This window comes from Rhipicephalus sanguineus, chromosome 5, assembly GCF_013339695.2.
Source record: "Rhipicephalus sanguineus isolate Rsan-2018 chromosome 5, BIME_Rsan_1.4, whole genome shotgun sequence".
NCBI lineage: Eukaryota > Metazoa > Arthropoda > Arachnida > Ixodida > Ixodidae > Rhipicephalus > Rhipicephalus sanguineus.
Window position 1 is genome coordinate 95,466,760 of NC_051180.1, and position 72,089 is coordinate 95,538,848.

At 44.6% G+C, this 72,089-nt stretch overlaps 3 protein-coding genes across 8 annotated transcripts in view; 2 read left to right on the forward strand and 1 right to left on the reverse strand.

The window, feature by feature from the left end:
• The first annotated feature begins 9,434 nt into the window (after positions 1-9,434).
• On the forward strand, positions 9,435-43,988 carry LOC119394856 (myosin-9). The gene is made up of 11 exons (XM_037662158.2): positions 9,435-9,446; positions 12,030-12,071; positions 14,612-14,747; positions 16,791-16,885; positions 23,495-23,639; positions 25,852-26,057; positions 27,113-27,352; positions 31,124-31,216; positions 40,173-40,297; positions 41,205-41,307; positions 43,374-43,988. The coding sequence occupies exons 1-11, from the start codon at positions 9,435-9,437 to the stop codon at positions 43,464-43,466; spliced, it is 1,290 nt and encodes a 429-aa protein (XP_037518086.1). The 3' UTR covers positions 43,467-43,988.
• A 5,042-nt stretch (positions 43,989-49,030) lies between these two features.
• LOC119394013 (ribosomal RNA processing protein 1 homolog B) lies at positions 49,031-64,945 on the reverse strand. Its single transcript, XM_037661220.2, has 10 exons — positions 64,696-64,945; positions 64,506-64,585; positions 64,274-64,417; positions 61,793-61,987; positions 59,843-59,907; positions 58,108-58,342; positions 57,832-57,929; positions 55,857-57,387; positions 51,807-51,900; positions 49,031-49,334 (listed from the first exon to the last, which is right to left on the reverse strand). Exons 1-10 carry the CDS (start codon positions 64,817-64,819, stop codon positions 49,117-49,119), a joined length of 2,784 nt encoding a protein of 927 aa, XP_037517148.1. The 5' UTR covers positions 64,820-64,945; the 3' UTR covers positions 49,031-49,116.
• Positions 64,946-66,836: 1,891 nt separating this feature from the next.
• Positions 66,837-72,089, forward strand: part of LOC119394014 (uncharacterized) — a 56,635-nt gene continuing 51,382 nt past the window's right edge. For all 6 annotated transcript variants that reach the window (XM_049415585.1, XM_049415586.1, XM_049415583.1 and 3 more), the window contains exons 1-2: positions 66,837-67,101; positions 67,344-67,383. In XM_049415585.1, coding sequence (XP_049271542.1) covers positions 66,871-67,101; positions 67,344-67,383 — 271 coding nt within the window. In that variant the 5' untranslated portion in view covers positions 66,837-66,870. The remainder of the gene's footprint in view (positions 67,102-67,343; positions 67,384-72,089) is intronic.

Sequence of the window (72,089 nt, forward strand, 5' to 3'; positions counted from 1 at the left end):
GATTTGGTTAATGGTCTAAAGGGGTACTCATACAGTAATTTTCAGTTGTCGTTTTCTTTCTGCCAAATGAAAAGCCAAGCCCTCAAGAGCCTAGAAGCCCATCCTAAAGAAATAATTATAGTATGTTTTTAAAAGCTAGTTTTGGTTCCTACTGTACCCGTGCGTCAAAACACTGTGTGAGCTTCTCCTCATGCTCTAGCACAAGATATCATGATATTTGCATGACCACTTCACCTCATGTGCTAGCACAAGATATCGTGATATTTTCATAACCGTTTCACACTGTGGCTTCGTTGGTGGGGCACGAGTGACAATTTCGGGTGTTTTCAGTGACACACAAGTGGCCATTTCGGAAATTTTGGTACCCGACATCAATCACAACTAGCCAGACTGCTGCGTGTAGTCACCAAAATTAGTACTGTAGCCTGACGCCAAGCTAATGTCGATGCACCATGGGAAACTTGGAAGAATACCTGAAATTGACTGTTTATCCAGTATCTTCTGAGGGAATATACGATGCTTTCATCATTTTTCCATATTTTTGTTCAATATCTCCCCTTTAAGCCCCAAACTTAATATTGCTGAAGTTTTGCGGAGGAAAGTGGCATTTTGCCAGTGGTTTAGTATAATGCCATGTCTGTGGGCATTATACTAAATGCGAAAGAGGCAGTGGCCTAGCTTAATAATGCAACATGTATTACACATTGAAGTCTTTACACAAGAAGATCAATCATAAATAATAATATCTGGGGTCAGGCCCGTAGCCAGGAAATTTTTTCGAGGGAGGCCCACTTGCTGAAAGCCTTGACTATTTGAGAAAAACGGCTACTTTCATGATTTATTTGTAATAAAACACTATGTGTCATCAAAATTTCGGGAGGGGCCGCATGGCCTACCGCATGAGTTGAAGCAGACGAAATCGAAGATGGCGCCATAAGCAGCGCCTGCCACCAGGCGCCTTTTTGGATGCGTGAGAAAAAAAAAGCAAAAAATTACTCTCTGACTCAACCGAAGGGTGCCTCAAGTGCGTAAAATACAATTTCAAGTTATACATGTTTGTTTTTAAGCAAAATGAGTCTACCTGCGTGGATTTCTTGTCATACCAGTAGATTGAACCACATCGCCGTTGGGTGACGCTAGCGGTCATTCTTTCACGATTTTCAACATCAAATTAAAAATATAATTCCTCTTTTATGGCGCAAAAGCATCCTCGTGGCTGCCGATGCGACGAACGATATTCTCATTTTCACCACAATCAGAAAATTTTTTCGAGCGGTAGACAGTCCCTTTAAGAATGAAAAAAAAAGGCGTGCCTGCTGGGGCAGTTCTGTGGTGAACGTGTACCATTGTTATGAACGAGAATGCAGAACTTGTGTCTCGTCTGTGGTGGGTACATTTCATTAAGGGTTAAAATGCAAAAGCCATGTGCTCAGATTCAACCTTGATAAAGACCAGCAGATAATGAAGCCAAAGAAGGTATAGGGGGTGTTAACTGTACTGCTTTAAGTGCGTTGTGGTAATCGCAATATAGTAGATGCGAAGAAAGTAAAGTGGACAAAAGGCAACTTGCCGCTGGCAAGGACCGAACCTGTAGCCTTCGTGTAATGCGCCCCGATGCTCTACCAATGTAGAGAGACGTTAAAAAACACCAGGGGGTCCGAATTAATCTGGACTCCCACCATTTGGGTGTGCCACATAATAATATTGTGGTTTGGACTGCATCAAACTGCAACATTTAGTTTAATTTTCATAAATTTTAGGTGGGAATATGCCCTGCATTATGCCAGCCTGCTTTGCTATTTTTGCAACATCTGTCTGCCAGTCTACAAGCAATGAGGCATCCACTCGTGCATGAAGTTTTGCTACATCATTAAGTGACAGTTGACCACCTAATTCTTTGTCTCAGCTTTTCAAGTACAATGATATAGCCTTCACCATTTCAGGAGTGTCATAAGCTGGAGCGCCACCATACATTTACCAGTTTGCCACAGACATTCTTGAAACAAGGACCCTTCAAATTGCAGATCAAATTGCTGTTTATGATTTAACCTGTTTTTTTTATAGGTGCTGCCATTTTTTTTGTTTTGATGCTTTAGGTGGGATCTACGGTAACATGTAGAGCAAAATTTGTATTTATGTTGATACAGAAGTGACGTGCGCTCTCATTTTGGTGAAAACTGCGTGTGGACATTCCAAATTTATGATACATTTGCCATGAAAATTTCAGAATGCTCGTCATAGCGGTACAGTCATGCTCAGTGCAGGAAAATGAAGGACGATAGATGGGCTAGCTAGTTGATATGTGATGAACTCAATGTAGCTCTTAAAGCAATGCTTAACAAAAATACGGTAAAAAATGACAAAATACCACTTGAAAGGCGCTAGTGTTCAGATAAACAGTTTATTTCACATATTTTAAACAGTTGGGTGTAGTTTTGGTGGATTAACAGTGCGTGACAGCTGCACGTCAGAGTGAGAGGGGCACATCGACGGCTGTGAGATTAAATGCCTCCCTGGCGAATGCAGGGTGCCTGTTTTCCTGTTCTGCTACCTCCCTTTTTCAGCCTCTCATCTGCATCGCACTAAACGGCTTTCACAAAGGCACTGAGGTGTGCCACACCCGTTCGGGCCTTTACCCCAACCAAGAGCATTGTTCGCTGTCGGTGCCGATCATACGGGCTCTAGGAACCATAGTGAAAGCAGAGCCAGTTGAGAGATGCAGGCAATGGCTGGCAAAGTTGGCACTCCCATTGCCAGGGGCGTTAAGCATCACCTCCTCTAGTTCACAGCATGGCCGCTGCACGGAGCAGTTTGTGAAAAACTCATTCAATTCATTCTTTTCCATTAGTTTCTGCCTGAAATGAAGGTTGTGGCTACAGAATGCGGCACCCAATCTTTCAGTATGGCTGAGAATCTAGGGGGCAAAAATTTTGTTCAGTGTTTCTTTCAGCAACATAAAACCGTGCATACTGGGCCCTACATGGTGTCTGGTTCATTAGTTCTATTCAAGTTTGGTGCTATAATGGTGCCGTCAGCTATATCATTTGTGTAGTTAGTTCCGTGTGTACACCTGCAACACTGATGAATTTTTCAATGATTGTTACTAATGTATGTGTTTAAAACTTTACAGGAATCATGGGTGATGGCCCTGAGGAACAAGTTCCAACAACACAAGAAAAAAGCTACAAAACTGTTCGGAGGAAATGCTAATTCGAAAGAAACGCTGTCTGCCAAAGCAAATGCAGGCACCATCTGAAGAAGTGGCAAACAACAAATTGTGCCGTCTTTTTGTGAGTTGCTTTGAAAAATATTTCTTACATCTTCTGATGGTATCTTGGTGTAGCAGCTGCAGTACCACTGGTGCTGCGCTATTATTTAGTGCTGTGTGGCAGCAGATTTCTTAAATAACTAAAGTGACAAATGCAGGAAAAATAAATTAGTTACATTGTGCAATAAAAGCTCGTCAATTTGGATATCATCAGACCGAAAAAAAATGACCGAATTAACAGAGTGCCATGTTATTGAAAGTATCAAGAAAACAATAAACAAATGCCTGTTACGTTAATACACTTTCATTTTCTGATAAATAAGTACATCCTGTATTTCTTTGTGTAAGAGCAGTGTAAAAGCCGCATTAGTCATCCTGTGACTGCATTCACATTGTGACCATGGCACAAGACTCCAGTGTTTAATTAGCCTGAAGTGTGCTCTACACCCCTCCCTTATAACGTACCGCCGCCACCACCAACACCACCACATATGTGACGGTACTTTTTTCTCTGATAAAATGTTTGGCAACTGATTGTTTGTTCATCGCGACATAGCAATCAAGTTTTATGCCAGCATGAGGACTGCGGCTGAAAGCTCTTGGCATTCAACGGCTTCTGCGTTGTTTGAGTTTTGTGGCTTTGCGCGCGCAATAAAGTCCAAAGCTGCTGAGTGCCGAATTTGCATGCGGAGAATACACTAAAGAATGTTACGTATCATATTCGCAGTGTCACATCGTTGCGTGCAATGTTGTGAATATCACACGTAGCATACGTAAGGGTATTGCTCCGGGGTCGAGCAATGCGAAATGTGAGTCGCACCGTGGTGTGCGCTTCGTTTCAATAAAACCGAGGTCCTTGCTCTAACATGAGTGCTGACTTTACCTCAGGCCCATTAAACATCAATGTAGTCAGCCTGCCCAGTAAGAGCACGATTTGCACACAACTACTTCATTTACGAAAACGTGGCAGTCCACCTCGTAATGCTTCACACAAAGCCAAAATAAATGCAGCATAGACAGCTGCTTGCTGTCTGCTTTGCATGAAACAGATTCCCGTGATGCAGGGGACCTGCTGAATTTTTGGATGAGTGATTGTCTGCATTCTTGTAGTTGCACTGCACCATTTCATTTTATTTTTCTTGCATTTCAGGACTGCAGCCATCTTACTACATATGGAGAAACCGTTGAGTCCTTGCAAATTCATAACGAAAGGCTCCAGAATAATGCAGCCTGCCACGATGAAGCTACAGGAAGGCCAAGGTTGTGGGCAACAGCACTGGACAGGCATAGGAGCTTCGCAGCCTCACCCTGTTGGATGCTCTTTTACTGTTTCCATTTCTTGGAACTGAGGCATTGGTAAGTTCGAGCAAGACCCTTTGCTTTCTTTTTTGTTTGTCTGTTTTAGTGGCTCCTGTGTATCTCAGGCAGTAATTGCAGTGTCATTTTTATCACAGGATAACATGAGTTTATGCTGCAGTGATGAAATCTGATATGAAAACTGAATGGTACTTCGGGATGAGTACTGTGTCAAACCTTCTCAACAGTGATAAAGGATGTAGACCAGAGCACAACAATCGACTGATACTGCAATGCATTAGTAAAAAACAGATCATGGTTTAGGAAATAGAGTACCTAGCGTTCATCCAATCACCAAGACATGTGCTTCAGTCAGTGCAGCAATGTGGATAAGTCCAAATATTCATACAACTTCATTTGCCTTGTAAATGTGGGATATCGTCAACTCCTTGAAATACTGGCTGATATATTTAGTGGCTGTTCATGCAAGGCGAAAACAATGATGCCAAATTATCAGGTCCTGGCGCTCTTTGGCCATCAATGGCCCTTGCGCCATAAAACACCATATATCATCATCATCAATGATGCCAAAGAAGGGATTAGGAAACTGTCATTTGAAATAAGCTAAAGTGCAGTCAAACTGGATGAAAAGGCAGCTTTCTGCAAGTAGCAGCCAAATGCACATTGTTCAAATTCGTGTTGTGCTTTACTGAAATATCCCACCGTGTTCAGGTTCTCCAGCTTACTTTATTGCTATCCTCCTGTCAATAATACCAACGTGAATCCTCATTGGCATTAATACTGCCAACTTTGAGGAGTGAATATATAATAAGCCAGGAGGAGACCAGGAGCTTGAACGTTTATTTGCAACTGTAAAAATGCAGTCAGTGAATCCAAGCGAAGCATGGTTACACGATTATGTATGATTGTAGTTAAATACAATAATTAATAGTGAAATGAAAGTATATAAAAAATGCTGATGCATGCGCGACCTGAGCCCAGTTCCTATTATTCACCTGCTTGGCGTGTACTACAATGTTTGTGTGGTGGATGCAGCTTCCCACTTGCAGCATGTTTTCTTTCTGTGCGCTATTTTAAATGCAACGCATTTCTTCGCGAACCTCAGGCACTTTGACTGTTTCATCTGCCCTACCTATCTACCTACCCCCCTATGTTGTGGTACTCTTGTGATCATGTCTCCTTGGTAGACACTAAAATTGGCATTGGAAGACATGACTGTATGAAAGTACGATTCATCGGTAATGACAAGAATAATGTGAGCTCATGGTTCTATGTAACATTGTCACTCATGTTACAACGAAGATGTCACTTTCATTGCAATGAAGTCCACACTGCGTTGTGATGACTGGCATATTTGAGCAATGCTTGACCGTGCCTTGCCGAGTCGCAGGAGTACATATGTAATGGTTACGACGCTGTTATAAAAGTGGATCGCAGGCACTGCAACCATAATTAGCATTGCCCTGACATGATGCTTCTGCAGCGTCTTTTTCCAAAAGAGCTTGGAGCACTGGTGTCTCTGGTAGAATACTTAAGTGCTGTGCAGAATGCCTGGGTTTGACTCTGGCTCAAGCCTTGAATGCCGGCACATGGTTTTCTCTTTAGCACTATCATGTTAACATTTCCAAAGTCTATTCTCACTGTCGCTAGTAAAGACAGTGTATCACCTGTGATACCACAGGCTGTGGTATGCAGGCATGTGCCACATGTTGCTGGTGGGAAGAGTTTAATGAGGTACAGTAAAAGCTCGTTAATTCAAACTTGGTTAATTCGAACTTACTGCTAATTTGAACTGACGCCCTGGTCCCGGCACAGCCCTATGTATTTCTATAGGGAAAACTCCCGATAATTCGAACGCGTTGGTATCTACAACGGTGAATTCAAACTGGGAGCCCTCTGGCTTTCGTTCCTCCTCACAGAAATCGGCCCAGAATGATCACCCAAATTACTCATTACTTTCATCTGTAAAACAAGTGTAGTGATTGATTTCCATGTATGATTTTATGGTTGCAAATGTCGTCTGTCTGCTGCTACTGCTGTATGGGTGGCATGGCCCAGTCAGGCAGTGTTTGCCTTTAGCCGTGTCCCCTTGGACAATTTCAATATTTTTCTATAAGTAAACTAAGAAAGAAAGACCTTAAATTTTGATTGTGTTAACTGTGCCATGTAAATGAACGTGTTTTGGAGCACAAATAGCTTCGTATATTTTGGCATTAAGGCTGACTGCTCACGTGAATGCAAGTCCCTGCTTGTTTCTGGCATATCACTGACTGATCAATAATTCTGTTGGTTGTTTGAGCATGAACTTAACTTACGAAATTACCTGCCACAAATGTGTAATATCGCCTAATTTGCAGGAACGAGTCCAGAGGTGGCTTCTCTGGGTTCTCTCCACACGGTGTGGCACGATATCTGTTCAATCTAGTGCCCGCACGCTAATTCGAACTCCGCTTAGTTAGAACAGTTTTATACTCCCCTTTGAGTTTGAATTAACGTGCTTTTACTGTAGTTGACCAGTCATCACATTATTCAGGACATCAGCTGTGACATCAGAACATTTAACTGGCCAAGTTAGTGCACTTCCATCTTGAACGAATAAACAGTGCGAAAGAACAAGGACGAATGAAACAAACGACAGACAACGGTGCTAACTCACAACTAAAAGCGTTATTCTGAAATGAACAGAATAAATTAGCAACTGGAGAAGGATTATAAACAATCATCAGTGCATGCACAAGGTAACAAAAGTAACAAAAAGATATCCAAGTGGCTGATTATGCATGAACATGAGGCAAACTATTCCTGAGATATGATACATCTGCCTGTGATAAGGCTACCGAAGGTTGGCTGATGCACTTGTGACCTTCCAGTGACATGTAAAAGGCTTCCATGATTTCTCGCATGTGCTGATCCCTGTGCCGATGCAAAATTTCTGTCCTATCTAAACATGGATTACAAGCACTTTGTGCACAATGAAGAGCCAAATGAGAACCTGTGCCATTTTTAGCTTCTTTTGTTTGTCCTTGTTCTTTGGTGCTGTTCATTCGTTCAAGACATCAGCTGTGAATCGTGTCTGTCATATACTCACGGTTTCATATGCTAATTTCGGTATGTGCCACGGTAAGGAGATGACCACGAGAGCGCCCTGGCATACGCGGCTTAATAGATAGATAACAGAAAGAAGCAGTTAAAGTGCATTTGGTTTGCTGAGAAATGCTTTGCATTTAAGATGTTTGCCTGCTTCCTTGGCCCTCACTGGCACAGGATGACATTCCCAGAGTTAATTGAACATATATCCCAAGGAAACTAAAGGATGGCTGCTGCAGTAGATTGTGTGTGTTTCTCACCTGTAGCAAGTCCTTTTTTGTGCACATTCATTTTCCTTTCTCTCGCTGCACTGTTTTTGTTCTTATGGTTGTAACAAATAGACCTCAACCCTTGTTCTGTCTGGCATATCAGCTTCAATAAGTGTCATTAGCTGTGCAATTACTTGGAAATGGGGGAAATATTTTGGGAACGATCTTTCTTATCTTTTTTTGCCAGCTACTTTCAGAGTTTGAACTCTTTTTCCAAAGAAGTGTGCTCCATGAAATGAAGAGTGGCTTCAAGATGCTCAGTTACGTTATTCTCAACTTTGGGGAAGCAGATGAAGTGGCAGAAAACTAGAAAGGATCACCCCTCATGCCTCGCTGACCTTATCGGAACAGGCAGTTCTTCTGCATAGTTCTAAGGAATATTTTTTTTGTTTGGTTCAGCATTATCGACACTAAAAGTTACATTACGCTTAACAGCATTCTTTTTTTTTTCTTCAATCATAGGAACAAGCCCTGCTCACACCTTGCCTTGTGGAGAAAGGAGGACTTACTCTACACATTGACGGGGAGCCCGTTTTGAGTGTGCCATCACTTCTTGCAGGAATGGAGTGCCTGTTTGCATCGTTTTGGGTATTCCATGTGGAATACCCAAAAAAAGGCACACAAAATGCTCACATTCCTTGAGCACGCGTTCCTACACCTTTCACACGTGAAGCCGAGTGTCAAAGCTCTGGAACTTATAAATTTTTTTAATGAGTAACATTAATTTAGTTTCACAATTGTAGTTTTGTAGTTTTCTTCAAGTACATTGTGCAAGCTGGCATTTTGGACTTCTGTGCCTTGAGAAGAGGTGAAAAAAAAAATGTGACAGACAAATGTTAATATTGCATTTTTTGTGCAAGGTTTTTTTTTTTCTTAAACCTTGGTCCATGTGTCGCATGTAGGAATACGGCGTGCACTTGTACAACCAATGTGTACATTTTTTTATTGCAAACAGGCTCTGCGATATCCCGCAAGGTGGAGGAAAGATTAAGAAAGGGAAAATAGACAACCACCTGTTTGTAGCATGAAGCCACAAGAAAATTCATGCAGCTTTCTTAGGGAAAAAAAAGCTTCTTCGTTGCAAAAAATTCGTCCTAGTTCGGGGTCCCGGACTAGGACGAATTTTTCGGCAATGAGGAAGCTTTTCTTTCGGATAAATCCGTATGGATTGCCTTGTGGCTTCGTGCTACGGGTGGTTATCTGTTTTCTCTTTCTTAACCTTTCCTCCACCTTGCGGGATTCCACAGAACTCATAGCTTTTTAGTTGCCTAAAAATTTTTCCTGGTCCGGGGTCTGGGACCCCAGAAAAGAACGAATTTTTCTGCAACTAAAAAGCTTTTCTTTCTGAGAAATCCATATGGATTTCCTTGTCGCTTCAGGCTACAAATGGGTGGTTGTCTATTTTCCCTTTCTTAAAATTTTTTTTATTATTAAACCATGCCTGGCAGCATTTATAAAAATAATTTTCATTTTGTGATGTCAACAATGTGCCCATGGCCTTGCAGGTTGGCTACTTGCTCTAAAATGTTTTATCCACCATTGCAATTTTTAGATGGGCCACCCAGGTCTTGAGTATTCAGTGAGAAAGCCTAGTCACTTTTGAATGTTGTGACATCATGAGTGATAAAATGGTGACTACAGGTATCTTACTTGCATTTGTATTGTTTGTGTATGGTATATGTGGTAGCCATATATTATAGGTTATATTTAAGGTATCAGGTTTACAAGTTTGTCAGCCGTTTTGTCATGAAACAAATGTGATCAGTTGACCTGTCTCAATATATTTTTAAGGTATCCACGATTTATTTCATTGTGCTAAGTCATGGTGAACAGAATAATTGCAGCCGTGAAAATTGCTGTTAAATTTAGTTGACAGCACAGATCTCTAGTCATGTGTGAAAGTGCTTTACACATAGTACTGCGCAATTAGCTGTTTCAGTTTATAGAAATGTCATGAATGTGTGATATCGATATCTGATAGGGCCACCTTCTTTTACATTTATATAGGCTTATCATTACTGGCAGTTAAGGCACTGCTATACAATACCTGCATTTTGTATGTTTCTGTCCGCAGAAGTGCTCACTGCCGGAAATTCAACACTAGACTTGTATTATATATGCTATTGGACATTTACCTACAATAAATATTTTGTCAATGTTTGGTGTGTGTCTTCTCCAACGGCGCAAGCAGGAACCCTTTCGGAAGTTCTGCATCGCCACTTCTGCTGAAAAGCCCCCCCTCCCCCCAAAGCTTTTATTAATGTCTAAATTGTCGAGATACAGTTTTGCAAGAATGCTAGCATGGCTTCAGTTTTGCGAGACTGTATTTTGGCAATTTAGAAATGGCATAGAAGCTCTAGAGGGAGTTATGCAGCAAAGGTTACTCCCGTTTACTACCGCAAGCACTCCCCAGAGGAGTAAACTAAAGTACCCTAAAAGCACCGAATTCACTCCCAAACTTAAGAAAAAACAAAACAAAAACGTGCTCGCTTAATAACAAAAACTCCCATTTCCCCCCCTAGAAACGACTGCATTACGCCTTAAATGCTCCCTAATAAGAACGATAAAACCCCCCATTGTGCCTCGCAAAATATTATATTGGTGCACAAAGGGAGTAAAACATATGCCCGACGTAAGCCCCATAAATGCCCATCTAAGGGAGTTATATGCCACCATTATTACACCGAAAAACCTCCCTAATGAGAACGACATAACCCCCTTTGTCTCTCGTGGAAATATTCTATTCAGACACAAAGGGAGTAACATTTATACCCAACGTACACTCTATACACGCCCTCCTATGGGAGTTATTTTTTTACGCCCTTTCTGAGGGCATAGAAAGATGTACAGATGGGAGTGTTCTAGAGGACAAGCCAAAAACTCCCATCTGGGCGTTTTTCTGTTTAGAGTGTAGAGGCTAAGTGAAAACGAAGTGCCGAAGCTCCGCACTACCACAGTCATAAGCGAGAGAAAGGAAAGTCGAAACGCTTCGTGTCGTTTTACGACTTTGTTGCCTTTAATCTTTCTTCCGGTGTGTTAGCTGCTACTTCAGCATATTCGCTATCGATAATCGCGACGATAGCGACGGCGGTCTCTGCCACCGTTTCTGCGCAGCGCTCCGGCAAACGGTAGCGACGGTAGTTCCGTTTTCAATCTTGTGCGCGCTGGCCGTGCGTGTGCCTTCAGAACTGCGTCGTTGCTATCTCTGATCGCGTCTACCGTGGTTTGGGCCGCAGCATTGCATTGAGTCGGTGCGCGTACGTTCGATGGATGCGCGCGTACTTTCGTGGTCGCCCGTGGTCGCGTCGACACGACCGCATTTGTATTCACAGCGGTTGCGGCAGAATGCAGTTACGCTTGGACTAGGTGCGCGCTGGCGGCGCGTGTGCCTTCAAAACGCCATGGATGTCATTCACGATCGCAGGGCATGTGACGACGAGCAGTAGTTTCGTTTTGAGTGCTACGTCAAAACAATGGCGGGAGTTCATCAACGATTCTTCCGCGGCCCGCACGCGCATCAAATCCGCCGGCAGCATCATGGCGGATGGACGATCTGTCGCTGAGCATCTCAATGGCGAAAAATTTACCGGGATGTGCGTGAGGTGGCAGAAAGCATGTCTCCGATGAAGACACGGGTCTTGCGATGCGGCCGCACGGCTCTGGCAACGAGAAATGGTCGAATTTCTAGCGGAATTTCGCGGCAATCCTAGGCAAGCTCCTTTTCCTTATGTGGTGGCACTTGCGAAAACTTCGTTCAAGCGGAAATACCCATAAAAAGTATTCATTGTGATGAGACATTTTTCGCATTGTTTTCTATGGGCGGCTGACGGGGAATCGAAAATTATTCGTTGTGGCGGAAATTTCGTTGTAGCGGTATTCGTTATAGCGGGATTCGACTTAGTGCGTGCAGATATACTTCAGAAAATGCTGTTTAAAGTCTAGTTATATACATTATTTTATCCATTGCTTCTGTACGGTTCCCAGCGTTAGTGAATTGTCAAACTTCAGTGAAGCTCGAAATTGGACAACGAAAATACTGCGTTTCTGGTGGCTTTTTTGGTTACTGTTTTGTTTTGTTTTTTTTGCAGTACCTCGACAGTGTGAACCCACTGGACGACTTCTTTACCGCAGTAAGTCACTGGTTTTCGTTTTGCCACATTTTTATTTTAGGATCTTGAAGTCTTTCTATAGTTTTCTGCTGCTCCCTCAAAACTACCTATGAACAATTCCACTGGTACAAAGGAAACACCAAGTGACTACTTGATTCTTCCATCGTCATGCCACCTGGTTGTTCCATCATTGTCGTTTCAGCATGTTCGTGCTGCGAGCATATTGTCGCTTATCATATGCTCGATTTATGTAGGATCTGCAAGAGGCACATGTTTATGCTGAGTGAGGCACTTCTCAGTAAAAATGAGTCAAACATGGTAATGTGGTTTACTGTACGCTTGTAAAGCGTTGCTAAACTAAAATTTAGAGCTGTGCGAATAGCAAAATTTTGGGTGTGAAGCGGATTCGAACATTGAAGTGTGAGTGCGAATCGAATATTTTTAGAATATTTTTCGAATACTTCAAAGCGAAATTGCAGAAAAAAAGAGGATTCCTAAGCATATTTTTATGAGATAGCAACATGAAAGTGTTTCTTTTCGCTAGGTTGATGAAGCACTGGCGGGGTGGTGTTTCATAGTTCTTATCAAGAATGAGGCAATGTAGAGGCCGAATTCTATTTATGTACATGATTTGGTGCAACCAAAGTGTTGCCGCCAACACTTTACGCGTGATAGGCAAAAATGCCATTGCCTCAGCCTCTCCTCCTCTTTTAACTTCTGTGGAAGCCCAACTGATGTGGCGGACAAGGGTGTGCTCCCTTCAAGTCCGGAGTTCCAAATCTGCCTCGTAGACACGATATATAAGAACATCTGAAATTTTGGATGCTAAAAAGCTTTGGCTTCCGATTTTTCAGACTTCCTGCCCAAATTTCAGGTCCAAAAAACAGCATTGAGCCCCCACCTCTGCCACATCTTTCATCTCCATGTTGGAACCAGCGTTTTCTTGAGTTAGTACATTTGTGACCGTAGCAGAGCTTGAAAGGCAGCTTTGTCGCAATACCGGGGTGTGATGAGGTGAAGAATATTGAAAATCTAGGGACCACTTCCAATCGCACGTTAACTGTGTCTTGGCAAAGTTTGACCGTAATTAAGCTTAAAAGGCAGCTTTGCCGCAATACGAGAGTGTAATGAGGTGAAGCATATTGAAAATCTGAAGGAGTCAATTTCAATCGGACGTTGACTGTATTTGTTTTTGGGAAGTTCGAATAGTAAAATTCCAGTGCGAATTGAATCAAATAGCAAACACTACTGGACAAATATTCGAAATTTCGAATATTCGCGCACCCCTAACGAAAATACCTTCCCCTCCAAGCTCTGATGAAAGCATTACTACCAAGCACCAAGTGTGACAGCCTTGACAGTAGCTGCATTCTGTTCCAATGTGATGGTCTTTCACTTCCACTTTCCTATTCGCTCTTAATCAATCCCGTGAAACGGTGATGCTGTCGTAGATAACAACTTGCATGTTGCGACATGTCTGCCATGGTCTAGAGCATGTGGCATGCTGCAGGGAGGCTGGATGTATACTAATCTTTCATGCTGCCTTGTAGCTTTTGAAGTTTTTTTGTGGTTCTTGTATTCATGCAACAATTCTTTTGGCTTTTTGTTCATGTGGAGTTTAAGTCAAAACTGAAGTAACGTAGAGTACTGGACGAGTTGGTATAGATTCATGTCGAAGCGAAACGCGAGGAAGACAGGGCACAGTAAAGAACACGCAGGACAGGTGCTAACTGGGAACTGAAGTTTAATGGAAAGAAAATCCGCATCTTATAGTTGGCAATGACAACACCGATCTGACATCATGTGAACATCCTTGAAAAACCGAAGAAACAAAAGCAAGACAGAATCAAACGGGCTGTAACAACTTGCGTAAAACCAGAAAACATGGGTTATCTACGAACCGAAGTTATCTCGCATGTTTTTTGAAGGTAAGCGTACCCTGCTTCTAGTAGATGTATCAATGAGTGGCTAACACGTGTCATTCTCCTGTTTTATCAAGGCAGCCTCAACCATTTCCCTTGCCTTCTGGTGCTTGTGAGCGAACAAGACCTGCGTCTGCTCAAAAAGCGGCGAACATCCGTTACAACTTTTGCAGTGCATCGCCAAGTGTGTGTACGGCGTGCCTTCTAAGAAGTTAAGGTGCTCTCTGACACATAGATTCAGGCAGCGCCCCGTCCGTCCGATGTATACATGGTAACAATAACATGCAAGTAATATACATGGTAACATTAGGGAGGACTCCAAACCTCTATTGATCAATGGAAGCTTTCTAAGGGAGTGTGCTAAATGGTGTCACAATGCAGCCGCAGGTGGCTAGTCCGCCGCTCTGTTTGAAAAGAGGGTTTGTGAGCCTTGGCTCTCCTTGTAAATTCCGCACACTGCTTGTAACTGCAAATTTGGCAGAGATCTTTATAACTCAGTTTTCTGTTTGCGGAAAGTGTTTTGTCATCAAGCCCCACGAGTTGTTTGACTTTTCTTTACGCAAGATCGCACCTAGCATTGGCAGGCATGTTATGGTAAGACTGACAAAATGCATTTCCTGTGTTACGTTTCTTCTACAGGAAGACTCTCCAATTGGCACTCCTGGGCCGCGCCTTGCCGGAGGAAGTGGCACCGTTGGGTTGCTGCTTAAACACTGCCTGCAAAGGCAAGACGACGACAGCAGCTTTGACGAAGATGCTTTCCTCGACAACTTGGGTACAACATGGTCTTATGTGCATGTTTTAGACGCTGTGACAACGGTGTACGTCACTCTCTAAGGACATGGTATTAAAACCTTGGAAATATTTATGTGCTGGGAGCTTGCAAATTGATATTATAGTAATATGACAATCTGCAGTTGTCATCATAGCCTGACCCAAGTCCACCAAAATGCAAAAATTTCACTCTGCAGTAAGCCTGCAGTGCGCATCTCCTCTAACTTGGTTCTGCTGGCAGCCCTGGATCTCCATGTAGGAAGCTTGTAGACTCTATCTTGGAGGTATTGTGTCATAGGTGCAATGTCTGGGCAAACAAAGATGGCTCGTGGCTCTGTGTGCTTGGTGCTAAAGGTTGTGCAAGGTGAAGTTTCAGAGAAACATTCAAGTGAGAGGCAGCACAAATGCATACACTCGCCTCCACTTGAAATCTTCATCTTGGAAGCAGGGTGGACAGCGTTTCTGGCTGTTGAGAGATCTGTTCATGTCTGCCTGTACACACTTCCTCATGCTTGTTCACTTGATCAGTGAGCTAATGTCCAGTTATATGGCTGGTAAAATTATATTTTGTTGTAGCTCCCGAATAACATTGCTGTTCCTATCAGTTTATATTTGTTACTTCAGGCAAAACAGTATTTTTTTCACTTAAGTGCCCAGTTATTAGCTTCTGAATAGGCATGTGCGAATAGTAATTTTTAGGTTCGAAGCGAATAGCGATTTTGTCAAATAAATTCGAATCAGATTCGAAAAGTATATATCGCATCTTATAAAGAAAACTGGGCATATTTGTCATGACCCAACTAATCTGCACAATATTTTTCAAAATTGAAGCAAGGCATGTGCAAATGTCATTCTTTTTGGTTGAAAGGGAAGTGGAAGCAACTTTGAATAGTAGCAGGATTTGACCTTCGGTAGAATGCAAGTGGTAACCTGTAAAATACGTTGCCTTTTACAATTTCCTCTACTTCGAGCATATAAGCCTATAACGAGCTTTTAAACTTAAAAAATGATGAATCGGTGTCAGAGTAATTTGTTCATTTAATCTTAAGTGGGGCTTCGCGGCAGTGCAGATTTCCCCGGGATAGGTGTATTCATAGGCGTGTGCAGAGTGGGGGGGGCAGGGGGACGGCTGCCCCTGCTAGTCGCCTAAGAAGAAGGGGGTCGCAAAGTCTGCCCCAAACATTGACTTAATAGAGAGGGGAGCTTTGCGATGAACCTTCACCCCCTGAAGGGGAACCCTGTGAACGCCTATGTGTGTAATCGAGGTATAGCACCCCTTCACTGCAGTGAAACCACCTTTACAGGGGGTTACATGCAGTTATATGTCTATTCACTCATTTCGAATACTTCAAAATTTAGAATAATTTAAATTCGTTTCGAAGCGAATTCGAATACTGTAATAGTCATTCGAATATATTCGAAGTGCTCGAATATTCGCACATGCCTACTTCTGAACCATATTAAATAGTTCAATGGCTATGGAATTCTGTTAATCAAAGTGCATGGTTGTGGCGTTCACTTCCTGCTGCCACCTCTACATTCTAGTGAGAGTATAATGTGAAAGTTATTCTATACTTTCTGACGCATGTTGATGTAAGCCTACAGTGCTGAAGGTTAATCCTTCTGTAGGCAAACTGTACTGCACTGGTGGCACTGTAGTCATGACTGGACACTTGGCACATATAAATGCCTTTTTCACGAACTCAACTACAGCCAAGAACACACGTTCTTAGCTGTAGCTGTCTGTGCACCCGAATGTCCATGAAGTGTGCAATAGCTTGAAGTACAAGTAATGATACTGATGCATGGAACCTTAAACATCATTTTGAGGCCTTTTTAAAGAAACCTAAAATCATTTCTTGGTGTTTAGCAGGATGTTAGTGGAACCACCTCCAGGTGCTGGTTAGTTGATAGTCTCATGTCTTGTTGATTTCTATTGAAACGTTCATGTCTTTCATTAAATTTGTTTTTTTTAATTGTCTTTCATTAAATGTTGTTGCATGGAAGAGTTCGATCTGTCGTTGATTCCCTGTTAATTATGCAGTGCTCGAAGCTGTTGGCCCCATACAAGCTGTAGAGGAGATTGAGAAGAAACTGGCAGAGCAACACCAAGAGGTGCAAAGACTGGCGGCTCTCGTGGTATGTACCCCTCCCTTCCATCTGCAACAATCACTCCCATGAGTAAAGTTCTGTTTCTTTTAGAGCTGTGCGAATAGCAAAATTTTGGGTGCGAAGTGAATCCGAATATTGAAGTGTGAGTGCGAATCAAATCGAATATTTCTCGAATATTTCTAGAATAATTTTCGAATACTTCGAAGCGAAATTGCAGAAAAAAAAGTTAGGATTCCTAAGCATATTCTTATGAGATAGCAACATGAAAGTGTTTCTTTTCGCTAGGTTGATGGAGCACTGGCGGGGTTGTTTCATAGTTGTCTTATGAAGAATGAGGCAATGTAGAGGCAATTGTATTTATGTACATGGTTTGGTGCAACCAAAGTGTTGCCGACAACACTTTACACGTGATAGGCAAAGATGCCATTTCCTCAGCCTCTCCTCCTCTTTCTGTGGAACTTCTGTGGAAGCCCAACTGATGTGGTGGACAAATTCCAAATCTGCCTCCTAGACGTCGATATATAAGAACATCTGAAATTTTGGATGCTAAAAAGCTGCGGCTTCCGATTTTTCGCACTTCCTGCCCAAATTTCAGGTCCAAAACAGCATCAATTGAGCCCCCACCTCTGCCACATCTTTCATCTGCATGTTGGAACCAACGTTTTCTTGAGTTAATACATTTGCGACCGTAGCAGAGCTTGAAAGGCAGCTTTGCCGCAATACCGGGATGTGATGAGGCGAAGCATATTGAAAATCTAGGGACCACTTCCAATCGGACGTTGTCTCGGCAAAATTCGACTGTAACGGAGCTTGAAAGGCAGCTTTGCCGCAATACCGGGTTGTGATGAGGTGAAGCATACTGAAAATCTAGGGACCACTTGAATTCGATCGTAACGGAGGTTGAAAGGCAGCTTTGCCGCGATACGAGTGTGTAATGTGGTGAAGCATATTAAAAATCTGAGGGGCTCACTTACAATTGGGTGTTGACTGTATTTGTTTTTGAGAAGTTCGAATAGTAATATTCCAGTGCGAATCGAATCCAATAGCAAACACTATTCGAAAAATATTCGAAATTTCGAATATTCGCACACCCCTAGTTTCTTTAGAAACGGAACTTGGGGTTACAGAACAGATAACACTCCACACTCGACGCCAGAGACGCACCACCCGAGGTGGTATAAACGAAGTGGGAGGAATTAAATGAGAACTGCCACCATGCGAATAGCGGCATTGTATTCGCTGGTCGCTTAAAGAATAAGATACGCTGGAGAAGTTTAGAGGAAAATCAAGACAACTTGTATTTACAGACTTGCAGAAGAATTACCGGCATAAATGTTACAAAGAAATAAAGAAAAACACTGGAAATGAACCGAATGTAGGGCGACCCTACGAGATTCGGTGGAGCCGACGGTGCCTAACACCTTAAGCCCGGTTCAGAACACCAGGCGGGACACCGGGGCTGCTTCTTATTACCCTGATGCTCCGCCTTCACATTACTGCCGGCGAATAGCCGCCTGTTTGCCCTGTAATTGGACAGTGCATACAGCGAATCGATGAACTCTCTACGAGGTCACCACTTTCTTACAAATATACGGGCTTATGCTCCTCACCCCAAACACAACAAACAAGAGGCAATAAAACAAAGTAAACCAACGTTGCTGTGACCAGGGCAGACTCAGCTGACGTGACACGTGCCTAGAGCTAATGCACGCGTGCAGTGAAACTCTGGTGCCGTGGTCAGACACATTTGCTGAAGGGACACCACCCTCGGGCCACTTCGCTGCTCCCCCCCTCCGCGCACCAACATTGCACGTGGCACCACTTACAAGCTCGTTACCCCAACTCCCCGCTCCAGCCATTCTGCCGAACCAGACTGTAAAGCAAAGTGCGGAAATGTGTTACCACGCCAAAGGAATGCCAGCGCGTACACACTTATCAAAGGTGCCGACCGGGCGCCGTCGCCCCACGACGTGGGCCCGCTCCTCACGCATTCGAGCGTCAAGGGCCCACCCGCCGTCTGAGCCACCTGATGCATGCCACACATGACAAATGCCTCCGGCAATCGCGCGGTGCCCAAAAAGTAGGCCGCTTTGTCTTGTACCTCCTTCGGTGACGACCGCGAAGCGTGTGAACGGCAAACAGCTGTGCCGAACCAATGTGAAACGTCGCCACTGCCGCGTCGGAGCCTGGAAGCGGCCCATTCATGCGCAGCCGAAAGGCATCGCTGGGCAATCAGGGGGGTCATTACGACGGCGTTTCCAACCCTTCCTGCCGCTGCCCGCATGGGGCGGGCTCCTTTGTCCTGGGCGCGACAAGAAACCAGATGGGCTCGTCCATCTCCGTCGCCCAAGTAGGGTGACGCACAGGCACTTCGAAGCCTGCGGTCAGGGCCCATCCGGTCGCATCTGCTTTGACCAAAAGCCACCCAAGTCGCGCGACGGGCTAAACGCAGCATTTCGACCGGCGTGGCCTCCCATGTTTACCGCTCAAAGTAAACAAAAAAAACCGTGCTCCCGGATTTGACAGCGGCCCTACACCATGCTTGAAAGCAGCTTTTTGCTTTAGAATGTGCATTGCATGGAAACACGTGTTGTTGATGCCAAGGCATTATAAGCTTCACTAAGAGAAAAGTGTGGGAAAAGCGCACATGAATTGTCCATCTGTGATAGCAGGGCCCCACAATAAAAGAATAAAGGGGAAAAAGAAGAATGCATTGGCACAGTGGTTGTGTGTGTCACTTCTTCCCCTTGTCCGGCGTCTTTTTGACTGGTTTTTGCCTCAACGTCATGTACCAACTGACCCAGACTTCGACGTTATTGCATTTTTATTGCACAGTTGAAGCCGGATATATCGAATCTGAACAGGATCACAAGAGATATATATATATATATATATATATATATATATATATATATATATATATATATATAAATTCGATAAATAGAATATCTTGTATATCAAAAATATATTCAAGGGGATTTTACAACTGTTCGATGCACACAATAATTAGTTGTATGTGGGTACGATGTACGCAAGATCGACCGTATTCAAACAGAGGGCTTTTAGCATAGAAGCCTGATGGTACAGTAACTCAAACCTTGGGCTAGTGTGTTGGCAAGGTGACTAGAAAGATCGCTATAAATTTTCTGCATGCGAGCTAACACATTGAGATGGTTGGTGCATTATCGTTTAGCCATGGGCACATATACTCCACCAGATCGACGCCATATCTGCATCTCGTGCTGCGACGATTCGTACAATGTTTTGCAGATTGATAGTGCCGCTGATAGATTGCACACTAACAATATTCGGCATTATGCTTGCATTCCAACTTGCTTCGCCAGTGAACGACCACCACCTTGCTTTTATTATGGAAAATATTGCAGCACTAAGATCAGATCGAAGCGAATCATTTGAAACTGGTATAGTGAAGATTTTTCAGTGGATATAGTAAAATTTTTGCAAGGTCTTGCCTATATTTCGGGCCTGGGCTGTCTCACAAAGGGCGTGTGACTTCTTTTTAATACGAAAGTGTTTTATGCTGGGGTCCACCAGGACTTCAGTGATGTATTTCAGTCACAGAAGTGACGTCGAAAAAAATGCGCACGATCAGATGGCAAATAAACCTACAGAAAAAAAGTTCCTCAACGGGCGTCGAACCCACGACCTCTCGGTCAGCGACACCAGATGCCGGGCATGCTATCCGCTGCGCCACTGTCGCACACTCTGGGGGCTTTACAAATGCACCTTTTATATCTGTTTCCTCTCGAAGTGCTCTTGGTTGGCGGGGTGGTGTCTCCATCTGGGAGCGGTAAAGTAAAGTAATGCATCGTGACCGTGGCCTTAGTGATTAGCTCCTGCAACGCGTTGTTGCTAAGTGTTTGTCCCATTCCGCGCGTTTCCAATCGGAGAAGTGCAATTTTGCCATTGCCTTCAGACACTGCAAGGTGGCGACCTTAGCCCAAGCCTCGGCCTTGCTCATAGCGTCCATCCATATTAAAAACAGCTCTGCGACGTGCGCCTGCCTCTGCAACACCGCGTTCCCCGCTTACGCTCGCCCCAAGAAAAATTGCGGCCGTGCTAGAGGGGAGACGCGATGCATGTTGCGTTTCCCTCTCGTCCGTCCGTGGTGTTTTGTTTACTCTTTAACATGCCGCGCGTTCACGTGGCACGTTAAAGTCGTCATGTTAGCCATTGCTCTAGTGGCTGTCGCACAGTTTTCTGATTACGCTCTCACCGTTAACTACTACAGCTACCACAAAGGTTTGTTGAATCATTGATCATGGACACTAGTCGTCTGTATGAAGATGTGCCACCAAGCTTCAACTTGGATGCATCCATGTTAAACGGTGCTATAGCTCCCAAACACCAATACGTTGAGTAAGCTCTCTTGTATCAATGTACAGAATGTTCCACTACTTCTGTAAGGACACATTTTACTTTCGTGTTATGCCGATTCGTATGACTAAGGGTTAGACCTTTTTTTTTTTTTTTTTTACAGTGTCGGTGTACTTGATGTAGAAATTCGTCGGATTTAATCGTGATGACTGGTCTGAGGTTTATACAGTACACATGCACGAGGTGCATAAATGCACAAATGCCACGTAGAATCAACATACATAGCTCTGACTGACAGCCTACTCATTCCAGAGCCATTATAGAAATATAGGTACCGAGGCACTTCACAACTGAGACCACTATGATCAATTCTTTCAATGTGAGGTGATGATTGAGTACCAGGGCTGGGCAGTATCGCGATACAAGAGTATCGCGATAGTATTTCAGAGATACTTTTGAGTATCTGTATTTCTGTATCGAGATACATTTGAAAAATGTATTTGTATCTCAGAAGTGAAATACATTTACGATGTATCGCCTGTATCGCGATACTATGCAGGACGCGGGTATCTCGTTACATTGTTTTTTTGTCGGAAATGAGTTGAGGCGTGTTTCCAATGGGGGAGTGGCGTTTTTTTTTCTTTTTTGTGCCGAGACAAGCAAAGGCGCGCCGCCGGTCACCGACAGATAGGGCAGCGATGGTTTCCCCTCAAGCACAGAATGGTCCATGTGGTAAAGCGCGCGACGCTGCAGACGGCAGAATCGCGGGGGCAGTGTTGTCGGCCTCTGCCGACGAAAGTCGCTGTCTCTCAATGGTAGTGCAGCACGCCCAATTTTTTTCTGGTGGCAAGCCATTACTTCGCGACCCCCCGCGTGGATACCGCCTTGGAACAGGCTTTGCAATGCTTCGCGTGCGTTCAGTTCTCAAAGCGGCGGCACTTCCAAAAGCAGTTCCCGTAGTCGTGGCGGAAGTGACTAGAAGATGGCCATCTTTGACGCGCTTTCAGTCACCTCTCCAATGTCAGGGTGCGTTCCTAATTGATTACATGCGTGAAACAGTCTTTGTGGTAGCAGGCTCCCCCACCGCCGGAGCCGACTTCGCCTGTTGCGGCTTTCTGAAATGGGTGCTGGTAGCGTCGGTGGTGGTGACAGCTTCGTTGAAGCCGACTGGGTCAGACGGCTTAGGATTCCGAAGATGGGGACAGACTTCGGATTCTGAACAGTCAGAACAACCCAAGTGAGGGCGGAAGCGTTTCGGTATCTAGATGACCCGAGAAGTGATATCGCCACGCTGGAGGGCAATCCAGCTATGCAGCCGATATTTATTCACTATAACACGAATCTGTGCTCGCCTTCAGCGGTAGGCAGACTTTTTTTCTTTCGTGAGTCTTGTGCTGAGGCTGAACCAACGCCGTTAGAAGACGCCTATTTGAGAAGCCTACACAGCAACCTTCTCAGCAAAGCAGATCTTCAAAATAAATGTGTGCTTTTTCTCAATTCACTGGTGTTCATTAGTGAATCGAGTGATTTGCTTCAAGTGTGCTATTTCTAGCATAGCTTAGTTTGTTCGCCAAGTATATCGATTTCGGTGTCCAATCCTTGTTACTGTTGCTGTGAAATAGTGTATTTTTATTGCAATTGATACTTGTAATTATGTCATTATTACTAATTATGTACTTTGTTCACCCCCTCCCCTGCAATGGCGCTGAGGGTACTGTAATAAATAAATAAATAAATGAACTGAACGTTCGATGCGCTGTAACTTTAATTATAACATTATGCTGCACTAATAAGAGTCTTTGCGTATTATGAGCATCCTTCAAATAAAAAAAAAGTATTCCAGTATCTGTATCGCTGTAACTGTATTCCGGAATACTTTTTTCGTCTCATTGCAAAAGTATCTTCGAAATATCCCGTTACGCTAAAGGCAAATGTATCCCAGTATCTGTATTTTAGGCTTCCAGTTCATGTATTTCGATATCTGTATTCCGGAATACTTTCCTGAGTATCTCTGCCCAGCCCTGTTGAGTACCAGGCTGCAGGATGTGTGCCTTGTGTTTGATACAACTTTCTACACCACAGGCGAGACTTGTTTAGATACTATTATGTCCACTATTTGAAGCAGACGGTGAATCTATGCATCCGTAATCAATTCAAGTGGGTTGATTGGCTTAGCTCTGCAGTGTTTCACTCCAGCGATTGTCAGCCAAACTTCTGACCAACTTTTCAAAACACTTTCTTGGAGCAGGTAAATTCAGCTGTTTGCCTTTGTTTCCTCTGTCACCATTCTTGTTGCAGGAAGCACAGGAAATGCGCAAGAAGGAGCTGCAGCAAAGCAAACTGAAAATCCAGTGCTTCGAGAAATACTTTGAAGAGATGGCTGCACACTTCGAAGCTAGGAGGGTAGATGTGGAAAAGAATGAGAAGAAGCTTGCCACCCTTGGTACGTTGATGACTGCTCTTTGTCAGCATGATCAGAACATGTTGAACATGTTGTTGGGTGTGCAATGTTTCAGGGCAGTATGGATGTGATGACATGCTCTTGTGAATTATTTTAAAACCGAACACCTCATCTGTTAAGAGCAGAATGCAATGAAAAGTGTTCCGTATGAGCGAGCGCACACTTGCTACGAGACCAGCATCACATGCACTGTGCGTGACACCACCTGGCAACCCTACAGAGAAACTAATAGTAATAAATTGTAGTAGTCAAAACTTTTTACTGTTTGAGAAAGTGTTCAAGCTTGAGAGGAAATAATGTATATTTTTTGCACAAAAGTTTTACTTGAAAGGCGAAAACCATTTTGTTTCGTAGTATGTGTTGCCCCCCAAGCAGACGACAAATGAGGCGCATCGACTTACACGGAGTTCACCGCTTGCAGTTTGGCAGCTCTCTATATCTCCCGTTCTCGCAAACATTGCTGCCCACCCATTTTGTGATTTTGCAGCAACCGAATACGTTCTGTTCCAAACAAAGATCTTCGATTATGCCCTTGGTTGGCTTCACCATCGGCATGCCAAGACACCATCGACGCACTGTGCTTGGTCACAACCTAAGAAAAAAAAGTAGACTCCGCTCGCAGAACTACAGCGCACATGCCATTCACCTGTGAAAGACAGTCGTGTTAGCCGGTTTCCGCTTGAACCACAAGTGCTTTTTCTCCGCTAGTGCAAATACTATGCATATTAATAGCTAAAGGTTTGTCATTACTTCCTAAAACATTACGTTTGGCTGAGCAGTGAGGTAGGTATCCCTGACGAAACTTACTAGGACGTGCAAATTTGTGACCTATAACTGGCGACACAACTGTGTGTCGGTACAGGAAAGTAGACTACAGTAGACTCTCGTTAGATGGAACCTCAAGGGACCAGGAAGGTATGTTCCATTTAAGCAGGAGTTCCATTTACTGAGAGATACTGAGAGGTGCAGAATACAAGTACGAGACCAATCTTGTCAGAAGCACTTGTTCCATTTAAGAGATTTTCGTTTACTGAGAGTCTTCTGTATCTGAAACGCTCGAGAAGTTCTTGACATCACGAAAGTGAGTAAGCGCTATTGGATGGAGCATTTATGCAAATTGGTCTGTGGGAGGGACAGCAATGGCTGTGGGCAGAGCTGACATTTTAACAGCGGAGATATTCTGAGCTGGGCCTGACAACTAGGGATGGGCGAATATTCGGGCGTTTCGAATATTCAAACGAATATTACGGTATTCGAATTCACTTCGATACGAATTTATATTATTAAGTTCGAAATGAACGAACATATATGCATCTTTGACCGCACATAACCCCCTGTAAAGGTGGTTTCACTGCAGCGTCGGGTTGCTGTACGGTGAAACTACCCACCCACCAGGGGAAATCTGCACTGCCACGAAGCCACACTGCAAGGTTAAGTGTACATATTTTTTTAAGTTTAAAAGAGTGTTATATGGGCTTATATGCGCTAAGTATAGTAATTTTTAAATTGTAACGTATTGTACCACTTATAACTTGCACCCTACTGCTATTCAAATCTTGGTACTATTCAAGGCTGCTCCCACTTCATTTCAAACCAAAAAAGTGACATTCACTCGTACCTAGTTCCAATTCTTAAAAACATTGTGCATGGATCGTGACGAAAATGCTCATTTTTCTTAATATGTGGTAAATACTATTCGAACTATTTGATTCGAAATTATTCGACCAAATCGCTATTTGCTTCGGATTCGCTTCGAACCTCAAATTTACTATTTGCCCATCCCTACTGACGAGAGATGAGTGTCCGCGTCGTCACGCTCTGGTTCCCAGATACGCCCACAGATGGCGTAACTGCCTCTATCATGGACAAAGCAGTAGCCACACAGTGCAACGGGGAATGGAGGGCATAATGTCCTGTAGCAGGGGCAGGTGTTGCACAGGCTGCCACAAGCCCTTTCCTGTGCTTCTCTACTCAAGTACTAGCGTAATCGCAGACACCCACACAAAATCGCAAAACGTCTCAGAAAATCGCAAGGGAAGAACGGGAAAACTGCAGCTCCGTTGTTTCTGCAGATTTTACTCTCTGTGGAATGCGGGCAAGTTTTTTTTTTTCTTGGGTTGTGACAGACTATAGCGACACGATTCACCCCAATTTTGGTGTCTCGAGGTAAGTGGTCAGTAATGTACCACCACAGGTGCCACGAGAGCAAAGTTGGAGGAGGAGCTGGCCGATGTGCAGGCAGCATTACGAGAGCAACACGCACGCCACGAGGACGTGCCCGCACTGAAGCAGCGGCAGCACAGACTCCAGCAGGACCTCTCGTCTGCGCGCTCGCAACTCGAGGCACTTCGGCAACAGCACGAACTCTCCAGTCTGAAGTTGTACAACACTGACGAAAAGGTGGGCAGCCCTTCTTTACGGATTCCATTAAGACCATGGTCATCTGCATGATTTTGTCTTGGGGGGGGGGGGGGTGCAAAGCGGTGTTGCATTGCGGCATAGTGGGGGCAGCGCTGGTGAGGCTTGGGGGCAACAAGTGCCCCTTGTGCATGCCCATGATTGACGCCCATGATTGAGACTATGCATGAGGTGCGATTCATGAAAATGCTTGTTGATGATGCATGCACACTACTTCCAACTCTCTCAAAATTTCTGTTATGATTGTGAAGTTTGGGACTTGTTTTATGATTTTAAGAAATGCCATGCACAGTAAATTCGTGTAAGTGGCCACAGTCCAATCTTCACAGCTGTTTCACAGGCGTAGCCAAGGGGGGGTTGAACCCCCCCTTGGCTACGCCCCCGATGTTGACATTGTGAGGCCTAGCTCATTCGCCAAGACAGTCCTTTTCTTCTTTGGGTCCTCGTCCACCTTTCATAGGGTGTCTGATGCACGAGGACATCGCTTGCATGGAGGACATGACTTGTAATCTAAACGCGAAGGCACAAAGAGGCACATTAGGGCCTCTAAGATTCGAGCACACAATCTCGGAAGCTACAACGCGTCACTGAAGGTTTACTCTGATCACTGTGTAAGAAAAGTATTTTTCATACACCGTGGTTCTGACCAATTGGCGGCGCGGCGCGTATGCCTGCGCTTGCGCTTCTGCGCTCGCACGTGCTTGGCGCGTCTTCCGCGACAGCGCCTCTTCGTACCTGCGCGGTAGCGTACATTCGTATCAAACGTCGCGAGGTGAAAATCTGTTCGAAACAAATGTGCTCCATTACACTGTAGGCCAATGGGCAATGGCCGGGACCAAAGAAAAATTCGTATCGCACCAAAATTCATATGAGCCGTGATCGTATCACCGAGGTTTCACTGTATGTGTATTCGCTCATTTCGAATACTTCGAAATTTAGAATATTTTAAATTAGTTTCGATGTGCTCTAATATTCGCACAAGCCTAGTAAAATGCCAAAAGCAGGCACGTCAACTATGAAAACAACCTCTGTTGCAGCTTCGCGCTGAAAATGCCCAGCTACAGGCAAGCTTCAAGTCCTCTACCACCTGCCTGCGTCGTGTGCTGCCAAGAAACACTCTTGATGACTTCGACCTGCGACCAGTGGAGGATGCCAGATCTCTTCAGAGGCACATTGCCTCAAACACAGCAGCTGCCGCTAAGGTGGCCGACCAGCTCGGTCGTATGGAGAAGGAACTGCAGGGCTGCATACAACAAGATCAGGATCTGTGCGAGCAGGTATTCATTGAATGTTCCTAGGTATCGTTCTTCCGCAAGTTCTTCAGGACACTTAGTCTGCACATGTCAAGCTGACACAAAGATGATAAAGGTTTATGTGCTGCTGTGAAACCCACATGTATAGAATTCAGTGTTGGCGGTAACGTGTTACTTTTTTCAGTAACTTAGTAACGTACTCGTTACTATTTAGGACCTGTAATCGGTAATGTACTTCATGTTATTCGTTACTTTTTTTTTTTCAGTTATCCCGGAAGTTTTACACAATATTCCCTCGTCTCATAGGCGCCACTATTGCAGAGCTCGCCCCGGCGTTCTATTGTCGCAGCGGCGTACTCATGCCTGTTTGCCAGGCCTTAATAATAGACTGTTGGGCGAGTTGGTAATTCATGATGAATGAAAATAGCGCGAAAAAACACAGGACGAGAAGAATAAGGCTACAGCACATGCGCTTGTGCCATAGCCTTTTCAGTCTCATCCTACGTTTTTTAGTGAGATTTAGTGGAGGTGCGGATGTATTCATTAAAAAGAGGCAATCTGTCCGATGACAGCTTTGAAATGCAGCTGTTGCTTTATTTCTACAAGCAGCTGTAGTTATTAGAAAATTCTCTTCAATATTCTAGCGATGGATATCAAGCCTGTTTTTAACACTCCTTTCCCCTCCCCCTGACCCGAAATCTTTCAATTTTCCATGTGTAATGTACAGGGACACATACAAACTCACGCACAACCATGCATAAAGTATGGCTAAATGCCGAAAAAAATTTCTGGCTACGCTACTGCTACCATGGTAAGACGCATTTGTGCAACCTGTTCTCGTTAAATCGCTACTTCGCACAAAAATTCTCGTTTGTGATAGTTTTGTGTGAATATAAATATCAGCTTTGTATAAAATTATTTGGGTTCCTACAGTGGAAATGCGGTGAATAAAATTTCTGACCATAGAGTAACGGCAGAAGTAACGTCCATTACTTTTTTGGGGTAACTGTAACATTAACACGTTACCTTTTTTTAAGAGGTAACGTAGAGCAGTAATGCCTTCCTTTTTTTGTTAGCGTAACGAGTAACTTATTACTTTTTTTTCGGTAACGCCTACAACACTGATAGAATCTAAAGGGTATTGCAAAACTGTATGACAGGCTTGTTGCATTCAGGCAGCATGCGAGGATTTATCAGTCAGCTACCTACTCGTAAGGTTCACATACCATGTGAAGCCATTAAGCAGAGGTATATGGTTTGCATCTCGGCTAGTTGGTCATCTTGCATGTTGAGTGGTTGCAGCAGAAGTTAGACACACGGACGAAGGAAAGAAACACTAAGACACTGCTGACTAACAACTGGCGTTTAGTCTTGTTTAACCTTTCTCATCTTTGACGATCAGTTCTTAATTGTAGATAACCGCACATATATATTCTGCAGAGGGTTTCAGTAAACGCCAGTTGTTAGACAGACAGACGAAGGAAAGAAACATGAAGACACTGCTGACTAACTTTTGCTGCAACCACTCAACATGCAGATAAATGTTCCACATTTGCTGCCATGGCCATGAGTGGTGCTAGCTAACACACTCCAAGGATTAGACAAACATATATACCCAAGAAAGTAATGGGGGAACAGCTGCCATAGTAGCACAACTGGCAGAGCTTTGCATGCTTCATGCAAAGGTTGTGGACTCAGTCCCCGCCAGTGGCAGTTTGTTCTTTCATCCAGCTTCATTTCCCGTTATCTCATAATTACCACGCTTCTATTACAAAGAATAAGATCTCCTATGCTTTCCTCGGCCTCATTACCTGTTGGCTTCGTATCCGTTTCTACCAAAATTAGGCCCTTCAATTGATTCCCCTTAAGGGGAGACGCGGGTCTTTTTTTTATTTCTTTTATTAGCTGGGTGAACTGAACAAAATTTAACAAACTTATCCCATTTTTTCTGCAGATTCCAAATCTCTAATTAGATTTTTGGTAGCTGCATTAGTACAAAAGATGTGCAATCTCTAAAAGCATATTTCTTACGGGAATTTTCGGCAACTTTGCTTTGTCAAACCCAGAAACAAACTATGTGGCAAGGCTGCCAGAGAGCTGGTTTAGCCGGTGATGCTAATCCAATTGTCTTCAACAAACTTTGAATGCAAAATAAATAGACGTAAATGTGAGTGAAATTTTTTTGCTGCATACTATTTCTGATAATCGAGAATTATAATTTGGTGAACAACATTATAAGAAAATAAATAGCATCACCGGCTAGACCAGCTTCCTGGCAATCTTGCCATATACTTTGTTTTTGTGTTTGACAAAGCAAAGTTGCCAAAAATCCCCGTAAGAAATATGCTTAAATATGTGTTAGAAATTGCATATCTTTTGTTCTAATGCAGCCATTAAAAATCTACTTAGAGATTTTGAATCTGCAGAATAAGCTGAATAAGTGTATTAAATTTCATGCCATTCACCCAACTTTTAAAAAACCATTTTTTAAGACCTACGTCTCCCCTTAACCACATTGCTAGTTCGGAATGAGAAATGTAGGCCCTGAATATCATGTTCCACTGCACAGAAATTGGTTTTTATTTTATTTTTATTTTTTATTGTACATTACTGCATTACATAGTAGGGGTGCATTGAAGTTTACTAAAGCAAATTTGCTGCCATGGAGTGCAATAAGACCCTAGTTGCCTGAGCCATTCACGTTTTTGAGATGTGCAACTTGCTCTTCTTTTTTTCTCCGTAGCATGTAAGCTGCCTTCACATTGACTGCCTCAATAATTTGACAGCATTTGCCAAACCAGCGTTGTCTTGTCGGCATGAATATTTCCATTAACACCAACAGCTGTAGGCATGAAAAAACTAAGCACACGCAATCACGACCGGCGCGGCGAGTCCGACCGCGAACCGCACGCACGACCATGCGAGCTCCAACCAGCTCGAACTCCTCCCGTTCTCCGACAAATAACGATGATGATGAGTCTACGCCAACGCGATGGCAGAAGTGAATGCCAATCTCGAAGGCCTTGCTTTCGCAAGCAATTACGTCATACACGCCATGTTTGTGCAATGCAAATCTCAGAGGCTATGCTTTTGTCAATAGTAAATGCCAATCTCGAAGGCCTTGCTTTCGCGAGCAGTTACGTCATAGACGCCATCTTTGCAATTTGAATCTCGAAGGCCATGCTTTTGTTTGCATCAATTGAAAGATTCTGTTGCTTGCGCCTCTCATGCGGCTAATATTACGGTCAAACGAGGCCAAGCTGCATGAAAATGCGCCATGGCCGCTCTCTTTGGTAGTCACTCGGTCGGCTCCGGGCGCACCTCGCGACGTATCATACGGGAACGGTCCGACAGTAACGACGTAACAGCGGGGTTCCCAATACATTGTATCCTATGGGAGCTATGCCGGGACCGGCGGAAAACGACGTAACAGCCGGGAAAACGCAGCAGTGAGGAACGTAACAGCGGGGTTCTACTGTACAAGGAATTGCATGGCGGAATCATTTAATACAAGAAAAAGTGGGGAACAAACAAAACAACAAACATTCCCCAGCCTTCCCCGCTGTACCAAATAAGGCAAGAGCCATGGTAGATTGGCAACTGCATCGCAAACTGCAAATATTGTGAAGGTGAATCGCCCACTTTTCCAACCCTTCTGGTGAGAACTATGAAAAACTTGGACATGTAGGACCACTAAGCGCACCCTGTGGTACTATACTGGATTGAAATACTATACAAGTTGGTAAAGGGAGGCTTGGATATGGTGCAATAATGTTTTCCCTTTGCACTGTGCAGTATACATTCAAAGTGGAAGACCTGGAGCGAGACCTGCAGCTGAAGCAAGAGCTCATTGCCAAGCACAAGTCATACTGGGCAGAGCAAACGGCCGTAAGTGCCTCTTTTGGCCTTTATTGTATGCACCTCGTCAGCATCACTACACTTCTGAAATTTAGACTGGTAATCAGTTTCAACTTTCAAGTGTACCTATGGCTGATGTTGACGCAGGTAACACACTAGTGCTTTTGAGAGAAAAGTGCAAAATCTCAAATGGAGGCTCATCGCAGCCTTCAACTGTCATGCACCTTTACATCGCATGTGGCATGTGACGATCTCTGTCAACTGATACTAAATCGCACTGCAGACAAATTACGACCGTGACAATATTCTATGCAGTATTAGACAATAGATTGGAAGAATGGAGCTGGAAAATAAACCTGGGTACACCTAGTTAAAGGGATACTGAACAAAAATTTGAAAAAGCTACGAAAACACTTACATTCGACTCGGATGACACGACTGTTCCTGTACGCAGCGTTTATTTCACGTAATTTCGAGCAGTTGGCCATATTTTTAGTGGATTGTGAGAGCGCGGCGGCTGCATGCAGTCTTGGGCAGTAACTAGTTACTAGTAACGCGTTACCGGTAACTAGTTACTTTTTTCAGTAACTTGTAACTGTAACTAGTTACTTTTTTCGCAGTAACTGTAACGGAAAATACCGTTACAGTTAATTCTGTCTTTATGAAAAATTATCCAACAGCAACACTTTTTCGAACTTTCTTCTTTACCCTGTATCCTCTCCACCCCTCAACTTTCCAGAATAGGGTTTCTCGCAGTTTAGGAGAGGAGGTGACTAAGCGTATTATCTTCCCTGCAGAAGACCGAGGTTGGATGTCTGTCATTAACGCAACATGTAAATCAATCGTGGTTCAACTGAACAGCCTGCTAAGTTCGCGTCTGTTTTTTTTCAGCATATATAGGCCTCGACAGCTGGTATGGTGGCACTGCGGCGCTAGGACAGTCAGCGCCGCGAGTAGCGGCCGCGCGCGTGATCCCGTCGCGGCCACGGCCGGTCTAGACCGCACGCGCGTGCAGTCTAGCCCGGCCGTGTCGCGGCATGCTGCGAACGCCGCTCTGTGGGAGCAGAGCAATGGTATTGCGGAACGAGCAGCGCGCGTGATTGTGTCGATTTCGCGGAACTGAATACGTAGAAAGTTATTTAAAATAAAAGCAGTCTTCTTCACGGCAATGACCTTTACGCCGCTAACCATGTTTGCGGCGTCAGGGAGCAAACTGTGTCAGCAAAGGGGCCCTTTGAAGTCAGTTGCAAGTGTGTGAAGAGCGTCGACTAGGACGTCCGCCTTTAGGTTATCAAAGTTTTATCAAGGTCTTCTAATATTTACATTAAATTAAAGGCATTGTGACGAAGATGCGCCTCCATCCAGCAACATCGCCAACGCTCGGCACGCTCGGCTCGTGCTTTTTCTTCCCTCATCCATTACGCGAAGAGCTACCTTTGACTTTTCCATCCATTCTCGCTATTCAGCAGGGCTTCTCGCTATTAATCAGTCTGTGTTTGTTGGTGTTCGGGCTAAGCAAGAGAAAAAACGTTCGTTCCTCTCACTTTTTTTTTACGCTGGCTCGTTCCCTTCGGACGTTTCGATGATTTCTGCACATTTTCCCAGCTGTCTATAGACCCAATTGCACATTGTGGGAGCAAGGTGCAGATGCAAGGGTGGACGCTGAAGATGGTGTAAGTAAGCTCGCCGCCGCCTTGTATATGTTTGTCAACAAGTGCGAGCACACATCCTGCACAGACCTGTCATGCGCGTGGCTCTGGCCATCGCCGCGTCCCCTTCTAGATACGAGGATGTTTAAGGGGAGACGCGGGTCTTGGAACGGTCAAAAATGGTCAAAAAATCGATTTTTCGCAAAGCTTATTTTCGAGGCGTTTGTACTTCTGAGCACCTACTCTCAAATTGCTAACGCTAAATTCGGTCGGGAAACGCGATAAAATCGGCTTTCAAAGCACCCCGGCAGCACTAAAATGTCCCCAAAAGGACGAAATTTGTTCGAACTTCCCGCGCGCGCCATGAGCGTTGCAGCGGGCCGAGCGCCGCCATCTTGGGCTAGATTTGAAGCTGTTTTCTTTGTGCACATTTTGCGCCATCTCAAAATGGCGTCGCTCAAGCAGAACGGCCGCCGTCGCGGGTTTTCTGAAGGTCGTTTCCAGGCCACTGATTGGCTCTCACGCGGCGCGCTTTTCAAGCGCGCCTTTCCGAGTCTCCCATTGGCTGGCGCGACCGACACGTCATTTTTTTTTTCTTTGTGTTTGGTTCTCCGCCGTGGCTGTCCGTTTGTGTGCGCCTGCTTTTGCGATCGTGCGTGTTTCTCGACGGACCGTGTCTCTACTTTGTGCCGGTAGTTTTTCCACGCGATCGAGATGCCTGGAGACTCTCGTCTGAAACCATCGACGCAACGAGCTTTTGGAAGCCGTAAAAAACGGGCTTGGAACAAGAAGGCGCCGGCTACAAGTGCACCGTCGGCAGCGGAGTTGGAGTCGCGGCCGGACCCTTTGGACCTGCCGGGAACTTCAACTGACGACACCGTGGGACCAAGTTCGACTAGCGAAACACTTCGGATTGATGCGCGTACTACTCAACGGCGGAGCAGGCGCAGCGAGTTGAGAGATCGGCGCAAACGAAGACCGTTCTGTCTGGAAAGTCGGCTACCCAGCGCAAGTTCGACCTTCTTGGAGTAAGCGCGGAGTGCCAGACCGGTGACGCCGGGACCGATTTTTTGCTCGTCGATATGAAAGTTTTGAATAGCTTTTTTGCACAAGCGAAGTGCGACAAATGCGACGCAAAAAGTCTCAGCGTGAGGAAGGCAACGGACAAGGAGTACGGCCTTGCGGTAAAGCTTATTTTTTCTTGCAGCAGTTGTGATTTCGAGAAGAAGCAATTTTCTTCTCCGAGAGTGAGCGGAACTGCCACCATCACTCCCTTCGAAGTCAACATGAGGGCCATGAAGGGGATACAGATGATAGGCAAAGGTGTTACTGCCCTTTCGGACTTTTGTGCGTGTATGAACCTTTCGCACCGAGGCTTGCACCACAAGACGTTTCAGGGACACCTAAAAAGTTTAGTGAAAGCCTGCGAAAACACAGCGACTGAAAGTGAAGCTGCTAGTGTGGCAGTAATAAAAGAGCTGTATACAGACTTCCTGAACCCCATAGGGAACATCAATGTTGTGTTCGACGGCTCATGGATGACGCGAGGTCGGAGCTCACACATAGGTGTGGGCTGCATCATTGAGCTCTACACTGGCCTTGTAATTGACCATGTTGTTTACTCAAACTTTGTCTCGGCTGTGCCCTGGGACCACAGCCGCAAGACGAAGGGTACACCGACTGGCTGCAACCCACGAGTGCCAACGAAACATCGAATGCAACTCTGGCCGCATGGAAGTAGAGGCTGCGCTGACCATGTTTCAGAGGTCCTGGCCAGCATGGTCTGCGCTACACGACTGTGCTCTCTGATGGAGACAGCCGCACTTTTCATGCCTTGTCCGAAGCCGAGGTGTATGGCTTTATCCAAATAGACAAAAAGGACTGCATCAACCATGTCCACAAGCGAATGGGTGCAGCTTTACGGAACCTTGTGGACAAAAAGAAGGCTCAGGTGAGTCTCTTGGGGGGTAGAGGAAAGCTCACACAAGAGAAGATCAAGAAGATCGCGAATTACTACGGATATGCCCTGAGGAGCATATCAATGACGTGCCAGCTATGAAGAGGGCAGTCGAAGCTACACTGCTGCACATGACATCGACAGATGATGCACCAAAAGCACTCAAAGTGCCCCGAGGGTGCTAGCTCTTGGTGCAAGTACAATAGAGCCTTGGCCAATGGGGAGAGTCCACCTTCACACAAAGAATGCCCTGCCGGCTTGTGTTGGGGCTGCTCTGGAGCCAGTCTTTGCGAGGCTCAGTGATGAGAGCCTGCTGGCACGGTGCTGTGAAGGGAAGACCCAGAACGCGAGTGAGTCTTCATTCGGTCATCTGGAACCCAAACTTCAAAGAATGGGAACGCTTCGCTGGAAAGTGTGAAGCGAGCTGCCGCTGAGGCTGTTGCCATCTACAACCAAGGAAGAAGGGCAACCAACGAGTCCATTGCTGCAAGTTTGGGCTATATTGCTGGGGATTGCCTTGTTCGACGAAGCCTAGAAAAAGACTCTGCGTTTACGCACCAACACAAAAAAGACTCTTGCAAGGAGACACAAAACGGGTGCAACTGAAGATTACAGTCCTGGACTACTTTGAAGGTATTCTCTCAAGCATAGCAACCTATTACCCAGGGTAACATGCTGCCTAACATCTAGAAGGTTCTTCCTAAAGACTGAAAAGACATGAGCAGCCAGTCGCTTGAGCCTCATACCCCATGGCTTTTCCAGAACCCCCCAGCCGCTTGTCATGGTGGGGTTTGATCATGCTTTGCACATTGGAAAATTTTTTTAGATATGATTCCTTGGGTGGAACAAGACACTTTCTGTTTGTTTTGAAGGGAAACAGATGGGGAACATGTGAATAAAATTTATGGTTAAAGGTTCCTTTTAGAAATTATACAGTGCGTGTCAATCTTCAAACGCGATTTTCTCAGCTTCACATTTTTTGCCAACTTGACCAGCCTTACGGATCTTTCATTATGTTTTTGTAAGGTAATTTTGATAAATTTTATACCGTTGAATTCGTAAGAAATAGGACTGTGGAGCTATGCTATTTTTTTGTGGCTAAGATGAACATATGAAATTTTGTGACAATAATGTGAGCTAATTGCATTTCAAGATTACACAATGTCAATACAATTGAAAGTTCTTATATGATGATATATCTCAGTGACAATATAAATAGCATAGCTCCACATGGCAGGTCTTTGGCTACAGCTGCATCTTAAACAGAACCTAAAAATACTGAGGGAAAGTGTCTTAATGACCCGTAAGAAATTACCTAATTAGATTTCACTTATGCTCTCACAATTTGATAACTAATTGAAGTACATGAAAACTAATTATATTTTTGAAAACAGGAGGAAGAAATACATATACACACCCAATTTCATTACAATATCTCCAATAATAAAACTTTTCGTTTCGAGACCAGTGTCTCCCCTTAACGCTTCGTCGCAGGGTCACGCTGTCACCTTTCCCATAGCACGCAGGAAAACGTGTCGGAACACACAAGCAGAATGCAGGGATTTCGAGCTTCTCTCATCATTGCGCAAGAAGTGGGCACTGCATATGCGGTTTCGGTGCTTCATGAGCTGCCTAAGACCTCCATCGGGGCTAAAAGAAGGCAGACTTTATGACCACAACGAGCAAATATGCGCAGTAATAGCAAGGAAAGCATTAAAAAAATTAAGAGCGTCTGTTTATCTCGCACGTCGCACCGCCCTTATCCGACGCTGTCATCGCTCGTTCTCGTGAGCCTTCCATATAGATCCATATAATTTTATTTCTGGCAGCTTAACGACAGTGTTTCTGTAGGTATTGCGACAGCGATACACGCCACAATACATAGTTAGGCACTTGTCTGACCGCGAATTAGCTTCGTCCTTTCGAGTTGCTATGGTTCCGCCCGTACGCACCCGCTCTCAGCCGCGACTGACTAGAAACGCGCCGCGCCGCGGGTGGCGCCACTTGTTCAGTCAAAACTGCAGCGCACTAGGCCTATATCCCTTTTCGTCACTTGAGCATCTAGCTATGTTCTTGGTGTACAGGTGGAGGAGCATTAGGATGCCATGTTTATAGTCTCCCTCGTCTGAGGCTCCGAGCTAATCGTGTTTGACAGGTGGCAGAAAACAGCAGAACGCGAAACGGCTAAGGCCAGAAATTCCGTGAACTAGCGAAGCGATATTTTAAAACTTCTTTGTAACTGGTTGTAAAATGTTTACTCCGACTTAATGCAACAATTATTAACAAAATGAGACGTTTCACCCCCAATGCAGGTGGCATCCTAAAAAAGAAAAAAAAATGAGCCGAGGTCAACCAGTCCACTAGTCACACATGTCCTTGTAAATGTCCAGTGGGGGGCCGCGGCTGTTTTTGCAAGCCGCGGCGAATGAACCACGATTCCAGGAGTTGCTTTTCCCCCACCTTCGTTCACAAACCGGCGTCGTCGCATTGTTTAGGTCAAAGCTATGACCTGTCATCCAGCAGTGCTCAACAAGCTCGGTCTTAGAACGCGTTGCATGGGTTGCTTTAGCGACATTTCGCTTGAGTTCTTTAGGCCTCGTTGATCATTTCCTGCCCGTTTCGCCGATCCCCGCATCGCACTTTCAGATACCGCCATGATCATCCGCAGGTGTGCAGTCTTAGGATTTCGTGAACACACGTTGTCATGTTCCAAGGTATAATAACGGGACTTAAAAACGGTGTGTATGCCCAGCGGACCGGAAGCTCTCCGAACAGAGTGACACACCTTAAACATACGGAGCAGACACAATGGATGTCGTAGCCACTCGTTATGCACTCCCCGCTGCTCTTCGCATGCGCGTCTGGGTATAGTTAATAAACGTCTTAGGATATACTGCCGTCGTTCTAGTACATCAACCACGTTTTCCACTTCAAGTAAGAGGCGTTCAAAGTGATTGCTGGTGTTGGGCCCCCTTTTATGTTTCCTTCGTCTAGGGTTTTACGACGTGCAACCCTTATTAAATAAATTCTATAATTTGATTTGTGATCTATTCTTTTATACAGTAACGGAAAAGTAACGACGTTACTTTCGGAAACTCTGTAACTGTAACAGAGTTACTTTTTTGGCTTAGGTAACTGTAACTGTAACACTGTTACTTTTTACTAGTAACGTGCCCATGACTGGCTGCATGCCACTGCGCTTGTCGGCGGACGTGACCTCGAGTGCTCCAGCAAGAGGGGGACAACCGGCACGCTCTCTCCTGCCCTGCCACTTCCCTTTCTCCACCTCTCCTCTCAAGAACCGAGGATGGCTGGTGTGGCGCTGAGCCTTGTCCTCTTTTCCCCACATAGGAAACAAAATAGCGCTTATTCCTCAAAAACCGCTACAACTACCGTGCGTGTCGCGAGAGCGCAAAGATGCAAGGTGCGAGTGACAGTGGTTCCACGAGCGGTCATTGCGACTCAGAGTTCGACAGGCCTCCAAAACGGATGCGCCAAATACCATATGCGTGTGACCGTTCTGCTGTGTCAAGCGACAGCAAGGACGACGAGCCAGACGAGCCGCCGTAGCCCAACGTGGGTCGGCAGCCGGGACGAGCAATTTACACAGTAACTCATAGTCACTATCCTCGAAGTGTTCGGAGCACAAAAAGTCACGCTTTGAAGGCACCTACGTTGGCTGCGATGGGCGCGCAGCGCGAATCCATATCCTTCGAAGCTTCGGCTCTGTTGGAAAGGTATGACAGGGCACACCCTAGCGCAGAACAGCGTTGAGGCATTCTGCGTTATGTCATGTGCTTAACCGTTCGCATTACGTAGCAGCACACAACACAGACGGGCAAATTCGTAGACGTGGGCGCAAGCTCCGCTTGAGAAAACAAATATACGGCCGAGAGCGCGGCAATGGCGTCGTTGGCTGCCGGTTGAGAACACGCACGGAGAACCCCTTCCCGACCGTGAAAACACGTTTTGAGAGGGACGCGCGGCAGCGGGTGGCGGCTTGCGATGTCGATTGGTAAGCGATTTTGCGGCGAGCACGGTTGGCGAGTCACTATCCGCGGAGTTTCGCGTCACTTCCTCTCTAGTTCGCGGCGCGGCCGCTAGATGCGCCAATTCGCGAAAAATGCATTAAATTCATTATTTTCTGCTAGTGTCTGGCTGAAATGAAGGTTGTTTCAACAAATTTCAGCACCCAATCTTTCAATTGAGTCATTTATCTCGGCGGCGAAAATTTTGTTCAGTATCCCTTTAAGATAGGTGAAAAGTGTGAAGTGGAACAGGTGATGTAAAGTGTAGAGCACATAGCCAGTGTTCTATTAAAGTAGCAAAGGGGATGCAAAGGCAAGGAAGGCATGGTATGGTGCCTTGATCAGATTTGGAAATCGCAGGTATAAAATGGAGGTAGCCGATGGAAAGCACATACATCTGGACACAACTGAAACATGCCATTTTCTTGCAATGGACATAGTACATAGTAAGTGTGCTGGTGTTGTTAAATGCATTGTGAGGGGCAACTCTTACAAGTCTTGTTGTTAAGCACTGCCAAGTCCCTGGTGTCGCCACGAGTAATGATTACAATTCTGGATTGTTTGCACATGCAGCTGCAGCCACTTAGGTAAGCTGCTGTTACGATAACAGATCTGAGGTATCCCATCACACTATGCTAAGACAAGCTAGGCATTGTGGTGCGCACATGCCGGGTCACGTGTAATTTGCGTAGTCGTGCCTTGCATAACCGTACTGGGCCTTTAAACCAAACAGTTGCTATAGTTTTACTCCTTCACACTATCTGGAGACTCTCTCCTTCCACCATTGAGAGGCTGAGCTATTCACAGGTTGTAGTGTCCTGGTGGTTGTACTTGCCATATACTGTGGGTATCCGCCGGTATTTTTCACATGCATAAGGTGGTTCAGAATATTGAGACTGTCTGCTTGTACGGAAAGGCAAAGTTGGGTTTATTGGTAAAACGTAGAGTTTGGAAAGTGCCATCCGTATACGTGTCTGTGTCCGCCTTTCTGTGTAGCACTGCTGCTCGTGTCTACCTGTCCATATGTTGTACACCGCCCCGTGAAAATAACACTTCACAAAGTGGTGCCAGTTACACAGGCTTCTTATCTGAAACAGCAGCAGCCTAAATGGCATTGAGGAACCACCTAATAGGCTACATTTTCATATTACGTCACGTTCAGTGATCAACAGGTGAAAAAGATGTCTTGCCAGACATTGTGCATCCACCTGATAGGCATTTCAGTAGGGTTACATCTCTCTTCTAGTCTCTGCATCAAGCATCTTCAAATAAACCAGAAACAGTCGCGCATTCTAGTAGCGTTCTCGACCTGCAGCTTCGAGAGTAAATCATGTGTTGATGCTTCGTTTCAGGACATGCGCAAGAACGCTCATGATCTGGACAAGGAGTATGCCGATATCTGCAAGGCAACCTCTGACCTTCGGCAGAAGCTAACCACCGATCCAGAAATCAAGGCCGCTCAGGAGTCTGAAAAGCAGTATGTCCCTGTTGTCTGCTGTCTCAGTAAACGTTCATCAAACGATATGCCTTTTCGCACCTCTGTGTGGCACTGTTCGTCACGCCAGTGCTATGATGGGCGAGTGTTCACGGTTATCGAGTGTTTGTCTGGCTGTGTGCACATAGCACCCCATTTGTTAATTTAATCACTGAACCAACGTTTTCTACACAATTAATGGCCAATAAAACTGCAGATTTTCAAACGGCCAATTTTCACATGGTTTCGTCTGCACTGCATTGTGGAGGACAGGAAGGAGATAGAATGGCATCAAGTGCTTTTGGCTGAGGCAGATGCCGGTTTTGCTGAGTACATGACTAGGGTTGGAGACATGAACTAAATGCTGTGGCAGTGTTAGAACTTTCTCGAGAAAGTTTCACATGTTATCAACTGTCTGGATTGATAGCTAAGCAATAGTAAATGTATTATTTTTTAGAAGATAGACTGATAATTATGGAGCAAGAGCTCTGCACATTGGCAAGCACATGTTGAGTACTCTCGAAAGTGCCATGCGTTAAAATTTCTGTTGGTAAATTGGCTGGGGAGGCTATTACACTACCTCCAAATTGTCTAAATGCAACTTGCTCCTCCAAAGTGCTGCAGGTTGTCTGACTAGAAAATGCTCAAAACTAAAAACTCTGCTGCTACCAAATTTGCTGAAGTTGTACATGTTTGTCCTCCTCTCGTGTGCCTTTCCACGATTATCACTCATACTCGATGCATTGCAGGATGACGTCTTTAAGTTGTGTACCTTTGCAAAAGCTAAAATAAACTTGGATTATACAGGCATGCTGATATGTAGTCAATCGTTCTCTGTATGAAAACGATGAGTAACACTCGTGCCTTTCTTTTCCACCCCTGTTTCTCCATTTGCACGCTAAACATCAAGCCTGGCTAACCTCCAGAAGCAGCTGGCAGAGACCATTGCTCGGCAGGATGAAACCATTGCTGCCAGTGATGCCGCCTTACACCAATGCGCAGATGCTGCACGTGTAAGTAGTACACATGTGTGCATCCACGGCTGCAGTTCTGAAGTGCTCAGTCATGACAATGTAATCATTTCAATGTAGCTCTATTTTTTGCTGTGCCTAGCCGGTGGTACGAATGGCTAAAGTGGTTGCTTGGGGGTGTTGGTGTGACATGGCGGGAGGAAAACAGCGCAAAAAGACGAACCACCAGAAAAAGGAACAGCAGAGCAACACTGTTGTTAGTCTTCCTTTTTCTGGTGCTCAGTCTTATTGCGCTGTTTTCCTCCCGCCATGTCGTACCAGTGGCATTTACTTAGCCTGTGCGATGAAGTGAAACAAGTCTACTGAACTGCCAGGATGAGACACAATGCCTGCCTGTTTAGTGTTTAAATTATACTAAATCCTGGTGTTTTAAGGGGGGACATTGCACTTAAAAAATTTATTTCTTGATCGATTTTGAAGCTTAATGAGGTTACATTTGTGTGCTAATTTCAAATATGCAATTATTTTTCTAGTGTGATGTGCAGTTTTTAAAATACAAAATATTTCATGTGCCTTTTGGGGAGCAAGATTTTTTCTAAACTGAGTTAGTTAAGTAAATCAGCATATCACGATATTCTGCAATCAGAACTTTGTGCAGTGCAATAAAAATGGGTGTTCTAAACCCATTTGAATAAAAGTTATGGTACGTTGAACATTCACGAGTGAAATTCTAGCTTGAAATTGTCTCACTACCAAGTCACTATGTGTAGCGGAAGAACCATCGTTAAAGTGTACAGTTATGAGGTTGCATTGCAACATGCTTTCAACACAGCATAACTTTTGTTCAAATGGGTTTAGAACATCCATTTTTGTTGCATTGCACACAGTTCCGATTGCAGATTATCGCAATATGCTCATTCAACGTTGTAACACAGCCATTTCAGAAATAATCCTGCTCCCCAAAAGGCACATGAAATATTTAGTATTTTAAACTACACGATGTACTAAAGTAATTGCATATTTGAAATCAGTACACAAATATACATAAAGTCGCCAAGTTTCAACAAAATCGATCAAGAAATGCAGAAAATGTTTTAAGAGCAGTGTGCCCCCTTAAGTGTCTAAACCACAATGCGGTTGTGAGGTATGTCGTAGTAGTTGAGGACTTCGGATTAATTTTGACCACCTGGGGCTTTTTAATGCGCACCTAAATCTGTTTTTTTCCATTCTGTCCCCAAATGAAATGTGGCCATCGTGGCTGGGAAATGAACCCACATCTTTGAGCTTACCAGCACCACGCTTTAACCACTAAGCCACCACAGTGCGTCTCTTTAGTCTTTAATTTAGCCTCAAGAGACTGTTGCCACATCTCTGATACGCCAATACACAATGATGCTTCCTCACCTCAAAGCCAGAGTGGCCATGTCATGGCCTCCAAAATTGGGCAGCACACACTGCCAGATCTTGGAGGCCATGCATAGCCTCAAACTTGGAATGGCCATGGCCATTCAGCAAACGCCTTCACTTGGTACGCCTCGTCGAGCACCGTGCAATTTGAAAGGTGTTCAACCTGTTTTAGTTCAACCATTTGATCACTGGTGCCTGTAGCCATTTCCATTAATTCCATCCTCAACCCCCCTCTCTCTTGTTACCAAAATAGCATTAACTTGTTACATTTGTTGTTTCCGCTGTTTGGCATTTGATTCAATATTCATAAATTGTTTTTCACAAATACACTCAAACCTCATTATAACAAAGTCGCATCTGCCACGAAAATAACTTCGTTATATCCGAAAATTCGTTATAAACGTTTATTTCTAACATTGTAGCTATTACAAGACTATTCTTCATTTACTTCGTTATAACCGATAATTCGTTATATCCGTGTTCGTTATAACGAGGTTTGAGTGTAAACATGTTTGCACTTATGTTAACAAGTTTTATATTTGAAAACCCCTACTGGTAAAAAATCAGTCTTTCTTTTTTATGGCATGTCTGACCCTGTTTTGACCTTTCAGTGTCCTCCATTAAAGTCAGTGTAGTGGAAGAACCATCGTTAAAGTGTACCGTTATGAGGTTGCATTGCAACATGCTTTCTGATGTTCCAGGTCACTTACAGGGAGATCATGGACACAATCAAGGAAACGCACGACAGCTTCGTAGACGCCATTGAAGAAAACATGAGACTGAGAAAACAATGAGATGTTCTTCTGTAATTATTGCTGTTGTCTGTACATTTGCGTAACTTCAGATCTCAATAAACCCCCTAACCAGAGCCGTGCTTGCCCTACCTATGTACATACAGATATCGCCAAGGGCTAGTCCACGCTGTTTCTATTCCTTTGCCGTGAACATGTCTCAAACGTCTCTACTCATCTAAAACGCCTACTGCAGAGTTTGGACCACTCACATGTTTGTATCGTGTACTTTACATTTGTTCCATTGTTAGCATTTCTGCCCTTTGCGGGATGTTGTGTGTTATTGAACGTTTTCGTTGATGAAGTACTGAACACATGCTCTATTCTTGTACTCGTATGACCACGTTGCACGAAAATCCTCAAAGGTGGAAGTAGTAGAAGAAATTTTATCTCCTTGTACATAGTTTATGTAGCTGAACTAAGAGTTGCTGTTTTTATCATGTTCTATTTAAATAGTTTTTGCAGCTGGGTTCCACCACCCTTTCAAATGACCTTTTTAAAACTGAGTTTTTTATTCTTAATATTTTAAAACACAGACATTCAGAATTGTTGTGCAGGAACAGTTAAAGGACCCCTGACACCGAATTTGGAAACTCGAGATGCTTGTGTTGTTTGATAGTCCTGCATGCGGGGGCACTTCTGACCGATTATGAGTGACGAGCGTTGCCTTTAAGATATTTTAATTTGGTTTTAAAGTAAGCCTGAGTGCTCATCTGAATTTTGAACTCCTATCAACATAACTAGTATGACGTAGACGTAGGCCCCTTGTGACGTTTGCAGAGGTAAAGCAAGTGTTGTCGACGTCACAGACAGAAATATGCGCGGTGCATGCACTGTGGTATATTGCGAAGCATGTTTGCTCTCCCACCTTCTCCTTCTTCGGTACGTGTCGGCAGGCAGCGTGAGCTCTCCGTGTGTGTCTTCTCCAACTGGCAGTTCAACAAGCGCGTGGCTGACGTCACCCAATACTGAGCGCATGTCATCACGCGTGCCCCGAGGCGCGACCGCCGCGGCGCGGCGCTAGTTTCTTATCCTCTTTCGGCGCGCGTTTTGAACCTACACTAAAAATGACCATAATTAACGCTGCCAGGATTAATTAGACATCACGTTGGAGCATTTACGGTGTCATTCCGTGGTTACAAGACATAGACCTACTTATTACAACATAAATGTCACAAACGAGAAATCGGCTGTCAGGGGCCCTTTAAGTCTCTGTGCGGTTCTGTACAAAAGTTATGGTCTTTTTCGTAACTGCACTAAAACAAAAAATGAAGTGTTCAAAAAAATTAGTTCTTGCTTTTCAGGTGTTCTTCATGCATGAATTCTCTTAACTTATGAATAAACCTATATTTTCTAATGAAACTTTCCATGCTTCCTTTTTTGGCATTAACCCTTTGAGACTTTTTGTACACAATTGTGTACATCACTTGTCTTTGCTAGTTGCGTCGACAAGTCACTAAGAAAGGGCAAGAAAAATTGAGGTTTGGATGAAATGGACCTCCTGCATAATAAATCTATCTTCATTTAACTTCATTTGGTAGAGTTGCATACGATTACTTTGCTGAAGGCACCACCACTTTCTCGACGAGTCGTTCGACGTGCAGCTTTATGCGAGCAACGTCAAAAGTACAATTTTTCTTTTGCTCGAAATTAACATAATCGAAAACAAGTTTGCACGATATTTCTAGTCGGAGATCTGATTCTATTTATGCAAAAACTGAACATGAGTGGCTCCAGGATAACCAGATATTTATTTACAATTTAATAACAAGCTTAAGTATAAAACACAAAATGTATAATGACAATATTTCGGTTGTAACAGAAGTGCCTTGTGACAATGTGCATGTTTGACGCATTTGCAAACAGTTCTTCACAGGTCGCGTCTGAAAGGTTTAAGCTGTGCAAGGAACCAGGATAACTGAAAAGCATGAGCAAGTTTTGATGTTAGAGGATTTTAATTGAAGTGCAACCACCCAAAAAGACAAGAGTTTAGCAGTGTGATGCCTTGTGTGTTAAGGTACCATGCAGGGCGGATAGACAGATACGGTCAAAGTGCCTATGGTTTGTCAAATGCTTCGTGCTAAAGAAATGCATATAATGTGCACTGAACAGGCATGAATTAAGCTTTGTATAAGCATATAACATAACTAAGGCCACCTTTCAAAAATATGAAGTTCACTCCACGTTCTAAAACAGAGGATGCAGGGGAAGCCTACACGAAAATCTTGAGTCTGCTGCCTTGTATTATGCACAAGGAGTGGAAAAAGGTAGGCTTGTGCAAATATTCGCACAAATACTATTACCGTATTCGAATTCGCTTCGAAACGAATTTAGATTTTTCTAATTTCAAAGTATTCGAAATGAACGAATAGACATATATAAACCACATGTAACCCCCTGTAAAGGTGGTTTCACTGCAGTGGAGGGGTGCTATACCATGAATACCCATATCCAGGGGAAATACAGCTGCGAAGCCCTACTTCAAGGTTAAATGAATAAATTACCCCCACATCGATTCATAATTTCTTAAGTTTAAAAGCTCGTTATACCGGCTTATATGCTCTAAATATAGTAAATTTTAAAATGTAACGTACTTTATAGGTTATCACTTGCTTTCTACTGAAAGTGAGATCCTGCTGCTATTCAAAGTTGCTTCCACCCCCGTGTCTTAATCCGAAATGTGCTCTGAACTCTCTTTATTATGCACCAACAAGGCGATTGTGGATAGTGACCACGCCTTGCTGAAAGCCTGTGGCCGTTTCAACTGTCCGCGAATGCCGTTTTTGTTAATTTGCGGTGCTTCGCGCTCAGCGGGCTCCGAGGATCATCCGAATTAACCGGGTTGAGGCCTAATATGACCGAATTGGGACCAAAGAACAGGTCCGAATTATCCAATTTTCCTAATTAACGAGTGTCAAATTAATGATCTTTTACTGTACTTGGAAGCACAAAGCAAACAAGATACACCAGAAAGGAGAACTAGACAGGACAAGCACACACTTAAAACTAAAGTTTATTTGTTTGTTGTTGTGCACACATGCGTTTCACTGGTGTTTTTGCCTATTTGTGTACGATAAAGCCTGGATGGTTTCTGGAAATAAACTTTAGTTTGAAGTGAGCGCTCATCTTGTGTGTTTCGTGCTTCTAAGTACCATCATAGATCCTTAAAACTCTCCCAAGTATCTGTTCTTTTTACGCATAACGTTGACACAACAAAGTCTGTGCTGAGGGACACCAGTTGCCGATATCTGTCATTAAGCTTCTGTCACGAAGATCCACCATTTGAACCTTTACAATGTTATGTGCGTTTTAAACTAAATTAAGCACAGCTTACTGTATCTCTCAGCAATGTCTCACTTTAAAAAAAGGGGAACATGGCTTTTAGACAATAGATGCTGCAATGTGGCCCGATACCAATGAGTTCAAGATCCGTTATTTTTTTTTTTTTAATTTCGAGAGTTTGCCCAATGGCATACATAGTTAAATATACTGGTCCCATAGCAACGGCGCGAGGAGCGTCTGTAGCAACGGCGCAGCGACGTCACGCCCCACGTGACTGCGCGCGCTCTGCCCTCCGCTCCGTGGCTGCGCGCGCCCCGCGCATTGCCTGTGGTGATGAAGGCCGGCGGCGAGACGCCGAACGAAAGCGTGCGAAGCGAGCCGAGCACCCCGAAGCCGATCTGGCGCGGGGACGCGCGATGCGTGAGCGAGCGCGGGCCCTCGAATTTGATCGGCCGGACGCGCGCTTCAAGCGAGACTTCCTGGACCGCAGCTTCGGATATAGCTGCGCGGTGTGCGATCGACTGTGGTTCGACAACAACCTGAGCCCCATCTCGGGCGTGCGCAACGCCGCCAACAAGTTGAACGCGTTGCGGGTTCTTTGGAACGAGTTCGGAAGACAGATCATCATCATCAGTAAAAGTGCTGCACTTAAAAACGGCCAGACCTCCGTGGGTCGGCTGGCGCGTGCTCTTTCGCTGCCGTCTCCTTCGCTCGGCTCTGCAGTTTAGTCGCGCGCGCCCCCTCATAGCATCACCCCGTGCTTCGCACTTCCTCATACTCCCCTTCGGGGAAATGCGGGTTTTTTTAATTTCGAGAGTTTGCCCAATGGCATACATAGTTAAATATACTGGTAGAGGCCGGCTTCCGCTATATACATCAACAATGCTCTATGGTGGGGCCCATAGAGCCACAAATCATAATCCGGTGGTCTTGTCGGATGCAAGGCCATTCTATGCATATGTAGTCTTTATTAGGGATGGGCGAATAGTAAGTTTGAGGTTCGAAGCGAATACAGTAGTGATTTGGTCTAATAATTTCCAATCGAACAGTTCGAATAGTACACATCACATGTTACGAAAAATTTGCATTTTTGTCGTGACCCAACTGCCTTGCACAATATTTTTAAGAATTGGAATTAGGCATGTGTGAATGTCACTTTTTCGGTTCGAAGTGAAATGACAGCAACTTTGAATGGTGCAAGTTACAACTGGAACAATATGTTACATTTTAAAAATTACTAAGCTTAGTGCATATAAGCCCGTACAACAGGCTTTTAAACTTGAAAAATAATTGGGGAGAAGGTAATATTGTTGCAAGCCATGATGTACAAGAAGGAATGCTCCATCGAGGTGATGAAGAAGAGGATCTGGATAGCGCTCGCGTTGTTGCAGCTCCGCCATTTTGGCTGAAGGACTGTGTGTACATTTTTCAATATATTTCTTTCTTCCTTTTGTATAGTCTCACCCCGCAACAATATATACATTTAACCTGAGAGTGGCAGCTGGCGAGCGCGGATTTCGCCTGGAGAGTAGTTTCATGGTACAGCACCCCCACGCTGCAGTGCAACCACCCTTACAGGGGGCTTATATGCGCTGAAATATACATGTGGTATTCATTCATTTTGAATAGTACTTCGAAATTTCTAATAATCTAAATTTGTGTCGAAGCGAATTTGAATACTACAATATTCGTTCAAATATTAGAAGTTCCTGAATATTCGCCCATCCCCAATCTTTATATTTTTTGCCAATGTATTCATTTTGATTTGTTTACATGCAGCGCGATCAAGGATGTTGCATTTTTGCTTAATAATCATGACACCATAGTGTGATTATTAATGGCAGCAGACTTCTGTGTATTAAAAATGTAGGCTTTGCACACCTCAAGCAGAGACCTAAATTTTCATTTTAGGCACATTAATGTCTGCAATAAGCATGGTATAACCTATATCGCTTTTTTAGTGCACAGGAGCATATAAGACGGAGACGAAAGGTGCAAACACAGCATGCATTGTGTGTTTATAGTTCCTTTTCATCCTGTGTTCTTCAGTGCACTAAAATGGCGATACGGATCTCTACATGCTGAAGCATAAACACTTTCACGATAATGTTTTAAAATTGTGACTTTATTTATGTATTGGCCGAGTGTAGCCAATTTTTATGGTAAACTGGCATATCATTTATATGCGAGGTCTAAAATGTAATGAATGCATCCTTGTGCAAGCATCGCTCTACATCACATCGCTGGACACACCCTCCTGCCCCACGAGCAAAAGGTAAAGTAGCGTGTTAATATACAGAACATTTATTTTGTGCCAGAAATGAAACATGATGTATGGAACTAGCTGACTGGTTGAGTTTCTTCTCACATCCTAGAAGAAATCTGATGCACTGGGACGCTTTTTGCGGAACAAATGACTATCATTAGATTCAAAGACATCAGATGCCCTGACACGCTTCTTTGCAGACGAAACAGGTGTACTGGATGGCAGGGAGAGCCGTGCCTTCAGAACACCCTGAGCAGGCTTCTTGGACGCGTCGAATGGAATCTCGGGGCTGTTCTTCAGCATCTCGAAGTACTCCCTTGGATCTATGGGAAAACAAGAACACAATGTAAATGCAAAGCAGAAATTAGAAAGTTCTACGCTTAGCACAGAGGCAACTTGATTACGGATCCCTAGACTTAGCGATGAGCTGCCTTTTACCACTTAGGTGCAGGCATTGCTACACTCCAATATTGCATTTCAGGGACCATGGCACCAAAATTTTTTAATGTTAAATAATGCACTGCATGTAAAACCGTACGTGTCCCACACAAGCCTAGCAAAATTCGAACACATTTAATGTGGTAGGAAATTCATATTTGATTCAAACTTTCTTATAACACAGTTAAACCACGTCGTCGTATGACGGTGGAGAGAAAAGTTCTTTCACTTTATGAAGTGCCGGATCTATCCATTGCTGGCTTTAAACATTCTAACCGGATTGCCTTTTTCTGATGCGATGCCGAGCGCTTTCACGCGCAGCATCATCGTCGAAATAGTGTGGACGTCGCTCTGTGTCTGTTAGGTGCTGCAGAAGTAAGTCTTTTATTTTCGGGGAACATGCTGTGCTAGCCTCGGAAAGGGGACCTCTGTGCATTTGTTTTTCTGAGTGCACCTTCTTGGGAGCTACATTGTGGCACACATATTTCATCAATTTGGAACTTCCAAGCAGCCAGTCAGGTGTTTTGAAAAAAAGATGCTTCATAATTCTCGCAGTGCACAACAGATAACACTACAGACCTCAAAAATCAAGGGTGTGGCTAATACAAGGGCAATTCTTAGATATATTTCTGGGGGCGATGACGATTCGTACTTTTGATGGCGGAACTTCGGGCAATCCAAGGGGTCCACAATGCCGCGTGCAGGTACTCCCTGCCTGTTCCAACGTGGGAGCAGCCCGCAGGGGGGTCGGGGTAAAACCCGGTTCTTCTCCCTCGGTGTACAATAAAGTTATCTATCTTTTTGGGGGTGATCTTTTAACAAAGTTCTGGGTTTGGCCATTGCACAAATATATACGGTTCTCGAAGCAATGGAATTCAATTTCTCAAAGGCCATAATTATGTGTATACCGCAAGCACCGAGAGTTTTGTACTGCAAAAGCCTGAAATAAGTCGGGGGCTTGTTCCGCATGGTTTTGTACTCGCACGTGCGCTTCGGCAGTCCCAACCAAAGATAGTTTAGGTAACTACTCCAGAGCAAAATTTCCACTTAAAATGCACAACGAGAGCCAAGTCCTTTCTTTTTTTCCTATATGTATAATAATAATGGCTCTTATACCATCAGTTACAGTTGGACAGTTGTGCCAAAGCCACTTAGCGATATAAGTAATCCATTTGTGGTCACAACAATGTCTATTAAAGGAGTACTGACAAGTTTTTTAACTATACTTCGTCAGCATTAAACAAATGTCCAGGGCCTCAGCACTATAGAAAAAGCCTGTTTCGCCACAAGGGAAGCGCTGAATGCAATAGCAACAAATTAGAATGTTATACGAAGAAAGGCTAGCAGCTCGCTCCTTTAACTTGAGACCTGGTGTAACTCAACAAAACACTGGCATAACGAAACACGGCCTGCAGCGAGTGGAGCAACCTTCATGCTGTCTATGGCATCAACATAAACTTTGCGGTGGGAACACAACACGTACAAAGATATGAGCCATGTACTGAGTCCCTGTAAAATATGGCGCGCGCAACCACGCATGGCCATTCAAAGGGCACAGTTTCTGCCGCAGCCACGCAGCCCTACCATCTGGCAACCCCTCCATGCGCCTTTCGTGCTATGGAGACAGCTAGCACGTTTCCCCTCTGCTTGGGCCACAATTGTCGGCAGTCCTTGTATGCTTTCACTCGAATATAGAGCATACGATACACAGGCGATATTGTCTATTTGAACCTTATACGAAAAATCACAGTAACGGAGAAAATGCGTCTGGAGTGTCCATATAAATGCTGTCGCAATAAAAAGTACTTACGGGCAACAGGGAAGCAGTAGAAGTACTTACGAGCAACAGGGCACCCTGTATAATTAAGTATACTAGTTTTTCTGCAGCCAGTTTTGGTTTCATTTTTGGAGGTTATACTGTATCGTGTTGTCACAGCCGAGAAGGCGATCGTGTGCGCGCCGATGACATAAGTCGCTGACATCGTACTAAGTTTCAAATTGGATGCAGTCACGACGACAGGCTGTGCCTACCGCTCTTCACAGCAGAGAAGGGTAGGAAGGCCGAGCGAGAGGCCCAAACCAGTCAAAGCGGCCAAGAAATGGTTGTTCTATCCCCCATAACTTCCACGTTACAGCATCTTTTTGTAAAGTTCTAGCGGCAGCACGTTCAGTTCTTCAGATCACACAAGTGCTCAGTTATCTCTTCATTACAAATACTGGACCCTGGGGTTGTTTACTGGCCTTTTAATGTGAGCTGAACACAAAAAAAGAGGAAAGCAAGTCACGTGTCTCTTGACAACAATAATATCACTGTCAATGACAACTATTAAAATGCTACGATAATGAGAGATGCTCACCTTGTGCTTTGTTTTTGGACAACGCGAAGATCACCCTCTTTTCTTCCTGAGGGGTTGAAGACAGCATTGCAGGTGGTGTTGAAAATATTGTGAACTGCAAGCAGTGTTTAGGCATCAATGTCTGCAGCAAAATGAACAAGCAATTTGGCACCGCAATTGTCTCTCTTTATGATGAGTGTAATGCAGCATTGGGTGTGACTGTATACTGGGCACTGAGAAAACCAATTTTTCTCAAATCAGAAAAATACTCCTTCACAATACCAAAATCACCATGCTTGCAGCAAGATGTGCAGTAAACGAGAAAACACGCAAGAAGACAATGTGGGTGGCAACGCCACCTTCAAATTCCCACAACATAGGGCCTACGTAGTTCCCTATCTGCAGAAATGGAGTACACTGTCCTCTGAGGGTAACAGAGACTTAACCTACCAAGTTTCAGGAAATTTCATTGAGCCAATGAGGCCTAAATACGAAAAATACACTTTGAAATCCGTGACGTCACACTCCGAGATTTCAGCTCAAAATTTTCACTTTACTGTGCCTTTAAATGAGTCACATATTTAAGAGTTTTGCTTAATGAATTCTGTTGTGTCAAAACTCCTAGCACAAAAATAATTGCATTATGTTCTCAGCCTAGCAGCACACATGTTAATTCAGCAACTTAGCAACAGAATGAGCATGAATTAAAAAACATTCCTACTAAATGTAGTGCCTTTCCTCGAATTGGTGAGGAAACTTATGGATAAATGCTTCTTGCTCTTTTTTTTAGGAGCAAGATTGTTCCAAGGGCTATGAAGATTGGGATGGTATAGAGCTCTTCTTTACTTGGCAACTGTGAAACCAGTTCAACTCATGAACTATTGCTTTCTTGCTCCAGTCGGGTGTTTTAAGTATGAGTTCAGAGGCACAGCTCTATAATGAAAGCAGGTGCTCTACCTGAAAATTGTTTGGTTGTGGCAAGCTGGCCTTGGAATTCAAGATTGGTGACACACATTAAAACACTAAATTTGACTATTGTTGGGCACAAGGGGGTACACGAGCTGCAAGTTGCTAGCACTCTATCTTCACAATGACAATGCTTCGCCTGTACCATACGATGCGCTCTCTCCAGACCTTAACATAACTCAAGAAGACAATGGGGGCAATAGGACAAGTTGGCGGTAAACTAGAAGGCACACATGGGCGTCCGGAGGGGGGTGCAAGGGGGGGCAGCTGCCCCCCCCCCCTGGAATTTAGGATAATAATTCTCTATGCAGTAGCAGTAAGCTACACCGCTTGATTAGCACGCTCCAGTCCCGCATATCCGCGTGAAACATCATTCAGGATTACCAGCCAACTTTGCACGTTACATACTGCTATGGACTAATCTTGCCGGTCATGTCACGACAATGAAACAAAAGCTACCTATGCTGTATGCCCCCCTCCCCTTCCCCCACCCTCTGCTGATGCACCCCCCTGGAAAAAGTTCTGCGGACGCCCTTGAAGGCACAAGTAAAGGTGCTGTGTCGAGATAGTTGAATCCACAGGCTATAACAAACACGTTAATTCTGTAAGAAGCAGCCATATCAGTAACCCATTACACTAGTACTTGCTGCTAAAATAAATTAGTAAAATGCAATGAGTGGGACCTGGTTGCAGTAAGCACCATCTTTATAACAGAAATAAGTAAATACCACTTTTTATCCCACTACAGTTCTCGCATATTTTTTTAGACGCTCCCAACCCCAGTCTACAGGTGCTAAAAACAATGTACAGTCGTGATCATAAGTTTGGAGACCACGTGATCACGTGGCAGTGTGCATGCGCGCGCCGTCTAACGACTCGTTGCCTGCTGTCGAGAGCCTCGGAGTGCGCATGCGCGGCCATTCTATCTCGCTGGCCTGCTTCCTCGCTTGCTGCACGCCGGCTCGCTGGCCAATTATTGGAATTAGCGATCACTGCCGCCAATGCTGACGGCAGTAAAAGCTCGTTAATTCGACACCCGTTAATTCGGAAATTCGGATAATTCGGACAGCTCTATTGGTCCCTGCCAAAGTGCATGTTAATCTATGGGACCAAACCTTCGTTAATTCGTCAGAATTGGGCTCCGCACCGCTTAATTCAGACAAATTCTGACGGCTGCCGCTACACAAATGTGTGGTAAAGCAGCGCTGGCACCACTGGGGCGAAACCGAAACTTGAGTGACATCACCATCGTCATCAACTAGTGGGGGCGATCGCGGCGTCACCGAACGTCGGCGTCTTCTTTCTTCGCTCCACTGCGCCTCCAACACCATTTTCCCTTGTGTTGTGTCGGCACCGTCTCTTCTTGCGGAGTTCTTGTTTTTTCCCGTTGTGACCGTGTTTACATGTGAGGCCCGAGCATGCGGCAGTAGCCGACGGTGGCATCGACGAGGTGTCAGCCGAGTCCACCGACGGTGACTGCCCGACCTTCGATGCTGTCCTTCCCACAGATATGACCCTTCAGGACTACATCGCGATTGATGATTGTGTCGCCACGACTGGTCTCCTGCCCGATCAAGAAATTATTAATGATGTCGCGACCTCATCCCACCTCACGGGAAGTCTCGGAGGCGCTTTTGATATTAGAGGGCGTTTGCCTGAGCACTTCCGACAGTTTGCGTGCTGTTGGCCATTTGAAAAAGTTAAGAAAAATTGTAATGTAAGCCGGAATCTGCGTGAAAACGCAGACGACCATTACAAAATACTTCAGCAAATAAAGGTATGCTTCTACAATTTGATTTTAATGTTGTTTTTCCTGTTCATTCGTTAATTTGGCATTCGGTTAATTCGGACATTTTTTCCGGTCCCGTGAAATCCGAATTAACGAGCTTTTACTGTACCACTTTTTATCCCACTACAGTTCTCGCATATTTTTTTAGACGCTCCCAACCCCAGTCTCAGGTGCTAAAAACAATGTACAGTCGCGATCATAAGTTTGGAGACCACGTGATCACGTGGCAGTGTGCATGCGCGCGCCGTCTAACAACTCGTTGCCTGCTGTCGAGAGCCTCGGAGTGCGCATGCGCGGCCATTCTATCTCGCTGGCCTGCTTCCTCGCTTGCTGCACGCCGGCTCGCTGGCCAATTATCGGAATTAGCGATCGCTGCTGCCAATGCTGACGGCAGAGCAGCCACGGCGCCACAGCGCACACTCGATCGGCTGTTTCGCGTTAAATGGAAGTGTCTCCTACCAACGGAGGTTGAGGCGTCTGCCCAGCAGGCAACATTTTGCCATGCTTCTTCAAGGGAGTGCTTTATATATGTTGTTATATGGGCTCCCCGAGATCTGTTTGTTGCCCGCCAAGATCTGTTTAACAGATCGCAGATATGGTGTTGTGGTAGGCCCTCGACAAGTAACTCTACTATTCGCTTTCTTTCCTCGAATGGCACTCGTGGCGGCACGCTTGTGGAAGACGAACCAGCAATACGCGAAATTTATTGTATACCTTTCGCTGTGTGTGACTTTTCAAAGAGAGTTTTTCGCCAATAGGGAGAGGCGATGACACGGTGAAAATACGTGAGCATGTTTGAGCGAACGGCTACTGCTTTTTCGAATGCAACATTCTGCCAGCGATAGCAATCTGTGCCTGGAACGTTTCAATTTTATGTAGTTCGGAAACAGCACCGAGATTGGACGAAGGAGTTCAAGGCTGCCGCGCCACTGCTTCATGATAAAGTACTGCTGGTGGCGGCAGCCCCATATTCCGATAATCGGCCCGCGCGCCGGCATGCGGAAGGCGAGCAAGCAGGCCAGCGAGATAGAATGGCTGCGCATGCGCACTACGAGGCTCTCGAGAGCAGGCAACGAGCTGTTAGACGGCGCGCACATGCACACTGCCACGTAATCGCATGGTCTTCAAATTTATGATCGTGACTGTACATTGTCCAATTGAATGTTTCCCAGGGCTGTGATCAAGTACCTTATTATCACACCAAACTAAGACAGAAGGAACATTACCTTGTTATATACGTAGAGAGCCGAGTGAAATTCTACTTCAGACAATGGACATAAAAGAGAGAGAATAAACAAATGGAATTGCTAAAATACCTTAGCTCCTTTAGCTTTCGTTTCAGTGAAGCACTTGCGAAAGGCTGGTGCCGCTGGATTGCTGGCTTTAGGTGTGCGCGGCAGCTTTTCGACTGAAGCACTGTCACTAGATTCCTTCGTTTCTGTGCCATTTTGCAATGCTGACACGGTCGACGTGAACCCTTTGCCCATTAGCCGCTGACCTTGAAGTGATGCTCCTGCTCCAGCGTTATTCTGTACAGCCAACGGAGGCAACTTGGCTGCTTTGAGGTTCTTGCTCAGCGGCGAAACCGGTACCTTTGTCACACTTGTGCCGCTTTTCCCTGGTGAGCGAGGTTTCGTCAACACCTCCGTATTACCTTGTGAAGGTGACTTCGCTTGCCCGATCACTCCTCCGTTAGCTTGAGATGTCTGACGAAGTGCTTTTGCGCTGTCTCCTTCAACCTTATTCTTCGGGCTCTTAGATGGTGTACCAGGTAAAATTTCAGTTCCAGCAACAACGTGATGTTTCACTGGCACCATAGACGCGACATCTTCTACCCGTGGCAGAGACAACCGGGATGACTCTGTAGAGTCTGTTGCTTTGCCAGTTCGGGTAACGAGACTCGTGGATGCGACTGGCATGGTTGCCTTCTTAGCTTCACTGGCTTTCGCTGGAAGTGGTGTTACGTGAAAGCCCTTGGCAAGTGCAGCGAGCCTTCGCTCCTTCTTTTCCTTTCTCGCTTGCCGCCGCCTCAGTACTTTCTCCATTTTTCTTTGCTGCTCTGCTGTGCCACCCACGGTGCCGGTCGGTTTTTCTTCGCATAGTGACTCCTTCTGCGCTGCCTTCCCCAGCGTTAGCTGGTCAGCCTTCTTTGAAGTGAAGGCAGCGTTCTTTGCTCTGGCAACCGGAACAGCTTTCCTCACTAAAGTAGAACCTTTCTGAGGCTCTCCATCATTGGCTTTTGTGTCACTGTCGAACAAATTCAACTTCGCTCCATCCTGCACTGTCCCATCTGCATTGGCTAAACTACTGTTAGGCTTCCTTGGCTTCAGTTTTCGCTGTTTCTTTTTGGGAGGCAGACTGCTCTCGGCTCCTTTGGAAGCGCATTCAGTGCTCCTCCCTTTCTCAGCATTTCTAGGAAGCCCTGCACTGCGCTTCCGCTTTCTGCCTGCAATTCTTACATTGTGCGAATCGTTATCATCAGAATCACATGTGTCGGTATCTTCATCAGAGTCTGCTACTCTGGCTTTTCTTTTAAGGTGCTTCTCTTTTGGTCGCTTTTTATTTCGCCCCGTTTTTTTCCCTAACCCTTTGTCGTCTTCAGAGTCGCCACTGTCATTAAAAATGTACTCGTATGCGCCACTGGAGCTGTCAAAGCCGAACTTGGGTTTTCGCTTCTTCCGCTCCTTTTTAAGCTTGAGCACTTCGTCGCGGTCCTCCTCAAGCTCTTCCTCGAGCTCTTCCTCAAGCTTGCTGGCGGCGGCGTCAATGTCGTCCTCTGTGATGGGCTCCTCAATAGTCTCCTCCACTGGAGGCCTAACGAGGCCTTCCTTGAGAACTGCACGGAATCTAAAAAGGACAATGTGCATTAGGAGGCATACAGAAATGCAGCTGAACAAAACATGCAGGCAAGGACAGTTTACAGATTGAAGAAAAAAAAGTATCAATGAAAGAAATAAAACACTAATCAAACTGTTCCACAAGCAAAAAAGAAGATGGAAAAGAATGACAAATTTATAGAGAAGTCAGTGTACCAAGAATTACATCCACTGTGATATCAACATTTAAATGTCGAGTTAAAATGTGCATTTAGAGCTCAGTTTCTCATGTGACTGACTGCATTCATTCCTCTAATCTCAGCTGCGCTGATAAAGAGACATAAACCGTGTCATGGCTTTTTTAAAACAGAAACTGTCAAAAATGTTCCATTGTTTTCTAGTATAGCTAATAGCATGTCAGCAAAAAGAATGTTCAGATCAATGCTACGAGATCACAGGTCAAAAACACACTCACTTCTTCACCATTCTGGTGATCAGGCTACGGTTGAACGGTTTCAGATTGGCTTCCTTGAGCATATCGAAAAGCCTGTCAGCAATGATGCTGTAGTCAAACTGCAAAAATAAAATCCAAGCAGTATTAAAAGGAAGCTTGATAACACAGAAACGAAAACGTTCCAAGAAGGAAAAAATCTATTCACTGGGTTACTAATCTTCTCAGTGTATACTTTTCAATGCGGTCAAATTTCCTTTGGTTCACCAAGAAATGCTTCACAATTAAAATGCAACTCACGGGAATTGCAGGAAGGTCCTGGCAGGTCTCTCCTTTCTCAAGCACCCTGCCGTGCTCATCGTACATGTCCTCTTCCTCCTCCTCCTCTTCTTCTGCCGAGTCATCGTCCCCTGTTGTGCCATTGCAGCCTCTGATCTTCACGGTGCTGGGATCCACACCCAGCTCAGCAGCTTCCCGGTCCAAGTCTAACAGCAGGAAGAAGATGTTCTTCCGCACCGCATCCAGGAGTGTTCGACTGCGAGTGTGACAGGTACAATAAAAAAAAAGGCTGGCATCTACAGTGCGCAACAGACAGTTTTAAATGCGGAGCATTTCTTAGTCGCACCTGCGGCGTCGGCGGCGCCGTCCACACCCCCACTGCGCATGCTCGGCTCGTCTCGTGCCGGCAGCTAGTCTCTCCTCTCCCTCCCTCCTCTCCGTCCCTCCCTCCTCTGCCTCGAACGCGGGCGGTGTGTAAATAAGCGGCGGAGCACGCGTTCGGAATTCAGTCAAGGGCGTCTTTACTTGGCTTTCGCTTGACTTGACGCTTTGCTTGACTCGAGTAGATGCGATGGAAGCAACAGTACCTTCAATCAGTGCCCCACCACTCGTTGAAGGCAACGTTACCCCACCCTCACCGTCGTCGGCGTCAACAACAGCAAGCAACGCAGAAGACAAGGCTGCGAAGAGACGGGCATACGACGCTGAACGCAAACATTTGAAGCGAGCTGTGGACCCGGAACTTCGTGCACGCTGGAGCCGTTCAAGTCGTCGTTGGCGCGCGCATCGTGTAACAATTAAGCATTCCCAAACCATACCCAATTACGCAACATTCACGCGATGCCCCCACCACTCTGCGATGCATTTACTCGAGTCCCCCCAGTGGGAAGATGCGGGCGACAGTTTTTCAGCAGCTAAGAGATCACGCTGTGAAACAAGGGGTGGCAGATATTCCCAATGGTAGCTCTAATACCATAAGAGTGCAATGTGAAGAAGACATCCTTGTGCCATGGTGCTATGCTACACCACGGGAGCAAGTTAACAAGTTAACCTTTGCCAAGCAGTACTGCCAGACACTATAATCATGTGTTACAGTTGCGATCACACACAGCAGTAAAAGCACTGCAGGGCACAGGTGATACAGTAGACTATCATTAAACAGAACCTGAATGGACCAGCAAAAAATTTTTCGTTTAAGAGCAGTTTCATTTACTGAGAGATGAGCAGGGGTGCAGAATACCAGTATGAAACCAATCTTTCTAGAAGCACTTGTTCCATTTAAAGGGGAACTCTGGGGATTTTTCAATACTCACCGATTTCAATTAAACTTTCAACATATATGTTCTCTTTGGTACCCTCATGATATGTGCCAAAATACACAACTGTAAGTCATTTAGTTTTTAGAAAACGAATTTTAAAATTGGTAGCCGATTCCGGAATCACGTGTGTTAAAGCACGTGTTTGCACCTGTGTATGTGCACCTGTGTATGTGACGTAACGTGCCTACTCTTTTCCAACCCCACCTCGCCCAGCAGACGGTTGCAGCGCGTGCTTTCTTCAGCGAGGCAGCAATGACGCGAGCAAAGTTCGGCTTTGTTAGCTGCATAGCCGGGATTCGATCCTGCCACCTTCGGGTCAGCAGTCGAGTACATAACCACTAGACCACCATGGCGGGTAGAAGAAAGGTGTTGTCCAATGTCTCACAACTTGCAAAAAGAAAAACACTATGACAAAAACCAGCTCTAGCTCAACTTACTCATTTGAGTGCATCAATATGTCAAAGAAAGGTTGGAGGAATAATGTGGCTTGCTCAGGAGTCAACTGGAACAGAGAAAACCCAGTTTTCATTTCACATGGAATATAATGTCGCTGTGTGAAGAGTGAAGTTGCAAGTATTAAATTCAATGCACCATGGCAATAAAAGAAGACGAGGCTAAATGGGATACAATGACTGTTCTTATAAGAAGTCATAAGTCAGTATCTAAATAAATAAAAATAAAGCTTGAAAATTATTTCGGGAGCTTTTGTGCATGCTTTCAACTAAGGCCCACTTCTGGCATTGTACCTTCATTTTTAAACATTGCTCACGTTGCAAATGCAAGTTTTTACAGAACACAAAGTGACTACATCACTGCACATTAAAGGACCCCTGACACCAAAATTGAAACCTCGAGATTTTTGTGTTGTTTGCCTTTCCTGTATACGGGGGCACATCTGACCGATTATTAGTGACGAGCGTTGCCTTTAAGATATCTTAATTTGGTTTTAAAGTAAGCGTGAGTGCTCACTTGAGTTGGCTGCACCTTGCGACATCCTGGTATGACGTAGATAGAGGCCCCGTGTGACGTTCCACGAGTAAAGCAAGTACTGTGGACGTCACAGAAGGTTTGCGGGGCGCACGTGCACAATACGACAACTGGCACCCGGCGAGGCCATTTGTTCCGCACCCCTCTGGCTCTGTTGTCGGGCTGCTCTCGAGGTAGTTTTCGTGAGGGGACAAGCGCTTAACAGGTTTAACCCATACCGAGGCACCCACATACTTTCAATCTCTACCGCGCGCGGGGCCCCGATTTGAAAACCGCGCTGTCAACGTCACCACAGCTTGAGTGCACGTGGTCTTTGACGCTCCCCCGCATGGGGCGCCAGTTCCTTGTGGTTTTTAGGCGGGCGTTTTGAAGTGATGCTGAAATGGTCACAATTAACTACGCTAGAATTAGTTGTACGATACGCTAGAGCATCTACGATTTAATTTAGAGATTACCAGACACAAAGCTACAAATTACAGCAAAAAAGTCACCAACAAAAATTTCGCTGTCAGGGGTCCTTTAACACAAATCACAAGGATTAAGATAAATTAACATTATAGAAAAGAGGGAACTACAGTTTAAACTGTAGTGATGGAGTGAGGTGAGGTGGCAAAATAAAATGCGCACTATGTCATAAACCATTTTGTGCGGTATTTGGTGAAGCAAACATTAGCAGGATTGAGTGAGCACAGTCCTTTCAAGAAGTGGGAGTCAGTACAGTCACTGCATGATCTTGCCGATTCCCTAGGGAGTGCGTTATCGCCTGGAAAAGCTGTCACATGCTTTTATTTACTTTCCCCAAGGTGTCGAATAGCCACAGCCACAGACATGCCAATGCAATCATTAAGCATCTTAGTGCTTATACTATAAGACCTCATAAATCAGACTTGATGGGAACATGATGTAGGTATGCAAAAATTGTCAAGCACACTTACGTACCACTGTCACACAGGCAAACTTAAGTGCACTTTGAGTGAGTGCGCAAGTGCACAGAGTGTACATTCGGCGACACGCTGCCACATGGGAAGGAGTGTACTTTGAAAATTACGGTAATGGTGATTCCCAAGTCAGCAGCACAACATATATTCGTTATTTTAGGCACTGTTTCTGAAGTAATATTCAATAGTAGTTATAAACAACAATCTGAATAAAGTTTAGGTACAAACGCAGCACATGGGGCCTTGCCACCAGCCATTGAGCATATTTTATTATGCTCACGGGGATAAAAACAGAGCAGGTCGCTTAGATAGTGCAATATTCCATTCATAATTGTCAGATATCAAAGATTTTTGCAGCACGAGTTGTGAGGCAATCAATCCAAAAGAAAGGTCACTCTATGAATAGATAGGAAGGTGCTTCAGGGATTTTTTTAAAAGACAAAACTAGAAAAAGTTTCTCACCTCTCCTCCGTGCATTCTAGCAAGTTCTTGAAGGAAAACATCAACGACGTGCAACCTCAGGCCAAGTGGGATTTCTTGGCTGTTAGGGCACAGGGCAGTTGACTGAAGCATGTCGCAGAAAGCCGTGATGTTTTCATTGCTCCATGCATCTCCATAGGAGAATGCAACACCCTGACGGAAGCATCGCCTAACTAGCTGTAAGTGAATGGAATAAGCAGCACAACATGAGAGCTTTGACCCTTGTAGGAGATGATTAACAGGGGGTGGATACATACACCAGTAAGCTATTAATTCAATAGCTCCAAAGTAATGCAGCTGTTGAAAGTGGCACTAAGAAAAAAAGATTTCTCTTTAGTGTTCCTTTAAAGATGCACACATTAGCACTCTCCAGTCTCTTCGTGTGTGTCGCATTTTCTTTTCTTTCATGTGCTGCACTGTTTCAAGCTGCATTCACAGCAAATGTTCTCATTTTGAATTCAATCTCCACTGTGCTCTGTGTTTGCTTGCTTATGCAAGAGGACGATATGAAACCCATGAATGGGCACTTAAGAGCTGCACTCTAAAAAGTCCCACTGAAGTGCTATCACTGAGACTTTGTAGTGACAGCTCTAAATCGTGTTCTGGTGGCGATGTATACAACCACTTGATCCCCCAAATCACACCAGATGAGCATGCTAAAGGGTTGTGACAAAACTGTAGGCAGAAGTTTTATGCACTCAGACCGGCTGCAGTGTAAAGTGAGAGTGTGCCATAATAGCAACATTTGATATTTATGTGAAGTAGTCTGCTGTGCATGGCACAGTGTTGCTGTTCGATGTCCGAAATTACACCGTTTGGGCATGCAATGAGGTTGTGCCACATCTGTCGGCCACAATTTTTCGCACTCGTAAGAACACTTTTCTAACATCAGCAAGTGACGAAGCCAAACGTGCTGTCACATAGTTTACAGCTGTCACTTGTATAGAATTGCACAACCAAGCAACAGGCTCGAGCTACAGTGATCTTAATCGCACAAAAAATCACTTGTACAAGTTTGTACTTCAAGCTTCATTTAGCTATATATATATCGACGTCACTGAAAGCTCCGTGTTGGAGCACCAGCATGTGCGGACACGACGTTTCCGATGCCACATTTTGATAACATTAATGTTATCAAAATATCACATGGAGATCTTTTTCATTATTTACGCGGACACTTTCCTGCGATTTTTCACATATACGCAACCTGTTTGTCATCAAAGCTGCCATCATGGAGTCCCAGTTCTTTTCAGAAGCTGCGTCCATGACGTCATGTGCAAGCCATCTATATTGTTGTAACGCGGGCACTCTCAGTCTCGACTGGCTCCTTTCCGTATCTTGCACCAATGAGCCAATAGCGATAAACAAAAACGACCTCGATTGGGCTCGATCGCTATTGGAATTGCACCATGTGACACCTGTACAATACTGGTGAAACTGCACTTTTGATCCTGATCGAGGTCTAATTTCTCATTTGGCTCTTTTTGCAGCTTCCGGAAACAAGCCAATCATGATCAACAGATTCGACCCATATTAGGCCCCGTCAAGATGGAAAGTGATTATGTGACACCAGCACTGGATGAACTTGAGAACAACTGTTACGTTGCAAGCAACAGTTGCATCAAGCACACTGGCTTTGTAAGCTCGTTGGATCGACACCTGTTGTGACAACATAAGTGAAATCTCTGTGTGACTGTCATTGTACATCTCACGCACAGGGAGATCTGGTAGTAACACATTGACATAGAAAAAACAAGAGGCCTGTGTGGAACACTCAGCAGAGTCACTGTGAAAGCTGGTGCATCAGCCTTTCTAGAGCCTGTGGTAAACTCTCTTGGGGTGACTATTGCAAGTACAGTTGCAAGGCACCCCCACTATGCCTTAAGTCACCATAATTTTGCAAAGTATGGAAGTTCCCAACATGGCATTACTCATCATTCTGAGAAGCGAAGTACCCGTTACATATACGTAAGGCATTATGTGCATTTTTTTTATACTTTCCCTGATCACGACGAATTATGGCTGAGCCCTTTGTAACGGGTGGGAAGCTTTAAACCACCCACTCGTTATGTGATAAGCACTGTGTGATGCCTGGTTCTTATTTTAATCTTCTACCATGATACACTGCACCTGTTAACTCCTTGCCCGGCATCACGCCTGCAAAGGGTCTTTTTGGAAAGGAGTTTCAAGCACCGGCTTGGCTCCGTGGTAGGATACTCGACTGCCACGCAGAGGGCCTGTGTTCGAATCATCCTGCTTTTTTTTTTTTTTCTCACTGTGCTCGACAGCGGTTACGGCCACCGGCGGCGGTGGACAACTATACCACCAGAATCAGTTGTTGCGATCTCATAACAGCTTTCGCTGCAAAACACTACGTAACGAAAACGTGTTTGTCATCACAGGATCAGTGATCAGACCGAAATAACGATATGATCGGTAACATGTCATTTCGCTGTGGCTTACCATCATGAACTTCTCCAGGCGAAACCTGTCAATCGCAAACCATTCGCGGGCCATGGTCTTGAAGAACGCATCCATGAACATCAAAGACTGGTCCCGTCGGGCGAAGCACTGTACCAGGCCAGCTATGCTGTTCGCCAGCTCTTGCTGTGAACGTCATAAAACGGCAATATCAGACATCGGAAGATTCATCCGTTCCTAAACATGAAGATCAAACTCTTGTGTGTTGAATTACCTGAACAAACGGTTTGTCGGACATCCACATGCAGAAGAAGAGGCCCTTCCAAAGCTTCATCAGTGCCTCTTCGGTGAATTCTGAAGAGGCGAAGCAGAAGCATTATCACCCAACTTACCACCGGAGACGATGAAAGTGACTAGGCTATCCGAGAACATTTTACAGAGAGAACTATGTGACGTCTTATTACCCATGCCTTGGCGTCCAGACTTCGCGCGTATCCATCTTGTCAGCTTTCGCAGTGCCCGGTCTCTAGTAACTTTCTCGTTCGCTGCCAAATGATGAGCGAAATGAACTTCCTGAGACACCGGCATTTCGCGAATCTACATTAAGAGCGTCAAGATATGTCACGAAAGATGTCATGCGCTAGTATACACTGACTCTCACAGCCATCGCCATGTGCGCAACGTGCGGGCAAAAACCGATGACCATGGCGATGACTCCTAACACGCAAATAGGTACTAGTCACACATCTTAAAGGCCATACTTTTGCGCACCGAAAGCATGCTAAAAGCCGTGCTTACGTCATGATCGATATGTTGTAGACATCACTTTTCGCAGGATACAAACATTATATTAACCACTTCCACCGCGTTACAACATTGGAGAGCTGCCATGACCCGGTTGCGGCTCCCAATGTGGTGATTGCCGTACAATACCTAGCCTTTGAGAGCTGTAACAAAAACTCGGGAAACATTAGCATAAAAATTCTCCCTCGCAATAAGATTTCTCTGCATCATCACTATCCTCACCTTTCAGATGCGATTCACGACAAAATTAAAAAACCAAATGAACATTTTTTTTTTTTTTTGTCGTTGAATGGTTGAGCAGGAAGTCAGTTGCACATGCGCGGCTGATTCGGCGGGTGGTTTGAACATGGTTTGGGTAGCGCCCTCCCACAACTGCATGCGATTCACCGCAGGCCCTCGGAATTCACAGAACTACACAGGAAATCATACGAGCGCAAAGAGTTCCCCAGCAAGTCTGACTCACTAGCACCCGCCTCCCCCGATACATCCTTACCCGCCTCAATATTTCGCCTCCGGTTACCGGTTACAGTGCAAGACCGCCATGACAATCCCACATGACGTTCGCTCCTACAACGCGTAGTTAGCTCTCTCTTGAAACACGTTCGCCCGACTCACGATCAAGGCCGATGCTACGAGCTAAATGTTTATCCAAAACATGGCATCGCCAGCCAGAGTCATCCACACAGTTACAGTTTGCACTCTTAATCATCGGACTCTCAGAAGTTGCCATGTCACAATAGGATGCCATTGTCGTCTCCACCCACAGATGCACTGACTCATAGGAGGTCTGTCAGAACTACATGCGCGGTCGAGTATGTAATACCAGGCCCCCCGAATCATGACCAACTCCTTTCCCATTATTGTGAAAATGTGAAAACTTCAGCGCGTATAATAGTACCGAGATTTTGGTATCATATATGTAAGCAAATACGTATCCATAGTTTGTAAACAGCTGCAAAGGAAACATGGACAAGCAGACACAGGACTAAAACTGATGGAGCTTCCAGACTTGTCTACTTGTCCGTGTTTTCTTTGCGCTGTGTTACCTATGGATGCAAAGCATTTTACATACACAGTTGAACCACAGAACACTGTTGAACCCTTTTACAAGAGACACTGATGTAAGAGACAAAACTGTTTACAAGAGCTGACGCCTGCTTATAAACCTGCTTATAAAAGACACTTAATATAAGGGACACTACTCCCAGGTGCGTGTCTCTTACAAAGGGGTTGAGCTGTATATATCTGACCAACCAGCTTTACTTGGACTTACGAAAAGAGTTAATTGCACAGCGTATGGCAGTGGTTCTCAGCCATGAATATTTCGGGGACCCCTTGTGGACCGGTGGTGAATCTGGTGATGAGGGGCCCCTTGCAGCGAGAGGAAAGGGGAAGGGATGCAGCATGAAATACGTGCATTTATTTCTTACTGGCAAAGAATGGTCAAATTGTGGTAGCTTCAAATGGTGAGTGAAGTAAACTAAAAGATGTCACCACAGAACACTACCATGCATGTGCGCGCGTTCAAAAAAAAAAAATGATGATCATGACGATGACCCTTGAACTGCCGCAGCTACAAATCTCGAAGGCTATGCTTCTGTGAGCTAAAAGTCGAGTCATCACGGAATTAATCATTTTCTCAAAATAACACAACTTTTAAAAGCATTTTGGTTTACAATTTGCCGTTTGCTGTACAAATGCATCGCCTTTAAAATGTGCGACGGAAACTCGGGAAATACGTGGGCATCAAGTCATCAAGTTTCTCAACATCATCATCTACTTTCACACCGTCACACGTGATTTACTTTTACTTTCCAACTTGTTGCAGGTGTTTCATGAGGTGGTTTCCCAGTGACTTCCTTCGTGATGAACTGTTTGCAGTCTTTGCAGTGTTGTGGGATCTAAAGACCGACAACATGTCCATCGTTTGGAGCTGCTTCTTCGCTAAGTTACTTGTGATTGTACCTCTGCTGTGCTCATTTAGTGATGTCGGCAGCAGCGACCCATATTACCCTGCGTTCTGCAATACGAGCATCGTCTCTCTGCAAACGGATTGCTCTTTCATGGTAAACATCTTCTTCATTACCCGCGCGCCTATGACGAGAAGCCGTGTAATCAGTTTGAAGACAAGCACACGTTCGTAATAATAAAAACTGTGTGCTGTTATCTCCCCGTCTTCGGGTTCGTACTTTCTCACGCAATCGAGTACTCCGAACACGGAACAGCTGATTGCATCGTATCATTAGTGAACCTCATTCCCGCGAATCATAGTTCAGCAATTAATTTTATTTTGCTACTTTTTTTTCAGTTACGTCCACCTGGGTCATGCACCTTACATCATACAAACAGTAAGTGACGCAGTTTCTCGTCAGTTAATCGCGAAATCACTTGCCTGGGAACGTTTGGGCGCAGCCTGCGAGGTGTTAATCGTTTAAAAAAAAAAAAAAATCGCGATGTTTTGTAAAGACAGAAGTGTACGATCGGGATTCTCAAGCCGCAGGGTTGGGTTGGCAAAACTGTCGTTTCTCATCGAGGCATCAAAAAATAATTACTTGCTGCTCAAAATGTACCCAAGCGCACTAGAACACTCTAGTGTTCCCAAGCGTACCCAAACAAAGTAGAAATGTACCCAAACGTACTAGAACACTCTAATAACAGTTGTAAAACTTTGTGTTCATTTCGCTGACAGTCTTGTTTACGCCTGCGTTGGCAGCTGTGTTCGCAGAAGAAGCTCCTGCGATTTGTTTTTGGAAAGTATAGCTATGAATGCCTGCTGCCAAAGGTTCCTAAACTCCCAAAGTGATATGTATCTGACACTGTTCATTATTTGCGCATTCACATAGGCTACAGTTACTTGAATTTACATAATAATTCCTTCTTCACTTTTCTTTTGTGTGAGATATGTTCCATGTGTACTTTATCTCATATATAAAAACTAATGTTATATAACCGTGTATCTGCTATGCCAGAACACGGTTACAGCCGTGATGAAAATGTGAAAGCGTCCATGTGTGACTGCGCTGAAGTCTCGATATGTTTAACCAAACAATTATGTGAAGCATTTCACGTATTGCTGGCCACCTAGCCTTGTTTGTAGTTACAAAAAGTGCTACGTGTGCGGCACATGGCAGCTATGTGCCATTGTATGTTTTGGGAGCGTCTGCATTGAAATTACTACAAGGGGCGTTCAAATGCAAAGGTACAAAACGTCGTAACAACATAACCATTTACATAGATGCCTATGCCGCTATGGGAGAATGTAGCGAGACATCTAGGGATGCGATTGGAGCCTCTGCCGTGGATTGGAGCATGCGGGGGCACCCACGTGTGCAGTAGAAAGCAGAGCCTCTTATAAAGAGCGCTGTGCAATTGACGTGGCAGTGTGTGTGTGTGTGTGGACAGGATAGCGTTCACATTGCAAAATTCGGCGATTGAGGAGTAACGGGACGTTATCCGATTTCTGACAGCGGAAGGTGTTAAACCGGCCACCATTCATTGCCTGGGAATTGCACATGTTTGGTCCCCTGAAAAAAACACCTGAAAGGGACACGCTTCAACTAGGATGATGAACTCAAGGACGCAGTGAAGGACTGGGTCTGTCACGGCAACAGGAATTCTGGGAACAATGAATCCTTCGACTCGTTCATCAATGGGATCGTTTCGATCAGGCACATAGTCTATTTATACCCACGGTGTCGTTTTGTACCAGCAGCTTTGCTTTGATTCTTGAGAGTTTGTTTATTCTTAGAAGATTTGTCAGAAAGCACATGAGAGATTTCAGAAAACTGAACAAAAAGCCTCCAACTCTGCATTATGCAGGAACTGAACTGACCTGATATCTACCACGAAGCTTTTTGGATGATTAGCATGTGAACTACATGCTTGCTAAAATGCAGACAAAACTACAAGATTATCTGAGTAAGAAAAAGCTTTTGAAGAGTGAATAAGAGCAGTTTTGATACACCCACGGCCTATTCTATGAAGCCAATGAAGTCATGGAAAACAAAGGGGGTGTTATTTATATTCTTTAACTGAAGTGTAGCATTTAGAAGATTAATGGTGGTATCGAAACATGTGTACCATTTAGGTATGGTTGCAGTTAAATGTATGTTGCGTAAATTCCTCTCTCTTACTTCTTATGGTGTGTCAGTACAGGCCACCTAACGCATTCAGCTACACACAGGTCACACCTACATATTATTGCTGGGCTCAGCATAACCTGCCTCCAAGGTTTTGTAGCCGTCGAAGTGGACAATGAAACGATGCCAACAAACAGACGGTTATCTCTACACTGTGCAGGAAGTATCCAAAGCTGGTGGGGCAGTTTGTAGGAGCTTACTTCTATCTACGTAATGATGAGCTCTGTCATTTCAGAATCTGTTCTTGTGTGATTTGGTTTCAGTAGAAAAAAAAAAAGATACATTGTCAAAACATGTATACTAATTACCAATAGTCATAGACTTCTACAGTGTTTCGAAACCAAGAAAAAGCGAGAATGTTTGAGTCGGTTTGCCATTCAGAGCCCTAAAAAAATTCAACGTTGAGAGCTTTAGCGAAAGAAGGTGGAAATATATGCATTTTTAATCCTTTGTTGAAGGAAATAATAGTGAACCAAGTTAGCTCAAGAGAGCAGCAATTAAGTGGAGGATTCTACAGTGCCAGCAGTGGTGACAAGTGTGAATTTGCCTGTGGTGGGTGGGAATAGTAATCCCTTCAAATTCAGAGAAAGCAGAGACCTGGCACTTCCTTGTTGGCATATGGTGGGATGCGTCACCACTCTTGTTTGTCAGGTGCCGAGCTCATGACTATAGGCAATATAGCTCAATGTTATCTGTGCAGGTACGCATATACCTAGATAAGTTGTCTCGAAACCTCTTGCACTTCCAGGTTGTCATGTGACCTGCTGGGCTAGCGTGTTGCAAGTAATAGTGTGCTGATGCTTACGAACTATTAATGTGAAACTTTAAACTATATGATAAATTAACCTTCTGTCGCACCGTGTGCCAGAGTTGCAGCCTTGAGGAAGACAAGTCTGCTTGATACGTCGGTTCCAGCACACACACCCTATTTACCAATTTTTCATCACAAGCTTCCATCTTGAATGCTTGCTAAGAAACTGGCGCACACAGTGCAGTGCCTATAGCCTTCCCGATCTCGAATAAAAGACGTACTGCCATCTACAGTAAGCTTTCCAAAGCAAGAGCAGTTCTTGTCTCAGAAAAACTCTTGAAATCATTTTGTGTGTGAGGCAAGGTTTGAATATTTTTTCTAGCATATCAGACCTTTGCCGCAATTATTAAAAAATGTTTGTGTGCTTTGGGGGGTAAACAGCAGGCAGAAGTAAAAGGTTTTCTTTTTTTTTTTTTTCGCGAAAGAAACTGTGGGCTTTGACTGCAAGTCGGTATGTGCCAGATTTGGCACACTGTGCAAATCTCCGTTGGAGTGCTGACCGAGTGACAGCATGGATTCACGTATGTTTTACGAATTGTGAAAGCCTCAACAAAGGACCTGTGGCGCTGATATTCCCTCCAGAAGGGAAGATTCAGACCTCTGAGACTCGGATGATGATAAAAGTATGGGCGTGTGAATAATAAATTATAGTTTTCGTGAATTGTCATATATGAAAGTTGACTTTGGCGCGCTTTTCTAGTTTTTTGGCGCCAACGCGTGCTGTGATGCATGTTTTGCTAGCTGGAGATGCCCTGTGACACTCTCAGCAGTTTCCATGATGGTTCTCACATGCAAGAAGGTAAATATTACTGCGATGCAACTCTATGAACCCTCAAGGCGCCACTGCCAGTGCCCTGTTGAATGCACTTATGATTCATGGCACCTGCTCAGCACATGCCGAGATTTAGGTCTAGATGCGAACAATGCTACTTGAGCTAGTGAGCTATGCGGATGCACCATAATGCACATGCCGATGAAGGCCTGCAGTGGAGACAAAGTGGTGTTCTGCGGTCTTCTCTAATATGAGCGTTGTGTGCATCGACACTACAGCTCCACGCCACGCTGTGTGCATGCCACAGCGTTGTTTATTTTCAGGTTTGAGTTCACTGAATAGTAAATTTCAAGCTACAAATGTTTAGAATTTTCATTCGTTCTCTTCTTTGGTGGTATTGAGCTGTAGTGCCTGGAACGCCTCTGGCACGTTCATAATGCCAGTGTTCAGGGACGCCTGGTAACTGCCGACGTCCACTTTTGCTCAAAGAAATCTGTGCGTTGCAGCAAATGCAAAGTCCACCTCTGTTTGAATTCAGGAAGCAACTGCAGTATACTCCGTTTCGCACACCAGGTGCAACGCTGCAGAGGCTATGCAAGAAGTTTGGTCAGCAAAATGTGCAAGTCCGCATGTCTCATGCTTGCCTTTCGCTGTTGTCAGGGCTGGGTAAAGATACTTTGAAACTGTATCGTGATACGATACAAGATATTCGGGCAAGAAGTATTTGAGATACAGATACAAGATACTAGCGCAATAATTGTATCCGATACGATACTACCCAATTGTATCTTAAGATACTTCGATACATTTGCAAATTTACTATTATAGATTGATATAGTGAAGCAGCAAAGACCTATTTACAAAAGTGTTTACTGGAAAATTTCTTAATGCGGCCAACTCTGTATAATTTTATTGAAATGCCTGTTTGTATCTCGAAAGTTGTATCCTTCTTGCTGAGCGTATACTCGTTTCATTCCGAAACAAGTTATTCAGATTTCTTTGGCTGTTTAACATGACAGCTCTTTATACACTGCGGTTTCAGTGGTTTTTGCTTGACACTTTTGTAATTGATGGGTGTCGCTGCTCTACTTAGCAATCAGCTAGCTGGTTGCCATCTGTTTGCAAGAACACCATTACGAAGCCTCCGCACGATGTCGCGATTGCCACTGTGCAGTCTTACCTTCTCCGTAAGCGTATTACCGTTTTCGCACTACCGCATCACCCGACATTTGTAGAGCAGCAACAACGCGGGTAGTGATATTTCTTGTGTTGCATCGTTTGAAGATGATAACTACAGAGTCAGCGCTCAAAATTCATTGAGGACATAGAACT

Bases quoted from the DNA above. Each gene is read 5' to 3' on its own strand.
- LOC119394856 (XM_037662158.2), top strand. The intron at 27,353-31,123 runs GTATTCATTGAA...TGCACTGTGCAG, and splicing joins ATCAGGATCTGTGCGAGCAG to TATACATTCAAAGTGGAAGA. The intron at 31,217-40,172 runs GTAAGTGCCTCT...GCTTCGTTTCAG, and splicing joins ACTGGGCAGAGCAAACGGCC to GACATGCGCAAGAACGCTCA.
- LOC119394013 (XM_037661220.2), bottom strand. From the start codon at position 64,819: ATGCCGGTGTCTCAGGAAGTTCATTTCGCTCATCATTTGGCAGCGAAC. The intron at 57,930-58,107 runs GTGAGTTGCATT...TTATTTTTGCAG, and splicing joins AGGACCTTCCTGCAATTCCC to TTTGACTACAGCATCATTGC. The intron at 57,388-57,831 runs GTGAGTGTGTTT...TGTCCTTTTTAG, and splicing joins ATCACCAGAATGGTGAAGAA to ATTCCGTGCAGTTCTCAAGG.